Genomic DNA, 69,219 nt, shown 5'->3' with positions numbered 1-69,219 from the left:
GCTGCCAGTGTCGCCGCCCGCAGCCCGGCCCCGCTCCCCACCGCTCTCCAGCACGGAGCGGCCGCCAGCCAGAAAGGCAGAAGGGCAGCAGCGCCAGCTGTTCTCGCGGTGATACGGGTTCGGTTACAGCCGCCGCCAAAGACGCAATTCAAAAAATTAATTTTCCAGGCACGGCCAGTGTATTGGGGTTTTTGATTTTTTTTTTGGCTTGTGGAGTTGAGAGGCAAATGTTAGTTTTAAGAAGTGTGTTTGCTGTGAACAGCGTCCCCAGTGAGGAGGGACCACAGGACGATGTGGGGCGGCAAGTCTGCCTGCTGGGCCGGGGCCTGGCCAGGGGGCGCACGTGGGACCAGGCACTCTCCAGGGCGGCTGTGAGGATTGTGCCATGGGCTTTGGGCCGTGCAGCACTGGCCAGTGGGGAGTCCGCCCGCTGGACTGGACACAACCGTGGCGGCGGCTCAGGGCCGCAGGAGGGAGCTGGATGCTCAGCCCAGCTGGAAGCAAGCGCAGGGGTGCCTGGTGTGGCCTGGACCGGAGGCGCCCGCTGCCCCGTGGAGGAGGCCGGGAGGCTGCAGGAGCCCCAGGCACAGGCGTGAGTGTGACCTCAGCCGGTGCGCGGTGTGGCCACAGCGTGTCTGCGGGCCCAGCCCCGAGGGTCCGGCGGAGCCTGTCCCTTTTGTCATTGATTTGGGCTGAACACAGTCGATCTGCCTGATGTAGCAGAGGCTGCATCGAACCCCCCGGCAACTGCTGAGCTTCTGAGGGTGAAGTTCAGATAAATGGGCTTGATCCCAGCCAACATCCCCTCGGGCCAGTGGCGTCAGGGGCTGCCCAGCGGCCTTGTGTGGAGACCCCACACAAGGATGGGCCGTGGATGGGCCATGGATGGGCCGTGGATGGGCCGTGGCCACAGACACTGCCGGCAAGCCCGGCCTCTCCTGGTCCTGACCACGCCGCCAGCGGAGGGTCCACTCTCCCCATGCCCCGAGGCAGGCAGACGATTAATGAGCCAGTATTTGTGAAGTGCTATGACGACAAAAGTGCCAGCGATTATTATTACTAATAAACCATTTTTCTCCGGTGTGATTTTGGACAGCAGCCATTAAAAACCCATTACTGTGTTTAGCAGTGAAACAATCTGCTCTGCGGTGTTTACTGTCCCCATTACCGCTGGGGGGGCCGGGACCCCCGCCCAGGACCCCCGCCCAGGACCCCCACCCAGGACAGCAGCTCCAGAACCTGCCCGTGGGACTTCGCTTGTCTTTGCAGTGGAGTGAAGGGGTCCGTACTCCGTGAGGGGCTGCTGGGGGGTTGCTGGGGGGCCACTGGGAGGCTGCTGGGGGGCTCACGGCATCTGCCTTTGCAGAGCGCCCTGCACAGCTGCGAGTCTCCAGCAGCTCCTCAGCCCGGGGCTGCTGGGGGCGGCCGGTCACTGTCATGTCGGAGGCTGTGGGGGCATCTTTCTCCTGGCGCTTTCTAAATCCCCCCCGACTCTGGATGCCCTCAGCAGTTTATTCTGCACCCCCAGATCAGTGTTCTCTGGTTCCTGACGACTAATTTAATGGTGGCTTCGACCATACGCGTAGCAGGCACCGAGACTCTTATCCTTAAGTGGGTAAAAATGCTCTTCTCGGGTGATGGACGCCTCAGAGCCCACGGATCTCGCGGACGCTCTCCCTGGAGCGCTCGGTGCCCCCTGGGGGACGGGACCCAGCGCTCTGGCCTCTGCGGCCACACAGGGACATTGATTTTTGCATCGGCTGCACGTGCTGTTTCTAAGGAGACTCGGCTTTGTATGGGGGACAGTCACTTTTTATTAATCATAATTTCCGGCAACATGTTTTATGCCTGATACAATTTATTAAAAGTCTTCCCTAATCTTCTTCCCCAATTGTTATGTCCTTCAGAAACCTCATTAATTTTGAGCGCTGATGTGTAAAAAATGACAGGAGGAAATGTTCCCACAGCGCCCGGCCAGCACCTTGTCCTGGCGACACCGAGAGTCGCCCCAGTCTCTCTGGAGCACAGGCTCGCAGGGAGCCACGCGCGCAGGACATGCCAGAGAACGTTGCGTTTCTCAAGGCAAAATGACGAGACTGTCCTGGGGGGTTCACTGCTCGGAACCGGGCCCGCTTTCCAGACTCGGTGGGTCTCCACGGCCCAGAATTTCCCGAACTGGTCGTGGATGTGGGAGGATTAGGGCTGGAGTCTCCCAGGTGATCAGTGCAGCCTCAGGCCCCGCACCCCCGGGGGCTCCAACACCCCTCCGGATGTCAGCGCGGCCCTGAAAACTGGCCAGACTGTGCTCTGTTACCTTCTGTGCGGCCGGGGATGCAGGAACCGTGTCCACGCCTGCAGAGTGGACAGCAGCCTTTTCTCCGCTCTCCTCTGGCCTTTCAAGCCTGCTTCTGCCTCGGCCCTCCACCTGCCCCCCAATACCACCTGCTGAGAGGCACAATCTTCCCTCCTCGCACGCCCTGTTCTCGCCAAGGGAGGCCGGCGCCCCTCTTCCCTGCTCCCTCTGTTTTGCTTTGCTTCCCTGCATCCTCCCACCCCCCGGTCTCCACACCGCCCCCCAGTCCCTGTGCCGCAGGCACCAGGCAGGAGCTGCATGGGGCATGCCTGGCCAGGAGCTGGGTGGGCTGGCCGCGGGGGAAGCCCCTGGGTGCTTCCCGCTGACCCAGAGATCACAGAGTCCTGCTCTGATGGACCAGAGGGCGCTGCTGTCCCCACTGGGGCACCCAGTGTGCGCTGCGAGGGATGGATCCTGCCTTCTGAGCTCACGCTGGCCTGGGACAGGTGCCACTGTGGCTCCCGCTGGCTTTTGTCATAATAAACAAGCTTGGATGGGAGCAAAGGCTTAAAACACCCAGGGGAGAAGCCCCTGCAGAGCTGTTCCCTGGGGGTGATGGGGACCCTGCTCCTGCCCAGGAAGGCCCAGGAAGGCCCAGGAAGGCCCAGGAAGGCCCAGGAAGGCCGGGTCCTCCCATCTGCCCCTGGCACTGAGTGCAGCTGTGGGTTTTCACCTAGAAATTGGCTGTGACATGGCTGGAAAGGGGCTGGAGCAGGACTCAGCAGCCGGGTCGACACCTGACCCCCATGTGTGAATTGGAGGTGTCACCAGCCTTTGAGTTGGCCCAGTAGAGCCGCTCCGGAGGGCTCGCGAGGGCTGGGGACAGGCCTCGCCCACTGTCACGTGTGCCGTGCCATCTCAGGCGGTCTGCAATGCTGCCAGCTCCCGTTCTTGTTTACGTTGACCGTGTCTCGGGACTCTCTGGTGACCCACGTAAGGGGCGGCTTTTCCCTGTGAGACCGGTCGTCAAGCCCTTTGTCTGCGTCTTTTTGGCCTTTCCTTTTTGTGTTTCTTAAGTTTATTGACTTTTTATCGAAGTGATATCGGGACCCCGTCAGGTGTGGCCCCACGGGGCCCCCAGTGCTCACATGGTCCGTGTGCGCAAAGTGATGAGGGCCCTCGGGTGCGGCCATCATTGCACTGTGGACACGCGTGTCCGATCTCTGCTGAGGACTGCCCCTCTCCAGAGTCAGGCGTGGCTCTCTGACTGGACCCCCCTGCCAGCTGTGGTCACCCGCGGGCCCGAGCTGCTCCCTGAAGAGTGGGTTAGGTTTTTGGTTTGTATTTACTGATTCTGCCTTCTGCGCCCTCACGCTCCCTGGAGGAGCGGATTAGTGTGGATGGGAGAGCTGAGGCGCTTCCCCGACGTTCATAAGAGCACATCCCCTCGTGACTCCCCTGGCTGAGGCAGGATGTGTGGCCCTTGGCCTCCCCTCTCCTCCTGCATCGCGGGCACCGCCTGCCCGCACCCTCCTCAGCCTGGGGCGTACCGACTGCTGCGGACGCGCAATTCACAGCACGGAGCAGGCCTGGCCCAGCGAGCTGAGCCTCAAGTCCGCAAAGCAGGATTGCGTCGGCTCCAGTTTCCCGTAGTGCCGAGTGCCCGTCACAGGCAGAGAGGGCCCATGCGTGACTGTCCACTGAGGACGGAGGTTGGCACGCACCTGTGTCCCAGCCTCCCTGCTGCGTCAGCTGGCCTGGCAGCCTGCCCACATCCACCGTGGACTGAGCGTGAGCGCCCTGCCCGGCGTGCGTGGAAGCCAAAGTCATGGCGCTGTGTGAGAGGAGAGAGGAGCTAGACGGGCAGCCTGGTGGGGGTCAGGAGCCCACTCACTCTCAGCCGCCTGCTGGCTGGGGAAGGAAATGAGGCGATGTGGTTTGGGGGGCGGGGAGAACAAGGGCACTGGCTAAGGACAGAGCAGCATGGGCTTGGCTAAGCTCGCTGGCTGGTCGCGGGCGGTTGGCACGCGGAGGATGAAGGCCGTTGTCCAGGTCACTGAACAGTGTTTCAAGCATCTGTTGGGGCCGGCCAGGCCTCACCCCCTGCATCTGCAGCCTCCTGGCTCCAGCTGACCTTGCAGCTCTGCTCAAGGTCAGCCCCTCTGCTTGTTCCGCTGGCGTTTCGGCAAATACACGGCCTTGGGGGCTACAGAGCCGGAGAGAAAGTTGGGTAAGTTGGCCTTTTTTCTCTTTTGTGATGCAGAGTTTGAGAGCAATTCAACCATTTGGCCTCAGTTACAAAGTGATTTGATCAACTGTAGTGCAAGAGCCTTTCCCGACATAAATAACTTAGATCACAAATAAAAGCCACGTGGACCTCACCAGGATTTTCAGAGTTGCTGCTGCGAGTGTGTGAAGAGCATTTTCACCTCCTGGGGAGACAACCTCTGGTTTCATTGGGAAGTAATACAGAATCGGGCGAGGTCCTGCTTGGGATCTGAGGATTGTCTCCATGATTCACCCTTACAGCAGCGACGCAGCTCATGCGCAGTTCCCTGGGGCGCTCACAGTGCTGGGGGACAGGGGCGCCCCTGCCATGGCCCCCCAGGTGACTTGCGGGTGGTGGGTCCGGACACCCACCCTGGAGGGGCCTTCCAAGTGCTGTGATTTGGAAGCAGGGGCTGCCCGGGCATGGCATCCCCCCACCCCAGGTCTGTGTGGTGAGGCTCCCAGTGCCTCCTCGGAGCTCCTGAAGTACCCCTGTGCCCACGCGTCCCTGAGGTCCAGGGGGCCGAGGAGGTCTCCACTTCCCTGGCAGAGGTGCCACAGCACACGCCGGCCCTGGCTTTGCAGCGGTTGCTCTCGGGCCCTGCGCGAGGCCAGGCCCCAGCCCCAGGGCCCTCGCTCACTGCTGCTGGAAGCTGACTCGGCTGGGCTGGCTGTGTCATGCAGGTCGTTCTGATGTCTTGTGGGCACACGCGACTCAGGCGGGGCCACTGCACACATCCTGCGCTGACCCTGAGACGGGACGCCGAGTGAGAGGACAGGCGGGTCGTGCCTACTGGGCCTGGGACGCTCTGGTGCTGGTCCTGGTGTGAGGGTGACCCCCAGGTGCTGGGGGCACTGGGGGTGCTGGGGCTCCCGCCAGGGCCCTTGCTTCCTGCACTGGGGGGGCTCAGAGGCAGCACTGGCTGCTTTCTGATGGTGGCTTTGGAGCCAAGCCAGAGATGTCCCAGGAGGCACCTCGCTGGGCCAGGCACGTGGCTGGGGGTGGGTCCCCCACCGGGTCCCCCGCTAGTGCGCCCCATGCTCACCTCGGCCTGGGTGGCGGTGTGTGGGAGGGTCGCAAGCTCAGCTAACCACAAGTGGCTCTTACGAAAAACAGCTCAAGGACGCCCGCCAAGCGGACATTCCTGCAGCTGGTCTGTTGCAAAACACGAGGTCTGCGAGCCGAGGCTTGTCAGGAGCTCCTGTGAGGTGAAGTGCAGGGCGCTGTGCCTGCCGGCCTGCGTGTGGGCCGCTGCTCCAGCGACTCAGGCGCCAGGAGCTGGGTCTGAGGCACCCTGGGGTGGGGGGCTCGGGTGCTGCATAGCCCAGGGCGCTTGCTGCTGGGAGCTCGGCCGGATGGTGGGAGGAAAATTGAAGTCAACTTTTCTACAGTGGAAAGGGGTAAAAACTACTCTAAGGTCATTTCCCAGACAGAAATCACCTCTAAAATGACGACTTTCATCCCCCTCAGGTGTTACAAAGAGCCGGCCAGGACGGACACGAGGCTGCAGCCTGGTCAGTCAGCGCAGCCGGGGTGGCCGGGGAGGCCGGGGAGGGAGGCTGTGAGCGCCTACTCCCTCTGCCCGCGCCCGCGCCCACACTGCGGGAGGGGCCGGGGCTGCGCCGGCCACCGTAGACTCAGGTGGCTTTGTCCAGTCCCACTGAGACGGGCTTCCTCTGACAGCGCAAAAGCTCGTAGCCAGACGTTCTTCCTGCCAGCTGGCCTGTCTGCGTCTTTGACCGTCGCGTCCTGATGCATTTATCCGTCTGCCATGGGGTGTGAGCTTCGCAGTGGGGTGGGGTGGGCTGTGTCTTTGCAGGCCTGCAGGTCCCGGGAGCAAACCCCTGACCCTGTGTGTCTGAGCAGCTCCACCGCGGGCCAACGCTGGGGAGACGCGACCAGGTCCCCCGCGGGAGTCAGCCCTGCTCCTGTGCACGGTGCCTGCTGCGTTGTCGGCAGGCCACACCCCGGGTGCTGCGGGCAGCTCTGCATCTGGCATGGGGGCCGCTGCCCTGCCGTGGGGGCTGGCGAGACTGTGCTGCCGGTGCTCCAGGCCCTGGTCTAGCCGTGGTATTGTTGGCTCAGTGCGGCCATTTTAGCTTTTAAAGCCAAAGTATTTCTAGTGACAAAGGGTCCCTGCTCAGTGCCTCGCGGGGAGCATGTGCTTGCCCTTGGCCGCATCTCGTCATCCCAGTGTCGCTCCCACGGGTCGCCAGGGTCCTGGGCCTCGCAGAGTCTTTCTGCGTGCTGGGTGTGCACTGGGGCCTCGAGATGCTCAGTGAAGAGGGGTTAAGAGCAGGGGCCCTGGGGCTGCTGGGGCTGGTCCAGGAGTGGCCGGTGTCTCCGCCCCAGGGCCCTGTGCCCCGCAAGTCCTGCCTGCCCCATCCCCGCTCCACGGCTCTCCCCCAGCCACCCAGCCCACTCCGGCAGGGCCATTAGAAGAGTGGAGAGAAAGTCAGTCAGCATTCTCAGACAGGCTCTCCCTGGAGCCCGATTCACCAGCCCTGAGTCGGGGACTGGCTGGGAGGGGGTCGCCACTCCACCCAGCACGTCTCTGACTTCATCGTAAGTGAAGTTCTAGCTCAGAGGAGACGTTGATCAGTCTTCTCAGAAGTGAAGGGATGAAAAGCAGTGTCCAGGCTGCGTGTGGGGTTGGAGGCCTCTGAGCATCCCAGACGCTGCAGGGAGGAGCCTGTGGCTAGGATGCCATGGCCGAGTGTCCAGAGTAAGGCCCAGCCGTGACGCCAGCCGCTTGCACCAACACCACTGTCATCACCACATTCACCACCACCACCATCACCACCACCACCACCATCGCCATCATCATCACCACCATCACCATCACCATCACCACCACCATCACCTCCACCACCACAATCACCATCATCACCACCATCTCCACTATGACCACCATCACCTCCACCATCACCACCATCACCACCACCATCACCATCACCACCACCACCATCACCACCATCACCACCACCATCACCACCACCACCATCACCACCTCCACCATCACCATCACCACCACCATCACCACCTTCACCACCATCACCACCACCATCACCATCACCATCACCACCATCACCATCACCATCACCATCACCATCATCGCCACCACCATCATCACCATCACCACCATCACCATCATCACCGTCACCATCACCACCATCACCACCTTCACCATCACCACCACCATCACCATCACAATCACCATCACCACCATCACCATCACCACCACCATCACCACCACCACCACCACCACCACCACCATCACCACCACCATCACCACCACCACCATCACCACCATCACCACCACCATCACCATCACCACCATCACCACCATCACCACCGCCATCACCACCTCCACCCTCTGAGTCATCCAGGGGGCCCCCTACTGAGTTGTATGACCGGTGGTCACTTCATTACTTTGAGTGTTGACGTCATATGTCTATGAACTAGGTGGTGCTGAATTGAGTGATTTCAAGATTCTTTCCTGCTTCAGCTTTTCCCGATCTCCTACACAATGTAAAGCTGAAAATTTCAGCGCAGACGGGCAGGTTAGGGAAAGGGTTGGTTTGGGGAAGTATACCTTGGAAAGGGACAGTATCACTTTTTAGCAGCTTTACTTATATTCCTTTAATCCATTCTAGTAGCTTCTGTTATCTTAGATTACTTTTTATAGCACATATTTCCTCTGCTAAAAAGCCTTTACAGTGCTTCGGCGGGACGTGTGATTTCCCATTACAGTAGGTTTCTCAAATCATTCCCTTTGCAATTGTCACATTTTACGGTCCTGTTTAAAGTGAATTTAGTTTTCCAACTAAAACTATCAAGCTGAGTTGGAAATTGAATCCAAGAACTGTGAAGTGGAATGGTGGGAAGCAAGCCTCAGGCCCAGCCCTCCCCCTCGAGAGAGACCACAGGACGGTCTCCGACCCCTGGCGCTGTCCCGAACCTGGGAAGGGGGAGAGGGCGTCCTTACAGGTCGCCGTTTATCCAGAGGTAAATGCCCGCTTGGTTAGGGCAGTTCTTCACCCTCCGTGCTCCCCTTAAATTGCTATTTCAGATTTGCGAACCTGACTCTTACATTACCCGAGCGTTTCATTACCTGCCCAGCATCCGGGTGGACGAGCCACACCGCAGTTAGACGCAGGTGGGAAGGCACAGGAGAGCCTCACGCAGTGACCTTCCACTGTGGCGCTTCCGGCCTCCCATGTGCCCTGCATGACACTCGCTCCCAGCGCCGCCTTCTCGCCTTCTCCTCCCACGCAGCCAGCCCCACACGCCATGTCCAGAGTGCAGGTGCCACTGTCCCCAGCGGCAGGTGCACGCCCAGGTGTGTTGGCTTGAGAACACCCGACCAGCTGCCCCCAGCACCTGTCCCCAACTCGCTCCGCCGCTTCCCGACCCCGGGGCACCCCATCTGTGCCCCTGCCTAGGATCTGGCCCCAGGAGCCGGCACCGCGCAGCCTCTGTGGCCCAGCACTCGATCCAGGCCGGCCCTGCCCTTTCCCTGCCAGCGCAACGCTGTGCTATCCAGGGCACTGGCCTGGTCGACGCCCAGAGGTGAGCCTGGGGCTGGGGCTTGCGGAGGAGGGCCACCGCCCCGCGTTGGCCGCGCCTGTCCCTGCTGGCTGCTGCATCTCTGAGGACGAGGGGGCGGTGGCACGCCCAGGGTGTGATGTGAGGCTCCCTGCCTGTGGTGTCCCACCCTGGCAAGGAAAGTGGGTGTGAGCAGGAGCAGAGGAGGCCTCCAGGCCAGGGGGACTTGGAAACCGGTGGCCTCCATCTCCCCTTCTGCCCTACAGCTGTGTCCCCCAACCAGTGTGGCCTGGGGTTCGTGACCCCCATCCAGGAGTCACCTGTCCTTACCCTCTGCTTAGCTGGTGACTCCCAGTGGGGCCTGTTACTTCTCATGGCTGTTCTGCAGGGCCTTGTCCAGATGCCACTGGGTTGAGGTCATCCAGCTGTCCTCCCAGGGTAGAGCGCGCCCACTTAGCAGCCCTCGCATGCACAGGGGTGGCCAGGCAGGTAGAGCGGGCTGCCCTGCGCACAGCCAAGCCCTGACCTGAGTCGGCCACCCCCCAATGCTGAGCACCGTCTCCAGGTCCTGCCTGCTGCTGGGAGCCTGTCCCAACCTGCGTGGAGGTGCCAGCCCAGCTCGCACCTGATGACACGGCCCAGGGCGCTCTGCCCTCCGAGCAGCTCTCCCTGCACGTGGCTCCCATCCTGCCTTCGGGAACCAGCTGGGCCCTGCTTCTCACCCAGGGCACCAGGCTGCCTGGCCGCTTCTGAATCTGCCTGGGCCACGAGGTCCCTGAGGCGTCTGCAACAAAGGGTGGGCGTGGGGTGTGGGGGATCCACAAGGGAGTGCAGGGGCCGGGGACAGGGGCCGGGCAGCAGGCCAGGCCTGCCGCCTCCTTCCTACAGGCTGGGGGACGGGCCGGCTCCTCTGGCCAGCGGCTCTGGCCTGTGGGCGGGTCTCGGCCCAAGGAGTCCACTTGAATCCGGTTTTCCTTTCAGATGCTATTCACAGGCCCTTTCATTCTTGACCTTCTCGCTGCTTCCTGCTGTAATTACGGCCTCAGCAGCGGCTGTTTTCTAGGAGAGGATGTTTTGAGCTGTTAGTGTGATATAGTGGAAGCAATTGTGTGCGGTTAAAAAAACCCTCTTTCCTGACTCGCTGGGCCGGCCAGGGTCTGCCCCGTTGCCGGATGCGGGGCCGGGCTCTCTGGGCGCCGTGGGAGCGTGGCGCCTCGCGGGCACTCACGTGACGGTGGTTTGCGAGCAACTGACAGGCGGTCGTGCGCATGACCCTGAGCGCCGGAGACGCTGCCGGAGGGAGCAGGGGACAGCGCGGGGAGCCGGGGGCCGCCGGGGCCTGCCCTGCTGCTCGGGAAGGGCCGGGCACTGGCCAAGCTGGCTCTGCCGTGTCTGGAGAAGCTGAGACCTTCCCGAGGTGGCTGCACCTTCTCTCCCGCTGTCTCGGACAAGCCCCTTCCGCCCGGCCCAGGTGAACACCCCCGTGCTCCTCGCCACGGACACGTCTCTGTTCGCTGTGACGTGTGTTCATCTTGCCCCAAGATAAGCCGGTGGGTCTTAAAAAAGTAAGGCAGGAGAAAGGGCAGGAGGAGCAACTGGAGAGAGAAAGGAAGGGAGAGAGGGAGGGAGGGAGGGAGATGAGATGGGAGGGCTGGGGACCAGAGGAGGGGACAGACAGGAGGGGCCCCACCTTGGGCAGACAGTGCCACTTTCCCTCATGGAGCGGCGTGGACTAGGTCAGCTCCTAGAGTTGAGCGCTGGACTCAGGCCAGGAGACCCTGTGCCACCCATGGCTTCCTGCTCCCTGCTGTGCCCGCAGCAGCGCTCCCTGGAAATGGCACGCGGTGAGGCTGAATGGCCCCGGAGCCACATTCCAACCTGAAAAGGCACTTGGCCCTTCGATTCTTAATGTGCCTGTCAACCTAAACCTCAACAAACGGGCTAAGCACTGAAAAACATAAGCCGCAGGTTATGGCCCTGCTCCGGGAGACCTGAATCGGCATGATCAAGGGGAGCGGAATCTGAATCAGAAGGTAATTGCATAGGACAATTACTGCCAAACTATAATCCAGGCTTTTATATATATATTTTTTTGTTTTTCTTTTTTTTTCTTTCCTTTTATTTTATTTATTTTTATTTATTTATTTATACAAGCACTGGGTACAGTCAGAAGTGCGGGAGGGTGAGAGGATTCACCAGAGCCAGAGCGGGGAGCAGAGCAGGCAGAAGGACCGAAGGACACTGCTGAGGGGAGCAGCGGGTGGCAGGAGAGGTCTGCGCGCCATGTGGGACCCTCCTCCCGTGGCCGGGGAGCAGCTGGGGATCGAACCGGCGCCGCAGAGGCCGCGGGCAGCTTCGCAACCCAGCGCTCAACCGCTGCGCCACCGGGGAGGCCCAAGGCTTTTATATTTTGATAAAAAGAAACTGAGCAGGATATATTTTTACTAACTTCTTTTAGGCAGTGATTTAGTTTGAGCGTGACTGTAGTTTGAGTATATTGATAGTCAAAGGTAACATGGTAGCTACAGGACAGGAATCACACGCTGAAATGCTGAGCAGTGAGGTATCCAGAGACGTGTAAAGCAATAGGGAGTGGTGGGGACTGGGGCACCAGAATGCAGCCTGCTTTGACACGGCAAAGCTCCACTCCCCTCTGGACAAGCTTTGCCATGTCCTGAAGCAAGACTGGTCCTGCCAGATTCAATGCTTCAAAGAAAGGACGGTGATCTGAATTTTAGTGTTAAAACTCCTAATGTTTATGAAATGGACGTGAATACGGCCTTTAATAAAGTTACTGTGCAAACCAAAAGCAAACAAACAAAAAAGACTTGTGAGCAGAGCTTGTCCCCTTTGATTCCAGGATTTCCGGAGCCTTCTACCCGGTCAAGTACCAACCGAACCAAGGCTGGCGTCCCTCCCACGGTTCTTTAATGATCTTTTAGATGTATAAAGGGCACCCCTCCCTCTACCCTGCTCCGTGAGGACCAGATGCTGTTCAGCCCCAAGCGTGGGGCAAAGGGAGGTCAATCTGGAGAGCAGGGGCTGGGGTGGATTTCTCGCTGAGGGGCAGGGCCCAAGCAGAGCCCAGCGGGTGAGCACTGGCCCCAGGCGGAGGGCCCTGGCCCCTCAGGCGCCCCGAGGCTGCGTGACTCATCAATGGGCCCGCCTTCTGAAAGAGCCTTTCAGCCTCCTCCTCCCGCAGGCGGCACTGAAGCAGCGGAGGTTGCGACTCTTGGAGCAGTTACTGAGAAAAGCAGCAACAGGCTTGCTCAACAGTTCACTGGAAATGTCTCCTTTCCACCCCACCCCGATGGCTCTGAATTTTGCTGGCTTGTGGTTTTGTTTTAAAAAGGAATGTTAGGGAAAGGCAGTGATTTCTGTTTTGTTACTGGAAACTTCAGCGCCTGGGGGGCCTCCGGAGGCCTGGGGAGGCCGAACCCCCTTGAGCTTCTCCTGGCCTGGCTCTCCTGCCAGGGCCTGCGCCTCTGTCTAGCGGAGCTTCAGTCACGTGATTGGGTCCTTGAGTCATTTTTCTCAAAGACAAGGATTGTCTGACATTTTGATTCACGCACGAATTGCTTTCGCACGTAGAGACTTGAAGGACTTCCCGGCCTGGGCACCTGGGCTTGGCCAGGGCCTGTGTGGGCTCCTGGCTGCTCGAGACAGGCTGTGCCCGAATCTCTGTTCGCTCGTTCTTGGAGACTCGGCTGAGCAGCTCCCTCTGAGGAACCCGGCCGGGCTCGTTGATTAGAGGGGACCCCCGTGTGCTTTCAAGGTGCTCCTCCGGCTGCCCTGTCGCAGGAGAAAGGTGCAGCCAGGTGCTGCCTGTCGTCCTCTCCTGGTGCTCCGCTCTGGCCGGTCGTCCAGTCCTTGCCGGAGGGTGACTGGTCAGTCATGCATGAGCTGAAGAGTCTTTTCGACTCCGGTGACCCTGTGTCACCACCTCGGGAAGAGGGTTAATTCTCCATGCCCGTTTGAGGCAACCCTGCCATGGACACGGCCGCCCCTGCCCTTCCTGGGGGCCCATCTTGAGGGTTGGGGTTGGGGTTATTTGCTGTTTGTGTCCCAGTGGGAGTAAGGACCTGGGAGTCCTAATGCTGCGTAGCTTTTGAATGGACATCTGAGGCCTCCGTGAAGTTTTCCAAGGAAGGGCCCGAGAGCAGCTGCTGCCAGTTTGCACCTCTAGGAAATGACTCGAGGCCTCAGGCTAACCCAGAGCCAGCCCTGGCCATCACACACGCCCGCGTCCTCCGGACCCGCCACGCGCACACTGGGACCGCGGCGAGGATCCCCAGTGCCCACGGTCGGTGACACAGACCGGGGAGGAAAAGCTCTCGTGGATGCGCATCATCTAACTCTCGGCATGAATGGTCCTCGGTCTCCTAACAAAGGGCTTCTGATGAATCAAACGGTCCTGGGTTGTAGGAAAATGTCCTCTGGAAAACAAAGGCCTTCTGTCTCTTTCCACAATGGACTATTTGCCTAAAAGTCTAGAGCTGGAGAGCAGGACACAGCCATAGTGGACACCCGCTGTCCCCAGCCCGTGGGCCTGGCGTGGGGGGACCTCAGCGAGCCCCGAAGCTGTGGGGCTGCGTGCTGGTCCACTCACACCATGGGACGGGGCCAGGCCTGCTGGTGTCCACTGCTGCTGCCATGTCCTCAGCTGCTGCCGCGGCCGCTGCTGCTACTCCCGCTGGCGCTGCTGCGAGGGACAGGGCAGGCTGGTGCTGCTGGTCATGCCAGTGCTGCAGCTGGTGATACTAGTCATGCTGCCGGTCATACTAGTTGCTGCTGGTAATACTGGTCATGCTGCTGCTGGTTTCCTGCAGCCGCCCTCTCCCCGCCAGGCTCAGTGAAATGCTTCTCAGATGTGGGTTTTATGCTCAGACACACGAAGAACAAAATGGGTTTAAGAGCCTCTTTCCCTCTGTCTTCCCACGAGGGGAACGGCCTGCTCTTCTCCAGCCGCGGGCATGCTCTGGCCCGGGTCTCCCAGCCCCCTGGCGCTGGTGAAACAGTCTCTGTGCCGTGAACTCCCCTCGCAGTTCTTCTGGCTGCAGTGGGGACGCCGGGGGCCTCGCCGTGGGAGCACGCTGGGATGCCTCTGCTGCGTGGCCTCTTCTCGTGCTGAATATAGACCTTCGCGTGAAATCAAAGGGCTTTCCCCGCTGGGCAGCGTGTTGCTGGAACCGCTGGGCGCGATCCTACTGAGAGGGACGTCAGCTTCCCGACAGAAAGGAAATAGAAAGGAAAGAAAAGAAACTAAAATGCTCTTACGCGGGCGCTGAGCTGCCCTCTGGGCCACGGAGGGTGGTGGGTGGGGACAGCGGCCGACACATCGTGCACCTCGGGCTCTGTCGGGGAAAGGAGGGCCAGGGCAGCAGGGCCCGCACACGTGGACACGGGTTCTCGGGAGCAACAGGCCCCGGCGGTCGGGCATCTGGTGGTTTGGGACAAAGGCGCCGCGCCTCCCCGCAAGGCCGTGACAAGTAGACAGTGAAGGAGATGTGGGCTGACCCCTTGTGGCCACCGGCCTGGGCCACCCGCTGCCCGGGAGCCAAGAGGGAGCTGGGCAGAGCCCCCTGACGACGGCTCTGTCTCCTTCCTGACTCATCAAAGACCTTCCTCAGGTTTCTGAGCCTTCCCAAAGATCCCACTGGAGACGCATCTTAAGACAGAGCGAGGTGTGAATGAGCCGGTGTGTGTCTGGGTGATTACATGGCTGGTGCTAATGAAAAACAATGAACTCATTTGTGATTCTGTTGATAACAGGCGTGAAACTCAGTGTAAACATCACAGAACCTCGCCTGCCTTTTGAGGAATGGTAGCAATCCTGTCTGGGTTTTCAGGCTCCTGTAGAGAGAAACCCTACTTGGGAGCCCGCCCCATATGCCGGCCCTGCAGCAGCATCTGTGCTGGAGGAGAGGCTGTGTGCAGGCGTGACTGAAATTCCAATTAGGATGACGGCTTCGTCATCGCACCTTCCCTTGCGCTGGATGCTTGAGTCCAAGCTGCGGCTTCCTGCTGAGATGTGGGCCCTAAACATAAATCACCAAGCCAGGCCCTGCTGTGAAGCCTCCCTGCCCCCCCATCGCCCCACAAGTGTCCGGCGCTTCAGCACAGTCTGCAGAGAGCGGCGTGGACGCAGCAGAGGGGGCGGGGGACAGCCTCGGGACGCACCGGAGGGGGCGGGGGACAGCCTCGCTGCCCTCTGCACACGGCCCGCACCTCAGCTCCGGCGGCCAGACGGGTCTGTCTCGTCCACCAGCCTGTCCCTGTGCCAGGCGCTGGCCGTGGCACTGGACATGAGGCCGTGCCGTCCCCTCCCGAGAGCCGGAGCCCAGCCCTGTCTGGGAGGCGAGCCCAGTGCTGCCACCGGTGCCCCAGCTTAGGGCCGGGAGAGCCCTGTCCTGTCTGCCTGCCCTGTCCACCCAGACTCTGTGGCAGAGGCTGGAGGCCACCCCAGCATCAGCGATGGACCCTGGAGCCTTTGTTTGCCATGCCTGGGACTCACTGGACTTGCCAGGAGCCAGTCTGATGCGCTGGTGGCAGGATGTCGTGGGCTGCGCCTTGGGGCAGATGCTCTTCCAGAGATGACCGTTGCTGTCTGGGAGGGGCAGAGACGGCCTCGCGGACGTGCTGGCGTCTCCTCTCGGGATGCGGGCAGAGCAGGCCCATGCTGAGCTACTGTCCCCACAGGTGACCTGCCTCAGGATTTCACCCGCCGTTCCTGGAGACCACTCAGTTCCATCCTCCCTCAGCCCCGTCTCATTAAATCCTCACTGGTGTCAGGTGCCCAGCGGCAGTGGTACTCACGGCCCCACACAGCCGCTGCAGCCTGAGCCGGGGCACGGGACACCTAGCTGCCCCTCGGCCTGTCCCAACCGTGCAACCCACAGACTGAGTCCTGGCCGGCTGCTGGCTTGGAGCCGCCCCACCGCCCCAAGCGCCCCCTGCATGCCCGCAGGCCTTCCTCCGGAGGCGGAGCTGTCTTTTCGGCTCGGCGTCAGGGCTGATTCTCTGGAAGGATGAGCTGGACAGCAGGAAGGTCTGACCCTTTGTGTCCAAAACCAGGGAAACTCGTCAACTTACGAGCATAAGAGCTGTGGACTGGCTTGAGCTGTCAGAGGGCCTTTGAGGCGCTCGTCTGTGTCTTGTCTCTGTCTGGCCATCGGCCCCCCTGAGCCCTGCTGGTCCCCTATCTCTGGGGCCTGGCGTGCGGCATCAGAGTCACCCAGTGTGGAGAGACAAATGGAGCCTCATGGCATCTCCTAGCGTTACACAGAGGCGGCCGGGCATCGGCGACGGTGACTGGAGCCTCATCAGAGGCCGCTCCGGACCTGCCCTCCTCACCCTGGGGCCGGCAGCGGCTTTGACGTGACTGTCCCACGTCATCCTCAGAACTGGTCATGGGGGAGGAGGTTAGAAGTCGGGTTGCCCCTCATCCGTCCTCCGGGAGCCGTGGTGCCCCCTGCAGGCCGCGCCTCTCACTACAGGCTCCGTTAAGCCCAGGGCTCAGGGCAGCTTCCCCGGGGCAGCGTCGGCCCAGGACCCGTGGTGGGTGGTCAGGCCCGTGCGATCGCTCTGCAGCTGCCAATGCCAGGCCCCCCCTGCACTGGGCGGCCCGGCCTGCTCCCGGGTTGGCCCCAGCACCATCTTAGTTCTCACTCTCGGGGACGATCTGGCAGTGGGAACAGGGCCAAGGCTCGGGCTCAGTGGACACGGCTCTGGCCAGTGGGCAGGGAGGCCGCGGGCGGCAGAGGAGAGCAGAACGGGACACGCGGCACATAGCGCCATGTTTATAGGGTCGGGAGTGTCGGGTTCAGCGGTGTGGCCCTTCTCACACGGAGGTGCGAGCCAGTCTCCGAGTCCCGAGCTGTGGCTCGTCTGCTGTCAGAGGCCCTCGGGGATAACAAAACCAACACACACGGGATTAAATGGGCCTTTAAAGGCTCGTCTGTGTCACATTCGTTAATTTGTCACCAGTTCTAAGCAAATAAATATGATCATTGATTTTTACAGAAAGAGAACATGATGTACCTGGAAAACTAATATCACAGTTTGAAGCAAAATCTGTTAGAAGAACAGCGTGTAGATGTCCATTGTCTCATGTTTCGGAACAAAATGGCGGCGGTGGGGGGCAGCGGGGGGCCGAGACTAGCGGTGCCCCCGTCTAGGCTGGGGGCTGGCCCCCGCATCCGCCCGCCCCGGCTTCACTCAAAGCCAGGCCGACCTCCCCTGCCCCTCCTGTCTCCCCGCCGCCCTCATCCCCTTCTACTGCTGCGCTGACTTGGGTCGGGAAGAGTTAACTTGCCAGGAAAATGAAAGACTGGATGGGCCACACTTAATGGTGATTCCAGCGGGCTCGAGCCTGGAAGAAGCCTGGGCTGCAAGAGCCCCCTTGAACAGGCGAGGACAGCGACTGGGCCTCTCTGCTCCTGGTCGGGCCTTCCCATGAGGCCCCCACGGGACGGGCTGGAGGCCATGATGCCCGGCGCTGGCCCGCGCCTGCCCCGCGTGTCCAGGGCAAAGCGGAATGACTGATGACCCCCCCGGTGGCGGGCGTGGGTCTCTGCGGGAGCGTCTGGGCGGGCAGGAACGTCTGAGCGTGTGGACATTCGGAGCAGGGAGCTGAGATCGCTGTTCTCTTTGTCTCTCCGGTCTCCAGATTCGCCCCTCCTCGTCTTTACGTCCAGGGCAGAGGCGCCGTCGGGACACCCAGCGCGGGCCTGAGGAGCGATGGGGTCGCTGCTGCTGGGGTGCGGGGTCCTGGCCCTGCTGTTCTTCCTGCTGCGGGCCCCTGCAGCCACCGAGATCCCGCTCTCAGGTACCAGGGGCTCGTGTCTGCGCCTGGCGGGGCGGGCCCAGGGGCTCAGACTTTGGCTTGCGGCGAGGTCTCTGCTTTTCCCGCAGTCTGTCCTCGGGCGCTGTCTCCGTGCTCACTCTGTGGCGTCTGCTCGGCTGGATTATCCCACAGCCGGGAATCGCCCCTTTGCCGTGGCACAGCAGGAGGCAACCCTGGGGGGAGCTGCCGCCTGCCAGGACACAGTCGCGGTGTGCCCAGCAGGGTGACTGCTAGGCCTGGGCTGGTTTATTTTGGGAAGAATTATGACTTAGAAATCACCATCATTCCACCAGTTATGACCAGGAGGAATTGAACAAACCCTATACTATTTCTCAGAGTGATTGCGTATCTAAGGGTGAAAACCATAAACCAGGAAAAATTAAAAGGCCATTATTTGTGGATCCAATGAAATGTATCAAATGATACCCACTTTGTAAAACTACAGTCTGGGGTATGAACTTGTATCAAGAGATTGTCTGGGTATAGTGTGAATGTAGAGCAGCTGCAGGCTCTCAGTCCTCACACGTCAGTCCTCACACGTCAGTCGCCACATGTTACACGTCACACGTCAGTCATCACACGTCACACACCAGTCATCACACGTCACACATCAATCATCACACGTCACATGTCACGTGTCATTCACATGTCACACATCAGTCACCACATGTCACATCAGTCCTCACACATCACACGTCAGTCCTCGCACGTCACACATCATTGTGCCCGTCAGAGTACCTGAGTCCAGGAGTGGCAGGTCTGCACACGCAGTGACAGGCGTCAGGTTCTGGGTGTCTCTGGGTTATAAACACACGAGGTTCTAAGACCCTCGGGAGAATATTCGGGTATTTTATGCATAAAAGTCAAGTAAGACCCTGCTGAGCCTCCACGTGGAAGCCAGAGAGTTGTTACAGAAGAAGCCTTGGCTGTTTCTTAGAATCTTACCCTTGGAAATGATCTTTGTGCATCCTCTAAATTCTGGAGACTTAGTCTTCACCTCAGGTAACCGAGTAAGCACAGAGAGGAGCTCGTGGAGACCGGGACCCCCCGCGGGCCCAGGGCGTGGAAAGGAGGCACATGCTCATGTGTGCTAGCAGCGGCGCCTGAGCACGGCGTGGGCTGGCTGCCGCCCTCCCCTGGAGCCCCAAGAGTGGAGAGGAGGGAAGTAGGGTCGTCTCCGGCCTGGCCCTCTCAGCTTCCCATCCTCTCTCTGGGGACCTCCCTGCGGGCAGACGTGCAGATCCCTGGGAGCAAGCGCGGCCTGTTCCCCGGCCCCAGACCTGTCAGCTCGGCTGTGGCAGAGCCTGAACTCACCCCACGCCGGGTCCGTCCGCTGCAACCCCAGGCCGAGCAGCCGGCACTGGGGGCCCCTTGCACGCCCTCTCCAGCAGCCACAGAGACGCAGGTCCTGCCTGAGACTCCAGCCGCGTGCCCTCAGGACACCCTTCCTACCCTCCTCTCGCGCCTCTGCCGCTGAGGACGTGAGCCTCGCTGTGACCCGCCGCTCACATTTTTATCCCGGCTGTCTCGGTTCTTAGGCATTTCATGCTGTATTATCCTCAGACAACAACTGCTATAAAATATTAATGACACGTAGAGAACAACTGAACATTACCATTTACTCCGGCACTCCAGGGCCCTCACCGGCAAATGCATCCAAGGCAGGTGCCCAATCTGAATGTCAACGAGTCTGGTGGCTCCTTAATTGGCCTAATTGTGGAGGGAAGGATTTATAATGCAGCATATATATTCTTATAAACACCCAAAGGTTATTAACGTCATCCCCTGAATCATTAGTTATCGGGAAGGCTTTACAACCTTTGCAAATTTCGGAAAGAATAATGTGCTAATCAACAACTTGTTCACAAGTTATTAGCTGATATCTCAGGGACTGCCACTCTGGCGCGTCCCCGCTCCATTCATAATTGCAGTGAAATTGAAATAACGTGAATTTGCAATAAGCCCAAGGCCTCCTCCACTTGGGAATCCAGCTGTGGGAATCAGAGCCAGGCAGGTGTCCGTGAGGAGACAGGGTCCTGCGTCTCACCAAGACGTTTCTCGTGTCCAGTGCTAAAGACCGAGCGTGGCCGCTGACTCTGGCTACGAGACTCGGTGATGGGATTTGTACACACAAGCAAGGCGCAGGGCTCGGAAGTGGAGGCGGGTCGCGTCACCCTCCCTGGCCGGCCATCGGGCTGGAAATGCGACCCTTTTGAGATCATGCTGCTATTAGGAAGGTCTCGGGAACTCCACGAAGCGACATTCTCCCAGTTGTACATGTTGTGAGATCGGAAACCAACCAGGACGCGTGGACACGCATTTCCTGGAACGGGATGTGATGCTGCCTCCCCGGCGACAGGCTCCGCGCGGCAGGTGTGTGAGGGCCGCGCCTGTGGAGCTTGGGGAGCTCTCGGAGAGGAACGTCCACAGTCGTCAGACAGACTGTCAGTGCTCTTCCTTCCCAGGCGTGTGCCCGCCTGGGCCCCGATCCCCTGGCTTATGCAGACAAGGCCGCGCGTCACAGTGGGGGATGGGTGTGGGTGTGAGGGCGGCCTGCTTTGCGGTGCTGGAGACTCACACCAGGCAGAACAGCCCACTGTCCTCTCTGTGCTCCATGTTCTTGATGAAGGGCGTTATACATTTTAAGTGTGATAGGATTATTCAAACAAATCAAGACTTCTCAGCTGCAACTGCCAATACAGCAAGTCTGAGAGCTGCCACCCTCATGGACCATAGCCCCTATAATCTCTAAGACTCACAGGCGCCCGAGGCCAGCACGTCTGGGCCTCACCTGACGCTGCAGACAAGGAGAGGGTCTCTGCCTGCATGTGGCTCCAGGTCGCCCGGGGTGCACAGCATTGTAAACCAGCGTCAACCTCCTGGACAAAACAGAGGAAGGAGATGGAAATAAAAGTTCAGAGAATCAGGGCGTTACACCTTCCTCAGTGGTAACTGCTGTTTCTGTTTTGTCATTTTAAACGCCAGCATCAATGGAAGCAGGGAGCGGGGCTCCACGCGGGGGGGGGGGGGGGGGGGGGCGCTGTGGTGGCGCCTCTGAGCGGGGGTGGGCCTCGCCCCAAGAGCACAGGCTGCCCAACCGGGAGGCCATGCCGAGGGTGTGGGCTGAAGCACGCTCCCGGGAAGAGAAAAGTGGAAATCTAATATCTAATACCAGGACAAAACGTACATCATCACGCGCCAGTAGAGATAAATGTAAGCACGGGGAGGAAAGGTCTGTCAGAGAACAGTGAGGAAGCAGCTGTCAGGGCGACTCAGGTAAGGAACAGTGTGAGCCGCGTCTACGTGGGCTGGCGCCGTAGCTTACAATTACATGTTTACAATCATGAGATTTATTCCATTTACAAAATCATTACATTATCCTGGGTGAAATAAAATTCACATGTATGACAGCGAGAGACGATGTCAGGGAAACATGTCCCTTAGAAGCAGACGCTGTGGCCAGAGGAGGCCAGATCCGCTCCGCGATGCCCTCCCTCGTGGTCGCCCTGTCAGCAGTGTGAGGCGTGGCCGGTGTCTCTGCCACCACGCAGGCAGCCGCCAGCCTTTAGGGAGCACGTTCCTCAAATGCGCGTTCTGACGTTCAGTCCCGCAGGTGCCGACCATCACCAGGCAGTCCCGGGTGCAAGTGGCCTTTCCCTTCGACGAGTATTTCCTGATTGAATGTGAAGCCACAGGAAATCCAGAGCCTCTGTGAGTACCCCCCGCCCGCCCCGACACACCCGATAACCGTGCACAATCCTGCGCGCTGCCTGTTGCTCCGCCTGTTACAGCCTTGCAGGCTAGACCTGACCAAAGGTGAGGATCTCTGCGTGCATGTCGGCCGTGTTGGTGAAAGCCCAGCGTGTATCTTCCACGGCTGCTCTTTTGCCAGTGGTATTATTTCTTCTGCTAGATGCTCGGCGTGGGCGTGGCCGTGGCAGAGATCCCACCCTCCTCACCTTAGGGGGAGACACGCCAGCTCAGACCCCGACAACCCACTGTCCTCCTCAGTGGAGCTGGCATTTGTTAAGACCAAAGCTGCCACATTCACGAGCAGCACCCGCGGTCAGCTGCTGTGTGTGGCAAGTCATCCTGTCCGGCGCCCAGGCTGCCTCGGGTCTCTCAAGCCGCCAGTGTAGCAGCCGTCTGGGGCCGAGGGCTGCCTGCAGCTCCCCCTGGCAGCCGGTGTCCTATGATGCATTAGTCTAGGTGCTCATGCTTCCTCGTGGAATTCTTTCTAAATACCCCACGTTTTGGAAGGGAGGTAAAGCGGTGAGGACATCGCAAATGAGGGTGGAGAAACTGCAGGGAGGATTCCAGGCTTTCAGGTTCTAAGCGATTCCAAACAGGAAGCAAAACTGTCAATGCACACTTTGATGGATTTACTTGAGTGTTGTGTATCCGCTAAGAAGATGCATATTATTGACAATTGATTATTTTAAATTGCATCAGGAATAACACTCGTGTGCAATAATTTGATGTTTAAAAAATATCAATATTGACTTTTAACAGGTTAAATGTCACTATTTCTATTAATTTCCCAAACAGAATATATCGGATTAATACACGTAATGGGAATAGAGTTACAATGGGTGAAGGAGAATTCATCCAGTCCGCATGAACGAGGACCGGTCAGCACCATGACACCTGTCTGTAGGGTCAGCTGAAGAGCAGTCAGGCTGCAGGGCCAGTGCGGGCACCGCCAGCCACCACCCCCGCCCCGAGTCTGTGTCCCCGAACCACGTAGTGTCTAGACAGGCTGACCGTGTGGGCAGGAGAGATGTGTGAACGGGCAGCCCGTTGTCCTGCGCCCATGTTTGACCAGTGCCCTGCACAGCCCATCAGGGTTGTGGCATGGAGAGTGGACCTACCCCACTCCCGAGGACTGGGAGCTTGTAACACAGCCCCCAGCCCTGCCCCAGGACCTGTGGGGCGTAGACCCTCAACCCGCGGGACTCTTGGGGCCTGCCAGTGGCTCCAGACACTCTCTGGTGTCCCCCACGCCGTCCCTGTCTGGGCTGTGTGTAGATCCCGGGCTGGTCGTTCTGTCACGTGTGCAGACACGGCGAGCGCGGGAGCAGCGTGGTTTCAGGACGGCCTCCTTGCCACGCGCAGGTTCTCGTGGACGAAGGATGGGAAGCCCTTCGACCTGTCCGACCCACGGATCGTCGTGTCCAATGGCTCCGGCACCTTCAAGATCCCTAACGAGGGCCACGTGGCCGCCTTCCAGGGCAAGTACCGCTGCTTCGCTGCCAACCGGCTGGGTGTCGCCATGTCGGAGGAGATCGACTTCGTGGTCCCAAGTAGGTGCCCGGGGTGGGGGGGCCGTACAGCCTCCCAGGGGCTGGGCGGGCTCCTCTGGGCTCGGCGGGACCCCAGGTCTAACTGTTCCCATTCGCCATCCATTTATTTGTGAGGGGGGGGGTCTCCTCTAGGCCTGGCACTGACAGGGACGTCACCTTGAAAGCAACATTGTTGTGCTTCGGTGACCTCATGTCTGACGTAGGGAAATTGTATCTGCGACACTTTGCACAAGGAGAATCATGTAAAATACACCCCTGACTCCAGCCCCAGGCCGAGAGCGTCTGGCTCCAGGGCCTGGGACGGCCTCTCCGCCCCCACAACCTCCAGCGACCCCACAAGCCCAGGAGAGTCCTGTGCCACCTCGGTGGAGGGCCTGCAGCAGGGCCAGCTCCGGCTCCCTGTGGCTGGTGTGGGGAGCAGACCTCAGGCCCCGCCCCGCCCTGTCCGTGAGCTGGGGCCCCTGGGCAGCCCCGTCTCCCAGACAGAGCACCCTGGAGTGCCCGTGAGCCCAGGGGCTGACCTGACAGCTGTTGTGGGGGTGTCATCTCCCCGTGCTGGGAGGTGTCAGTGGCCACCTGGCCTGGTGGCAAGCTGTGTCCATCTGTTGGACGCCTGGGGGCATGGCCACAGTTAGGACCTGCAGGCGCTGCGCCCCCCCCCCCCCGCCATGCCCCTGTGGGGACTCAGTTCGTGGGGCTCATGTCTTTGTCCCGATCCAGGGAGTCCAGCAGCGCTTGATCCTGACCAGAGGCTTCATAGGCTCCCTACAGACTGGGTCCACTTCTCTCTGGCAAGGACTCCTGTGGACAATGAAGAGACGCAGAAAACACAGGCCCCAGGGGTGGCCTCACCCCCTCAGCCTGCACTGGAGTGGGCACTGCCCCACACTGCAGGAGAGCCCCTAGGGGAACACGTCCTCTGGCCCCGGCCAAGTCCATCGTCCACTGCAGGCCTGTCCATCACTGGACTCGTGCTGGTGACCGTGCATCTTGGAGCGCAGAGCAGTGACACGAGCGTGTAGGGAAAATGCGAACGGTTTTAGCGGTGGTGGGAGGAGGAAGAAGGAAAATATATGAAAGAAGAGAAAAATAAAACGCAGAATTAAAAAGTAGAAATAAACCCAAATAATTACAGTAAAAGTAAACAGATGAAATGTTCCAACTGTAGATAGTTCGGAACACAAGCCCGAGGCATGAGGAACCAGAGTGGTTGAAACTGAAAAGACAGAAAGACGTGTCTGTGTGAGTCCTTTTATAGAATCAAGCAGGTGCGTCTATATTTGTATCAGTCAAAACAGCCTTTATTTTAAAAAGGCCTCCTGGAGATTAATTCACAAGGCATGTGTAATATTAAAACGTATGAAGCAAAAATAGAACCGCAAGGGGACAGACAAAGGCACCGTGTTGATGAGGGAACGACCATGCCTCTGTGCTCATCTGTGCCGAGCAGGGAGGAAGCCGGTGCGGGCGGGGGGTCAGCCGCGTGGAGGCCAGCGGGCTCGGCCGCGCCCTGCGCCAGCCATTACCTGAGGATGTAACAACTGAGGAAAATATGGGCAAGTACAACAGAGTCACAAAGAAATTATGACGAGAAAAGTCTTAGCTGCCCTTCACAGTTAACAGCACTTCCGCAAGGCACACACGGGGCTCATGAGTGCGGCAAGGATAGGCCTGTCCGGGCGGCAGCCTGGGCCGAGCGACTCTCCAGCCTTACACACTTATGTCAGAGAGGAAGGAAGGTGAAAATTAACGCTCTGGTCTTACCCATAACGCTGTTTTACGGTAAAAATATCTGACCTTGCTTAAGACAACAAAACAAACTCCGGGAGCAGGGCGAGGATACCGCGGGCAGCGGTGGGTCTGGCCAAGAGGAGGTGCCGCTGCCCTGGGCTGTGAGGAGCCTGGGGATGGACCCCGGCAGGCTGAAGACCAGTTCTCCGCCGCTGGACGTCTGGACTCTCTGGTTTATCTTTGTTTTCCTGTTTGTGGACATCACAAGTATATTTGAGGAAACAATTTAGTAGAAACTTGAAGAATGAGAACAGTCGGGGCTTGGCCTGCAGAACAGACTCGCTGCGGGACCAAGGCCGAGTGGCTGTTCCTGGGGGTGGGGGTGGGGGGCAGAGCGTCCTCTGCTCCTGGACACGGCCGGGCTGGTGTCCACAGAACAGCCAATGCTGGGCAGGGAAGCCATTTCTCGGGACCCACCTCAGAGCATGGAAAACACCCACTGCAGCGGTCGACGCGCGGGGAGCCAGACACGCGTGTTGTCAAGGTGAGAAGATGGTGCATGTCTGGGAAGGGCCAGGAAGGGCCCAGGACGCGTGGCCGGACCTCGCCGGCCTTGAGAGTCTCTTCTCATCAAGAGGGCCCAGGAAGAGGCCCAGGAAGAGGCCCAGGAAGGGGCCCAGGAAGGGGCCCAGGAAGAGGCCCAGGAAGAGGCCCAGGAAGAGGCCCAGGAAGGGGCGGGAAAGACACCCCACCAGGAAGGAGTTCTGCCGGTGCCTGTCACTGGAGATGGAGAGTGTATGTGCTCACCAGTGGTTTTGCAAACCTCTGAGAGTAAACAACAGAAATTAAGAAAGAAACGCACAGACTCGCAGGAGCCGGCTCTGCACCCTCCTCACCAGAAGCAGCCGCCGAGCCGGCGAGGACGCCTGACCCCCCAGGGCCCGAGGGTCCCCAGGGGCGCCCAGGCCGGACAGTGCCGGTGGCCTGGGGAACGAGGGACTCTGCCCCCACCCCGCTGCCCTCAAGGGCCTTGTGCTGCCCCCTGCGCTGCACCAGGCTGCCTGGGCCCCCACGCGCTGGGCTGCCCCCGGTCCAGGGCTGCCCGCCCAGCCGTCCCCTCTGCAGGGGCTGCCGGCCAGGACCGCTGCACTGAGTTCACTTAAAACGCCCTAATTGTTTATAAAATGGGTGCGTAAAGGTATGGCTTGTGGCATAAGGCTAATTTTAAATTCTTACTTTTTTATGCCAGATATTCCTAAATTCCCGAAAGAAAAAATCGAGCCCCTGGAAGTGGAGGAGGGGGACCCGGTCGTGCTCCCGTGCAGCCCTCCCCGGGGCCTGCCCCCGCTGCACATTTACTGGATGAACATCGGTGAGTCTGCATCCCGCTCACGGGCGCCCGGGGCCCCACGGGGGCCGCCGCCGCGAGGAAGGGATGTTGGAGGACACCACGGGCTGTCCAGGCGGCCGCTCGCTGCCGTGGCCCCGGGCCCGAGGAGGCTGGCGTCTCCGCGCTGCGCTCTGCACGTCTGCGTCCGCGTGCAGGGCAGCATGGAGGAGTCAGCATCCGCCTTCGTGTTTGCTTTGCCAAACGCGTGGCCGTCCCTGGAGGAGGGAGTCCAGCTGTGCGCCAGGCCGGCTCCAACCCGGCCCTCGAGCCCCCAGTGCCCCCCAATGCCCCCTGGTGCCCCCGGTGCCGCGCGGCTTTAACCCTGTCACCCTGTGGTGGAGCCTGGAGTCAGGTAACACTCCCCCCTCGCGCACCCCCCACCCTTCCTTCCACAGTTGCTTTTGCAATTCAGGAGCTTCTGTGGTTCCGTATAAATGTCAGTGGTTTTTGTTCACTCTTCGAAGGTGTCGCTGGGGTTTTGCTGGGGGCTGCAGGGAACTTGCGCATTGCCCTGGCTTGTCCCGGGGAGACCGTGACCCCCACCCTGTGTCCCCCCACCTCCGGGTCCCCCGAGTCCTTTGGTGACTCCGGGCAGGGCTTCCACCCCCCCATCTCATCCGGGTGCCTGATTCTTGTTGGAGTGGCGAGTGGCTCCCCTTGGTTTCTCATGCCTCTCGTGTGCTTGTGCCAAGGAAGCCTGGGCGCGTGTGGCCCTGCGTTCCGTGGTTTCTGTCCCTTTCTGAGCCGCGTGGACTCTACCATCTCGTCAGCGGATAGTCATGGCTCCACTTCTTTCCCAGCGTGGAGTCCCTCTGCGGGCTGTTTGTGTGACCCCAAGGCCAGTCTTAAGAGCACGGCAAGAGCTGCGGCTGCGCTGACCCCGAGGGGCAGAGCTCCGGCAGCTGCCTGAGGGGACCCAGCGAGCTTGGCCTTGTTTTTATCTTTGCTCCTTGCTCGCTCTCTGACCTCCCTTCCGCCGACCCCGTGGTCAGGCCGTGCTGAGGGCAGGAGTGGACACACAGATAAAACAGCAGCACCCGAGGAAGGGGTTGGGAGGGAGCGGGGCGCAGCACGGTGGAGCCTGACATGGGTGCCCCCTCGGACCCCCAGACCTGCAGCACATCGAGCAGGATGAGCGCGTGTACATGAGCCAGAGGGGGGACCTGTACTTCGCCAACGTGGAGGAGAAGGACAGCCGCAGCGACTACTGCTGCTTCGCCGCCTTCCCGAGGCTGAGGACCATCGTGCAGAAGATGCCCATGAAGCTGACGGTCAGCAGCTGTAAGTCAGGGGCAGCGCTCATGCCGGCGGGGCATCCCGGCGTCTGGTCCTCGCTCCTAGACCCGCAGCAGGACACCTGCCTCGAGCCAGGCCCGTGTCCCGGGGCGTCCGAGGGCCGGGGGCTCCCGGTGGGGGAAGCATGCGGCTCCGGGCTCCCAAGCAGGTCTCGGCTGAGGTCTTGGTAACGCAGAGGCTGAGAGCGCGGGAGGGGATAAGCCAGAGCTAGAGGGGAGCTCGGGCTCTTGCCCTCCCCGAGCTGCTGTCTGAGTGACTCCTCTGGGTTCCGCAGGCCGGGCTGGGCCCAGTGGGACAAGCCACTGGGGGAGAGCGTGAGGGGCCGGGCGCCGCCTCATCCGTCAGTCTCCTTGTCTGTCTGTGTGTGGACGTCCTCCACCTGCACCCAGTGCCCGCGCCACCTCTCTCTCCGCAGCCAGCGCCTCCTCCGGGCCGCCCCCTCCAGGCCACGCTCCTCACCGGCTGGCCCAGCCGTGTCGGAGGCTGTCCTAGGACGCCTGGTCACGCCTCGTTTGCGTTTTTTCCTAGGAGAAAACTGTGCTTTTCCTTCTCTGTTGATTCAGCATCTGCCATCATGTTTGTGAGTGTCTCTTCCATCTTCTTGTTTCAGTAAAGCATGCTAATGGCTCCAGCCCCCCCGCAGAGGCGGGCCCCAAGGGTAAGTTGGTCTCATGGGTGTCGCTCATTTTCGCCTCAGTAGCTCATTGTCATCTCACCTTCGACCTTTGTCTTCGATCCCTCTCTATTAAAATGCTGGTGTTCCCCTGTGGAGAGCCCTCTGCCGGGGGTCAGCCGGCCAGTTGACCCAGCTGCTCCTATCCCCACATCTTCCCAGATCTGGGTGTGAAATAGTTTGCAAATGAGCAAACACCTTGTCCTGACAGCGGGCTTCTCCTGGTGGGTGCTTGCGTTTCTCACGAGCACACGAGGAGAGGGGCCTTGGGCCGTCCTGGATGTGCCCGCGCCCCTGCGGGTCCTGCCACCCACGGGGCCACCACCCATGGGGCCGCCGCCCATCGGCCCTGAGCTGCACGCCCCGGGGGAGTCAGAGCGCTGAGAACAGGGACCTCAGCAACACTCAGGCCCTAGAGCAGCAACTCGCAGGCGTCAACACCAAGGCCCGGGCCAAGGGGATGGCCTGAGCCTCTGCTCCCACCAGGAGGCTTCTCTGGAGCAACCCTGGGCCCTGCTGAACCCCAGACCTGAAGGAGCAGCTCAGCCCAGCAGCCCCCGGAGCCGGCCTGCTCGTGGCTGAGGCCTCGGGGCCTCCGTGAGGGGCCCGCCTGGAGGGCGATGAGGGGACGAGCCCCACCTGTGGGCCGGGTCCGCAGGAGATTCGGCTCTGGGGCTGTGCTTGCGGTCTGAGCACTCAGGGCCTGTCTGCTCTGTTCCAGCGAATTCCATCAAGCAGAGGAAGCCCAGGATGCTCCTGCCTCCCCCGGAGAGTGGCCACGAGTCCTCCGTCACCGTCCTCAAGGGGCACACCCTGCTGCTCGAGTGCTTCGCCGAGGGCCTGTGAGTGCTGCCTGGGCTCGGGGCAGGGGGAGGGGCGTGAGGGCAGGGGGTGCTGTGTTCTCCCCACTAAGCACAGGCGCCAGCCGGGAATCAGCCCAGTGCCTGGGTGCCAGGAGTCCCTGGGACTCTCTGCCGCCTGTGTCTCCTGCTGAGCTCCTGGCAGCTTCCCCATGTGGGGTCCTCCCTGCGGCCAAGTCCTCCCCGTGGCTGCGTCCTCCCAGCGGCCGAGTCCTCCCCATGGCCGCGTCCTCCTGTTACAGGGCAGGGAGAGGGGCAGCCCAAACCCCGCAAACCTGCCTATTCTAAATGGGTGGGGACCACCCTATTACACTCTCTGGCACACCCAGCCGAGCCGCCAGTAGACAGTCTTCAACATCAACACACAGTGGACCGACTTGTTCACGTCGGAGGAGCCATCTGCCTTCCCAAGGCCTCTGGGAGGAGCTGGAGCCCCTGCGCTCGGTCCCTTGTGGGTCCTAGAACCAGACACCACACGGAGGGGCTGTCCTGACCCAGCCCAGTGAGGCGGCCTCTCCCCCACCACTTGGGTCCAGCTCAGAGCACAGCTCTTAGGGCCGCGCTTGGCCAGTGGCAGCTGCTGGGCAGGGCCAGGCCACGCCAAGCGGGTCTAGGACCTCTGGAGCCCACCTCCAGGTCAGCTGCTGCTCTCGTGCGCAAGCGGGAACTGGGGAGAGCTCAGTCTCCGCCCAAAAGGGGGTGTCGGCTCCCGCTGTTTCTCTCTCACCCATTCTGGGACCTGATCCGGCCGCTGTGCATGCTCCCGGGGACTCAGGCTCGCGGGGGCGCTGGGTGAGGACCCCGCAAAGGCCGAGATGGGGGTCCACGTGCAGGGTGGGCACGTCTTCCCTCAGGACTTTGCTGCTCACGTGCCATTAGTGAGCGTTCCTAAAAAACAAAACCCAGCAGAGCAGCGGGACAGCTGGCGGCTCTGGGTTGCTGGCCCCGTGGGTCAGCCCTGACTCCCCGCACCCCGCCCTGCCCCTCCCGGTGGGCGTACGAGGATGGGCCTGATCCTAGGCTGTCCGCAGAGGGTGAGCTGCTTGTGCTATTAAGGCCAGACTCAGGAGAAGCCCCAATGTGCAGGACTGAGGTCCCGCAGTCTGTGCTTGGCATGCGGCCATGGTGGCAGATGGTGCGGAGAGCCAGCACTCGGGACTGCCTCCCGCCCGCAGGAGCTCAGGAGGGAGCTGGCTCTGCCAGCAGCCCCGACCGAGAGGTGCAGCAGGCGGAGAGGGGAGGCCCTCCAGGGCAGCGTCCTCTTCCCCAGGGTCGTCGGTAAGGGGCCTCACAGACCATGGGGTTGGTTTCTAGCTAGTGGCCGACCTCACCGGGGTGGACGGTGAGAGGTGTGGGAGGACAGGTCCTCAACGTGACCGCACACAGCACACAGAGCACGGGCTTGGGGCAGACGAGGGTGAGCTCTGTGGGTCCTCACTGCCTGGGCACAGGAGCAGGTTACAGCCCCCAGGGCCATGGGCCTTCCCTGTTGGAGCGGAGTGAGGACCCCTCAGGCCTACCCGGTGCCCGCAGCTGCTCAGGAGAGAGACATGGGGCGAGGCAGCCGCCTCCACACCTCAGCAAGTTTCAGTGTCTCCCCTCAAGAGGGGCAGACCCCACGGCCCACCCCTGCCAGCCAAGGTCTCGAGCCAGACCCACGGCCGCGCCTGCACTCCACGTCCCGCGTCTCCTCCCCCGGTGCTCACCCCGTCCCTGTCCCGGGCTGTTTGGTCTCCCTGTTACTGTAGTTGGTGCTGGGTGCTCCCCCGACCCCTGTCCAGCAGGGCCTGCCCTGGGGGGTCCAGTGTCCTCAGCGCGCTGGCTCTCTGCGGAGCCGCCCCCCGGGGCCCACGTCCTGAACGTCAGGCCAGCCTGGCCTCTCCGGCCCGGCCCCTCCTCTGTTTCCTGAGACGGGAAGTGAGATGCCGGCCTGAGCTGCCCGCAGGGCTCGCACTGGAAGCACCTTTCACCTCTCTAGGGGCAGCTGCGTGTCTCTGTCCTTGCTCAGGCACTGGCCCGGGGGCTGGGCGCGTCCTGGGAGACCCCAAGGCTGGCGCCTCGGAGCCCAGGGCCGCCTGCCATTGGGGGGCGTCCAAGGCTTTCCTTTGCATTTTGTCTCTCCTGTAAGAAAGGCCTGTTGTCTCGTAGGCCAACCCCGCTGGTGGAGTGGGAGAAGGTAGGGGACGACCTGCCGGAGGGGAGAGAGGCCAAGGAGAATTACGGGAAGACTCTGAAGATCGAGAGCGTCTCCTACCGGGACAGGGGCAGCTACCGCTGCACGGCCAGCAACGCCCTGGGGGCCGCCACCCACGACTTCCGCGTCGTGGTAGAAGGTACCCGCTGCTTCCCCGCTCACCTCAGCGCTCGGTGTGCAGGCTCCTCAGCCACGAGGCGTGGGGGGCGGCGTGGCGGCTGCCTCCCCTTGATCATGGGGCTCAGGGCTCAGGGCGCTGCCCGGCAGGGCTCACATCTCCCCAGGACCACTACAGGGACAGACCAGACCCTGTGCCGGACGCAGGAGTGGGTGGCTGTCCAGCTGGGGCGCTGCTGGGCCTGGGCTGGGCTCTGTGGCCCCGGCCTGGGTGGGCTCACGACTGGTGGTCATTTCTCCTTCTTGTACCTATTTCTCCACCAGCAACTGGGGGGGTGGGACAAACATCCTGACTCTCCTAGACGCAGGTTGACATGACATGTCCGGCCATGTCAGTACACTCCTTCGGTGTGTACTGAAGGAGAGAGGCGCGCCACGGGCTCTGCACAAAGGGCCCATCGTGTCCTGGTCGCCCCTGCTTCTGACCTGCGGGGTTCGTGTCTCGTATGCTGGAGTCCAGGCGTGAGCAGGCCGTGATGGTGTTGCTGAGGATGGGTCACGGTGTCCCTTGGCCACCCTCTGGGCAGGTGGGCACTGTCCGGCCAGCCTGAGGATCTGCTGGGGCAGGCTGGCCTCTGGGTCCGTCCACACGCAGCCCCTGTCCGCAGCTCAGCTGCCAGCACTGCCGGCTGCAGGGAACTTTGTCCCTTTCTGGGGCCCAGTGTGGTACACACAGTACCCCTCCTGGGTCCTGGGCCACGGAGGGGTGCTAATGTGGCTGCTGTCCCCAGCGAAGTTTGCCTCCCAGAGCTTCAGCTGCACAGGCAGCACCTGGCCAGTGGCCCTGTTAAAGGACAGAGGGGGGCCCGACACTGCCGTCCAGTGTGCCCGGGGCTGTCTGGAGGCTGCTGCCTGGGCGATGCCGCGTGTCCAGGGCTCCCCGTGGGCATGGTTGGGGGAAGCACGTGCCAGGGGCGGAGCAGCGTCATCCTGCCTCGGCCAAATCAAGGTCTCTGCGGGGAGAGCTCAGAGTTGTCCACTCCCGCTTTGCACCCGGCCGCAATGCGCTGAGTCACTCACGAAGACACTAAGAGGACGCGGGATGTGTCCCGTCGACTTGGACGTCGCCAGCCACAACGCCGGGGCCTCAGCTCCCGCCCGCGCTGCTGACTGCGCGGAATCCTTCCAGATGGCTGGGCTCCGCTGCGGCAGCTGAATAGCTTAGCAATCTGGCCACGCTTGCCTTCGCTCTTAGACTGAAGCTTTCACAAGAATTGCAAAGGTTGCAAAAAAAAAAAAAATCAAGGATGTAGAATTTATTGTGCAGTTTAAATTGTGGACTGTGGCCCTCAGAAGGGATGTAGGTTTCCTGAACAAATTGTGCTGGCTGCTCCTAAAGCAGCTATTAGCGCTATTGAGATGTAAATCATGTTTTTATTGGGGACATTTAATCCTCTCCCTGTAATGAGAAATCGCTAAACAGCGGGGCCTGGCTGGAATGTTTGGGGATTTCTCTTCACACTTGCCGGTGAAAGTCACTGTGCCCCCGGTTCGCTTCTCAATGGGTGAGCTCACTTCTGTTCGGCTTCTTCTGCCAGTCTGTAATTTCTTTTCCCCTGGTTTCTGTTGCTTGCTTAGAAGCTCAAATTAAGTAGCAAGGGGCTGCCACCGGGAAGAGAGCTGTGCTCCTGCGGCCTGAGACTCGGCCCTCTGGAGACGCGGCTGAGGGAGCAGTGCGTGTTCTCTCCCTCGTTCCGAAACAGCCACATCCTGAAATGGGAGCCACGCTTGCTCAATGTGAAGCAGCCTCACCCCACCCCACCCCGTAAGGGCCTGAGGAAACAGCCAGGACCCCCTCAGGCGCCCCCCGTGGGGCATCAGCGTGAGGCCGGCCACACGCCACGTGACCATTCCACAGTGAAGGCTCATGTCATCGTCAACTTTTGACTCGGTTAAGGCTTTTGAGCTTTCGGTCAGTGGGACGGGAGAGCATTCGCTGCGCCCCCAGGCCCTAGTGCGGCTCAGTCATGACACACTCATAGGATGTTGTGTTTTCACATGTTGAGTCTGTTTCTAAGAAGTTGCAATTAAGCCCAAATACAACAGACCTGACAAATTCTGACTTGTTAGAAAACAGATATTTAATAGGAACCTGTTACTGAAGCAACAGTCTCCGCTGCATGCTTTATGGGCAGCAAATTTGCTGTTTCATTTCGCCTCCCTTCAGGGGAGAAGCGTCTAATCAGCTGAGTGTTCTCGACGTCCAGACCCAGTGTCTGAGTTCTCCACAGCACGAGAGACAGCCGTCATCACACTCCATTGCGATTGGGACCACGGACCGAGTCTCGACATGGCAGTCGCCAGTCCCTGCGTCTCAGAGAAGAGGGCCAGGATGAGACCCGCGTGGCGTCTGCTCTGGCAGTGTCCATCCCCCTCCCCTCGGCCCTTGCAGCTGGCTTTGCCCTCAGGAGGGGCTGTGTGCTCTCAGCCTGGAGACGTGTTGCTCTCTGTCCCCAGCACCCCCACCAGCAAGGCCCTGCCCAGTGCCTGGCCCTGCAGATGCTTCGGGGCGGGAAGTGGCCAGTCTGTAGACCATGTAGACCAGCCAGCCATGCGCCCCGGGATGGCTGTTGTAACGGCTGCAGTGGGAGAGCCGCGTCGCCCACCGGGGCCCTGGCTGTGGCAGCGCCTGGCCCCCAGCAAGGGGCTCCATCTGGGGGAGTGAGGCCGGAGGAGGAGGGTTCTGAGCTGGACTCGCTCAGGCCTCTCCAGAGCCCCTGGGCTCGGGCAGGTCCCTCCCCAGGAGATGCAGGGAAGAGGTGTGCAGACCAGAGCCGGGAGCTCAGGAGCAGGGCTGGGCCGGCGGGCTGAGCCAGGCGAGGACTCCTAACCCTCCCAGTGAGTCGACCCAGGCTGGAGGGACTTGGACCTGGGAGCAGAAAGGAAGTTGCGATACAGAGAAGAGCCGGGTTCCGACCTGCAGTGGAGATCAGATCAACGGGCAGCCGTGGGCTGGGAGCCACCGTGACCACTGGGCCCTGCACGCCGCCCGCGGCATCTGCCTCAGGGCCCTGGTGGCGGCCCGTGGCCTGGGCGGGTGGCTGTGCCAGTTTCAGGAGCGCCGGGCACGGTGTCTGCGAAGGGCCCCCAGACACCACACACAGCTCGGCTTGCCTGAGGGTGAGAGCGTGATGCTCTGCTCTGAGCCACCAGGTGGACGGCGAGGGCCTCCTGCCACACACATCTTACTTTTCCACAGTGACTGTGAGCATTTTCATATCCATGGACACTTTTCTCTAACTCCGACGCTTAATTTTATCGTGATTATATGAAAAGACAAAACAAAACAAAACAAAAACAGGCAGCACAACACCAAGATGCCAGCTCACAGGAGCCAGGCCCTGCTCCTGCAGCGTCAGGCGCGGTCACAGCCCAACCATCGCCGCCTCCTAAGCCAGTGACGGCCTCTCAGGCCGGAGACCACGATGGGCCTCGGGATCCTCGTCTCCTGCCGGCTGAACCCGGGGCCGCGTGTGGCTCCGCTGCTCCTGTGACCTGGGCGTTCCCGCCAACCAGCCCTTTGACTCCTTCACTTAGGAAAAAATGGTTTAAGCGACACTGTTCATTTTAGGCTCGGCGCATCTGAACGGAGTCTCCTTTCTGATTGGACATGGGGTTCAGAGCGTCTTGGGGTGCTGACAAGGAGCGCTCAGCATGACGGCTGTGGGCACGGCGGCTCCTCTGATGCCCAGTCAGCCGGCGTCATGCCCCTCCGCACCCTTGCCCCCGCCGGCGGAGTGATGACAGAGAGGGTCTCACTCTGCGGACATGGCATGTGGGCCACGTAGGCCTTGCCTCCGCGGCGGGCGGGGCGGGGGGCTGCTGACCTTCCTCTGCTGTCCCGGCGCCCCCTCAGGCATACCTGTCCCCTCGCAGAAAAGGAAAAACTCTGGGAAACGTGTCCCAAATTCTGTGACACGCAGGTGCAACATGGGTGGATGAGTGTGGTGAAGGCAGCACCGAGGAAACATTTAACACACGTGCTGAGCAACAAACCCATTTGCAGATTCTCAAGGTGCTCGTCCCGGTGGTCAGTCTCCCAGATGTTTGCTGCAGCTTGAAAAGGAGCTGCAGCCCCAGACACACAGGCGCCCCCACAGGGTGACGGGGCTGAGCCCACCTGACAACCACCTCAGATGTGCCTGTGTCGCACGTGCTGGATGCTTGTCGGGACATGTGGGCGTGCACATGCACACACATGCACATGTACACACACATGCACACACGTGCACTCACATGCATATGCACACACACACAGGTACACATGCACGAATACACACATGCACATGCCCAAACTCTGCCTCCCTGATGCCCCTGGACCCTCTGAGGCGTCTGCCCCCCACTGGAGAACAACCACAGACCCCTCTGCTGGGACCCCACAAGCTGTCATCACATCAGTCCCCGCTGTGCACTGGGCGGGACACGCTCAGCATCACAGCGCGACACGCCCACCTTGCACACCCCTCCCTCCCACCCCTGGCCCACCCCCAGCGTCCCGCTCCACGGCCGCGTCACCCCAGAGCCTGTTCTCTGTGGCGCAAGGGTGGAGGCTGTGCTGCCGCCCCCCGCTGAGCAGCGTCACAGCATGCCCTTGTGTCCGCAGAGCCGCCCCGCTGGATCAGGAGGCCACAGAGCCACGTCTACAGCAGCGGGAGCAGCGGCGTCCTGCTGTGCGAGGCCGCGGGGGAGCCGGCACCCACTGTCCGCTGGAGCGTCAACGGTGCCCCCATCGAGAGTAAGACCCTGTGCGAGGGGTGGCCGGGGCCCTGTTCCTGCCAACCGGGGGTGATAAACGGGGTGGAGGTGGTGCCCCTCGCTGGGCTGGCCCCTGGCAGTGGCCCTCGCAGGGCCGGGGGTGCTCACCTGGACGGGGGCAGTGACAGCAGGATGCTGCGGTGGGGAGGGAAGGGGGTGCAGGGCCCAGCGCCCCTCCTGGCTGGGCCCAGGGTTGTGTGGTCGGGCCACATGCACACCCTCACATCTCACAGAGACGCCAGCACCTTCTGGGGCTCCCGGGACAGGCATTAGGCTGAGATCAACAGATATTTGGCAAGAAATACAAATTTGAGGGAGCTTGTAACTGCACATGGGTCCAGAAAAGAAAACCCAGGGTTGATGTTGGGAGCTCTCGACGCGTTGGGCCCGCCGAGCTGTTCCTCATCCTAAACTGGTGATGAAATATAGATGCTGTGTGACACATTTAAGAAATGGGGTGTAAATATTTTATGTCCCATTTCCTATCAGGCTGACATTCCTAATCTTTCAGAAAACCCGTTTGCTGGGGATGTCGTGTCCCCCGGGGAGATCAGCTTCACCAACCTGCAGCCCAACCACACGGCTGTGTACCAGTGCGAGGCCTCCAACGAGCACGGGACCATCCTGGCCAACGCCAACATCGACATCGTGGGTGAGGCCTGTGGGGGCGCAGCCTGCCCTCGGGGGCGGTGTCCAGCCACACCCAGAGTAGCTGGACTCTGGACCCGCGCGGTGCCTGTGGCCTCAGGCTGGGCCTGAGTTTACTGTCCTGGCAGCGGCGGCATGGACGCCCCTCGTCCGGGCTCCACAGCCTCCTCGCTGCTCGCGCTCGCTGTTCCTCCCTGCGCACCTCAGGCCGTGGGTCGCTGTCTCCGCACAGATGTCGCCCCGCTGATCCAGACGGCGGACGAGGAGCGCTACGAGGCGGTGGTGGGGCGCGGCGCCACGCTGCACTGCCTGTTCTTTGCGTCCCCCAGGGCCGAGGTGTCCTGGTAAGCTGCCACGGCGTCTGGACCCCGTCCTTGCAGGCCCCTCGGCCCCTGGCCTCCGAGAAGGCAGCAGACTCAGTCGCCCCTCCCCGGGTGGGGGCGGGTTCCTCCAGCTCACAGGAGCACACACAGCCGCGTGTCCCTGGGGTGCTGGCTCCCCAGGTGTCTGCTTCTCCGGGTGGAGGCACGGGGTGGGGCACTGCTGTAGGGGTCACCAGGGCCGTGGCGTCCTCCGCCCCTGTTGTGCGCTCAGCTCTCCTGCGTGTGTCGGGCTCTTCTTGAGTCTGTGCAAACACCCAGGTCTGGGCTCGGGGCCAACCTGCCCCACTGCCTCCCGGGGAGCCTGGTCGCCCCAGGTCGGCCTCTGCCCTGGGGGCACACGCGCCGCGCCCACCCGTCTGCCTGAAACGTGGCCATCAAGTCCATCGAGAATTATTTTCTGCTCGTTTTTGTTTTTTTAAAGAGTCTGCTCAACTCCGATTTATCTCGCTTGCTGACAGTTTGCCCCCCGCCCCCAAATGCTGCCTCTGAGGGCCGCCTGGTCCCCGCGGACCCTGTAGGAGCCGCAGGAGCTCCTTGGGTCCGGTGTATGGGGGCGCGTGGGGCTGTGGCTGCCGCGCTGGGAAGTGGACGAGTGTGAGAGCAGGGCCGTGCCCGCAGCGGGGACCCCACCCGCCCACAGCGTGTCCCGGTGACAGATGTGCTCCCGGGACAGCAGGAGGGAGCAGGGCTCATTATGTCCTCCAATTACTGCTCCGCCATTTAGTCCCTGCCGTGATCCTTAACTAAGAGTCCCGTCAACACGCGGAGATTTATGAGGCTCCCGGAGGGCGCAGGGTGGCCACGGAGCCACATGCCAGTTCCCATGCAGCTCCGGCAGCTGGGGGGCAGACGGGCCTTGGGTCCCCGGCTGCCATGCCTGGGGGTGCGGTCGGTGCAGGACGAGGCCCGGCTGCCCCCAGACTGACAGCACTCCCCGTCCACAGGCAGAAGGTGGAGGCGGCGAAGCCCCTGGAAGGCAGCCACTACCTCATCCACGAGAACGGCTCCCTGCACATCCCCAGGACCACCGAGGACGACGCCGGCTCCTACTCCTGCTGGGTGGAGAACACCCGCGGGAAGACAGCCGTCACCGCCACCCTGGACGTCAGAAGTGAGTGGCTTTGTCTCCCCCGCGTCCGGCTGGTCTTCACTTCCCCAGTGACCAGTCCGGCTTGCACTGCCCCCCCGCGCATGTCCTCTGGGCTGGTCCAGAATAGTTGGTCTTGCAGGCCGTCGCGGTGAGGGGCTGCCGGGGCCGGATGGAGAGAAGACAGCAGGGGCTCGGGGCCAGGATCGGGGCGCCGTGGGGGGTGGGATGGGGCTCAGGGCCAGGACGGGAGTGCCGTGGGCTGGGACGGGGCTCGGGGCCAGGACGGGGGCGCCGTGGGGGCTGGGACGGGCAGCTCACAGGGCATGCAGCCAGCCCACGGCTTTGCAGCGCTAACTGGCATCTCTGTCCTGGTAAACGCAGACGCGACACTGCTGCAGGTGTCCCCGCAGAGCCCGCGCGTGGCCAGGTCGCACACACTGGTGCTCCACTGCCACAGCACCTGCGACGCCCACCTGAGGCCGAGTCTGAGGCTGACCTGGAGCAAGGACGGCGCCGCCTTCGAGGCCAACGGCACGGAGGACGGCAGGTGGGTGGCGCGGGACAGGCCGGGCTCGGGGGCTGCAAGGCCTGGGCAGGGGTGCGGACACTGGCAGACACAGCGGGGCCCTCTCCAGCCTCTGGGCAGTTTGGAAGGCCCTGCAGGGCGTGCACCTGGGCTCCGCATGGTTTTGCTGCTGCCTCTTCACTCCTCGGGCTGTCCTGGGACGGCAGGTGGCAGGGGTGTCGGTGCTCACAAGGCCCTGGGCAGCTGGGGGAGTCCAGCAGGGGTTCCCCAGTCTCCACCTGGCCCCCAGCTCGTCCACCCACGCAGGTGCTGTGAGTTGAGTTTTAAATATAATGGACTTTATCTCAACACAGCCTGAATGGTCCTGTTAGCAGATGGAGGGGGAGCGTAAAGGACTATGTTTCAAAGCCATTTTCCTGCAGTAAACTCGTTACAAATCTGCAGAAATGAGGAGAGGCAGGACACTGGCCTGGGCGCCGGGCGGGCACGGCCGCTCCCTGCTCCCACGGGCCTGGGGGCAGCCGTGGGCGGCTGGCGGGCAGGGAACAGCCAGTCAGGCCGGCGGGCGGCTTCCCCGCTTGCCCCCACCGGGTGGCTCCCCGGCCCACCTGGGCCTTCTCACCTGTCTGAGCTCGGGAGGCGCTGGCCCTGCAGGGGCGGGAGGGGGGCCCTCTCTGGCTCTGGGGCAGCCTGGGCGAGGCCTGCTGTCCACTGGACAGGGCCCCTCTGCGCTGGTGCTCACCCGCCCCCGTCCCGCAGGATCCTGATCGAGGGGGCGACCCTGACGGTGTCCAACGTCACTCTGCAGGACCAAGGCGCGTACTCCTGCTCGGCCCACACGGCGCTGGACAGCGCCGTGGACGTGACCCGAGTGACCGTCATGGGTAGGTGGCCCCGGAGCCCTCGCTCCTGCCCGTTCCCGCCACGTTCCCGTCCACGGCGCGCGCCAGTGACCGCGGAGCCTGCCCGCTCGTTCCGTCCACCGCCCGCCCCTCCCCAGCGCCGGCCCACCCGCCCCGCCCCGCCCCGCCCGGCCCGCCCCGGCCCGCCCCGCCGCCCTGGGACGCCCCCGCGCGGAGCCGCAGCCGCGCCCCCGAGGCCGCCCGCCCAGGAGCGCGTCTCCCCGACGTCAGGGCGGCCGGGCGGGCCTGGACCCCGCGGTGCCGCCGGCGGCCGGGCGGGCGCGGGGGGGGGGGAGCCCCGAGCTTCGCGCCAGCCCGCCCGGGGTCGGCCCCGCCAGCGGCCCGGCGCGGGGGGCGGCGAGGGGCCCCCCCGGCCGGCGCCGACCGCGTCTTGTCCGCAGACGTCCCGGACCCGCCCGCGGACCTGCGCCTGTCGGACCCGCAGAACCGCAGCGTGCGGCTGGCCTGGCGGGCGGGAGACGACCACCACAGCCCGGTCAGCGGTAGGCGCCCGCCCCGCCCGCCCGCACCTGCCGCCCGCCCGCACCTGCCGCCCGCCCGCACCTGCCAGGCCCCGCCCCCGCGGGCCCCGCCCCGCCTCGCCGGCGCCGCCCCTACTGGCCCTGCCCTCACCGGCCCTGCTCCTCGGGCCCCGCCCACAGCCCCCGCCCCGCCCCCAGGCCCCGCCCCCCGTGCCGCGTGTCCCTGTCCGGGCCTCGCGGCCCCCGAGCCCCCCCCCCCCCCCCCGGCCTCACCGCGGCCCGTCCCGCCCAGAGTACATCGTGGAGTTCGAGGGCGACCGCGAGGAGCCGGGCCGCTGGGCGGAGCTGGCCCGCGTCTCGGGCGCGGAGACGGCGGCCACGCTGGCCCTGGCCCCGTTCGTGCGGTACCGGTTCCGGGTGCGCGCCGTCAACGAGGTGGGCTGCAGCCCGCCCAGCCGCGCGTCCGACCCGCTGGAGACGCCGCCGGCAGGTGGGCGCGGGCGGCAGGTGGGCGGGCGGGAGGGGCGGCGCGGGCGGCAGGTGGGCGCGGGCGGCAGGTGGGCGGGCGGGAGGGAGGGCGCGGGCGGGCAGGTGGGCGCGGGCGGCAGGTGGGCGGGCGGGAGGGGCGGCGCGGGCGGGCAGGTGGGTGCGGGCGGGCAGGTGGGCGCGGGCGGCGGGCGGGCGGGCGGGCGGGGCCGGCAGGTGGGCGGGCGGGAGGGGCGGCGCGGGCGGGCAGGTGGGTGCGGGCGGGGCGGCAGGTGGGCGTGGGCGGCAGGTGGGCGGGCGGGCAGGTAGGCGGGCGGGCAGGTGGGCGCGGGCGGCGGGCAGGCGGGCGGGGCCGGCAGGTGGGCGGGGCCGGCAGGTGGGCGCGGGCGGGCAGGCGCCGGGCCGCAGTCGGGCCGCCGGGGAACATCCGCGGAGAGCCGGCTCCGGAACGGGACGCCGGCCCTTTGCGCCCGCCACGTCTCCCTCGCCCACGGCCGGCATTTCACGCGTCTGTGCGCGCGGCCTCCAGGGTCGGTCCAGATCCCAGGGCGCCCCTTTGCCCGCCAGGCCCGCGCGCTGTGGCCGAGCAGAGCAGTGGGGGCGTCAGGGAACCCGAGGCTCGTGGGGTTTCAGCGGGTTGGCCGGGGACTAAGTGCCCACCTAGACCTTCCGCAGAGCGGCCTGGAGCTCCTCGGCCCGGAGCTGCGCCTGCCCCGCGGTGCCCCCCGAAACTCCAGTGTCAGCCCCCGGTGCTCCACTCGGCTGCCGTGGAGAGAACAGTCGCTGGATGCATTTCTAGCAAGAAATCTAATGGAAAACCAGAAGCAAATTTTAAATCAAAACATTTTTAAAGTAGGGTTAAGATTTTAAAAAGTAGAGTTTAAAATACAAAGAGCAGGTTTAAAATTTAGATACAGGAAGCAGACCAGCCACTCTCCACGAAGGAGGAATTACAGAGCTCCAGGGACGCAGGCTCCTCACTCAAGGAAAAAAAGCATAAACATATATTAAAGCTGCCTTGTGAGGGAGGATGTGCCGCCTGGACTCACTGTGCTGCCCGCTTGGGCATACGCACTTGCGAGTGTAACGTGTGCACATCCACTGCCCATGTCCCGCGTCGCACACCCAAGCCCACGCCGTGGGTCTGCGGGCGTGCGTGTCTCGAGGAAGCTGGAACAAGGCTGCTCTCCGCCTGTTTTGGAGCCGGGCTGGGGGGACGGCCACAGACAGAAGCAGCGCGGTCTCCGTCTGCTTCCCGCGGGAGGGGCTGAGGCGATGGCTCCAGACAGACCGTGTCGTGGGGGGACGTGACTTTAATGCTTGTGACTTTTCAGCTCCAGACAGGAACCCTCAGAACGTCCGGGTCCAGGCCTCTCAGCCCAAGGAGATGCTCATCAGGTGGGAGGTGCGTGTCCTGGGGCGGCCCGGCCCCCCCCTCCGCGGTCTGCTTGCTGAGGGCCTGTTAGGAGCGGAGACTGTTTCTCTCATGAGTCCATTCTGCGCGCGTGCCTGCGAGACGGTGGGGCTGGCTGTTGGGCGATCGGGAACAGCTTTGAGTAATGTAAAGCCCACGTGGGCTGGCGGGACTGCGCTCCATCACTGACAGTTTCCATCCCTTTCTAATTCTGGCGCCCCCTTTCTAATTCTGAGGGGTCCAGGAGCATGATCCAGAGTGGGTTGCAGTTGGAGAAACTGCGGCCAGGGTGACCGGCCTTCTTGCCCGGCACACTCAACTAGAGACCGGCAAGACCAGGTTCTCGCGGCCACCCTGGCTGCAGGCCTCTCGCCCCTCGGGCAGCTGTTAGAGGCGATGAAGCAGACTTTCTTCTGCGTGGGGCGAGAGAGCTCCATCTGCTCTCAGGGCGTCCACCGTGCAGGGCCAGGCCTCAGCTCCTGCACCCGGGGGAGCTGTCCCTCTGCATCGGACGTTGAACTCCCTGGATGTCATGTAAACAGAAGAAACTGAGTGTGTGTCTGGAAAGGCTGGTTTATTTCCATACCTCATTCCAAATGTGATTTTTGGGAAAATTCTAGAACGTATAAAGTCGGGTTTGATTTTCTTTCCTAACGTATTGTCCTCTGTTCTCATTGCATAGTCACAGGGTCCATTTCTGTGAGATATTCGGTAAACATTTTTTATAGCCACACTAACCTTTTGCTCTCATTTCAATTAAGTTTTGCAACTTTCAACTTTGAAAAAAATGGTAATGCACAGAAATTAAATATATTCAGAATTTTATTCTTCCCCTGAATTTGGGCCATAAATACTAATAGTTGCAACCTTGTTGTCTTGAAAATTGCTTAGTTCAGTCTGATGTGATGTCAGCATCTTCTTGTAGGATATTTGTTTTATTCTCTTTTAAGCCCCAGACAAGTTCCCGTCAGGTAGGCGACATCACGGCTACATGATGCTGCTACTTACATAGGTGACAGGTCCGACCCCAGCAAGCACCAGTCCCACCCACCTTCCTCCTGGGGCCTCAGCTCCAGCTGGGGCCCGGCAGCCCGAGGGACCAGCCTCACTTTTCTGAAGAGAAGCCAGGATGCTCCGAGCTCCTGGGCTTGCCCAGACCCAGGGGAGGCAGTGACGAGAGGGGGAGCCCCAGACTTCTCATTGCTCCTTCTGCTCCTGATTCACCCCTTCCCCCAACGATGCCCAAGACCGACCCCATGTTCTCTTGGAATAATGGATTCCGTCAGCAAAGCGCATCCAGCGGCTGAGAGCGGATGCAGGCAGCTCAGTCATCGCTGGAGGGGTGTGGGAGGCAGCTGCCCTGACCTGTAGGGTCCGTATGTGCCCCAGTGCTGTGGGTGCACCCGGGGACCTTAAGGACCCCCACTCCTGGTTATTGCAAGGTGGGAATTCCCTGTCAACTGTTTCTCAGGGTCACAGGCAGCCTGAGTCAGCTCCTGGAGACAGCGGGCATGGCAGCGGCGCCAAGCCCAGGGTCAACAGCCGCCATGCACTGCAGAGCAGGAGCGTCCTGTTCTCTGTGCAGAACGATGCACCTTTAGGCACAAAACAATGTGAGGTTGCCCCGCCCCCAGAGACGGCCTCCAGCGCAACTCCTGACCAGCTGATGCTGGTCAGAGAGAGGCAGTTTGAGAAAGCCCAACTTTCCCGAGAGGACTAGCAGGACAGACAGACAGGAGGACAGACTGGACCACCTGGTGTTTGGTTTGTTTAGCATTAAGCATGAGTCAAAAGCAGCGTCGGGGGGCCCTGGCTTACTGCGAGGTGAGAGAGCACTCTGCTCTGAGCTTCTGGGGTGCCCCCCTCACAGGACAGCGGCAAGCTCGCAGGACCGTCCTGCCACCGAGGTCCGTGGAGGGAGAGGCCTGTAGCAGCGCTGAGTGTGCCCGCCTGGGGGGCATCCTGGCCTGGCCGAGATTGTTGCTAGTTCTCTTATTCCGCTCATGCCCTGTTGCGTAGCGATTGTTTTTATAGCTTGTGCTGTGTTAATCCTTATGCACATTTTAAAAGTGTCACTTTTGTTAAGACTTGACTACGACAGAACTCGCTTCTTGGCCGGCACCGTCTTCTAAATCTCGCTTTTCCTACACATGGACTTCGCTGTCACGTCGAGGTCTTCAGCATGAAATGTCTCAGCCCTTCACCGGAGTCAGGGCCGCTGTGACCTGGACAGCTAGTCCGTTCTTCCGGGTGACTTTGGCTTGACGTTTCCTTTTTTTCTTATTCTTAGGTACATTCATGTTGAATTTGAACGGTGATAAGTGGTTAATTTCTAATCTCAAAGACACACACACACCAACCCACGCACGTTTGGTGAACAGGAATTTCTTCCGTTGCCCGGTGCTTTCAGGCACAGTGTTTTATGCGTAGAGGGTCTTACTCCCACGTCATGGATGACGAGGGCGCTGCCTCTTTCCAGTGGGTCTAGGGCACTGAGGGTCTGGGCCTGTCCAATCCCGGCTTTGTCCATAGAGCCCTGGGACAGCAGAAGCCCGGGTGTCCCTGGAAATTAGACGCTGGGCGTTTAGACTCACAAGCTCGTGGGCTTCCTGGGTCCCCTGGAGATGTCCATGGGCCATGTGGAGTCCTGCCCCCCAAGCTCACAGCCGCCTTTGGTGAGACCCCGCCTGCTGGCAGCTGCATGGGGAGGCTGGTGGCCCTTCTCCACCGCTGTTCCTCTGCGCCCATCGCGGTTGGGGGCGCGTGAGAATTTGTGAGGCCCCGCGCGGTCCACTGTCTGAAAGCCACACTGGCTGCTCCTGCTGTCTGTCCAGGAGCCTGGCCACCCAGAGGCCGGGAGTTTTATAGGACTCTTCTGGGAATGTCCCCAAGGCGGCCCGGGTCCCCTGGGCTCCGCAACAGCTTGTCCCTGTGCTGCTGCCCTGGAAGCCTAGGACAGGCCGGGAAATGGTGTCCGTCAGCAGGGGCTGAAGGGGACGGTGATTCCGGGGTGATTCCCGGCTGTGCGGGAGACTAGCTGCGGGTGCCTGCCTCGCCCGGGGCACCCAGCGCCCATGTACTGCGCCTTCGGGGTGGGGCCTGGGCAGAGGTTCCGGAGGAGCATCGCGGGGCTGCGGCGATCTCAGGATGTGTTTGCACTTTTCCTCCCGGCTGATTTACTGATTCGCCTTGGGGGAGACGTGAGCTTGAAATCAACTCCGTGCTTTCAACCTCACTCCAACTCACACTCCTGATAAGTGTTTCAGCCAACAGACTTAGTCAAGGGGTGAGCAGACCCGGGAAGGCCTGTTCTGTGATGGTGGAGGACTCACGCACAGACGTCACTGCCTCTGGAGGGTCTCACCACCCAGGGCTGCTCAGACCCTCCCTGATGTGCCAAGTGGTACTGAACTCACTTGAGTGCACAGCCTGTTTTTGTGACGTTAAACAGGTGCTTCGATCCCATGAATATGGCTGAACTAAGTATTGTTCCAGTCAAGATGAGCGTGGAAACAACTCATTTCCTATATAGAAATTCCTCCGCTAATTAAATAAAATAAATTCCTACACTGCAAAAGCAGTGGGCACAGGTCAGCAGGCGTGGCTGGGACGCCCCCCGGGGGGGCCCCACTCACCACCCGATCCAGGGCCTTCTCCAGCCTCGCTCTCTGGGTGCGGACGGCTGGAGTACAGAGTCCACTGAAGACTAGAGCCGGGGGGTTCTCGTAGTAAATTCTTAGACTTAACACAGGCAAGCCCTGGCATCTCCAGGTGGGTTTCCCACCACGGGGCTGGCAAGCAACCGACTTTCACACTTAAGGATAGGCCCTTCCACAGCTGTGGCCACACCGAAAGGGGTGTGAGCCCGGCAGCAGCCCCTGACCGTGGCGGCCCCTGTGGCTGCGAGGCCCAGCTGAGCCGGCTTCTCTTTCAGCCGCTGAAGCCCATGGAGCAGAACGGGCCGGGGCTGGAGTACAGAGTCACCTGGAAGCCCCAGGGTGCCTCCGTGGAGTGGGGGGAGGAGACGGTCACCAACCACACCTTGCGGGTGATGACGTCCGCGGTCTACGCGCCCTACGAGGTCCAGGTCCAGGCCATCAACCAGCTGGGCGCGGGCCCAGAGCCGCCCTCCGTGACCCTGTACTCGGGAGAGGACTGTGAGTGGGCCTGGGCACACCGCCGGCTCTGGGGGCCGTGACCTCGGGGGGCAGGTGGGGACCTGCTAGCAGCACCCCTCTGTCCAGCCTCCTGGAGGGCTGAGTCTGCCCTGGGCATGGCCCGAGAGCTGGGCAGGCACTCATCTGGCCCCGCTGCTGCCCAGTGTCCACCGGAGCCCACCTCCCCGGAGCCCCTCTGTGTTATGGACTCGGTTGATTCCTTCTGGGGTGGACTCACTCACACGCTCTCCTCAGATTAGACAGAGCCACGTCTGGGTAAGGGGGGTGACCTGAGGGGGTGCTGACTGCTGTGGTTCTCGCGCAGATCCCGACGCGGCGCCTGCGGTCCAGGGCGTGGAGGTCGTCAACAGCAGCCTCGCCAAGGTGACCTGGTCCGCGGTTCCCCAGGACCGAGTCCACGGACGTCTGCGAGGGTACCAGGTCTGCGTGCCCCCCCTCCCGCAGCCAGAGGGCAGCTTCCACCACAGAACTGACCAGAGAGGCCGAGACCGCCCGGCAGATAGGACACTCTTGTCCTTGCAGGTGAACTGGTGGAAGACACGGAGCCTGGTGGACGGGAGGGCCCACCCCAAGGAAGTCAACATTCTGAGGTTCCCGGGCCAGAGGACCTCGGGGATCGTGCCCTCCCTGGAGGCCTTCAGCGAGTTCCACCTCACGGTCCTGGCCTTCAACTCCAGAGGAGCTGGTCCGGAGAGCGAGCCTTTCGTGTTTCAGACCCCAGAAGGAGGTGAGCACGGGCTGCAGAATTGGGGTGACGTGGCCCACCGGACACCCTCCCCATCTGGCCTCCCCCAAAGACCCCACCTCCCGGGGCCTGGCAGGCAGCTGCATGGGGGCATCTGGTCTCGCGAGAGCGCAGCCTGGCGGGGCTGCCTGAGGCTCACTGGCGGGCTCTGTCCTGTCTGTATCTCCTAGTGCCTGAGCAGCCAACTTTCCTCAAGGTCGTCAAGGTGGACAAGGATACGGCCACCCTGTCCTGGGGGCCGCCCAGGAGACGCAACGGAAACCTGACGGGCTACCTGCTGCAGTACCAGACCAGTGAGGGCCGCACCCATACCTGCTTGGCGAGCTCTGGGGTCCTTGTCTTGGGGAGCCCTGGCAGGCTTTGGGGCATCTGCGGGAGAGTTCTCTGCTCTGGGAAGGCTGGTGACGCGGCTTCGCCACTCGGTGTCTGTGTCACTGTCTGCAGGTGGCGGGTGGGTGCATCTGGGAGGAGGCTGCAGGTGTTTGTCTGGCCCTTCTCGCAGAGTCTGCAGGGCCCCGGGGGTGTCCCAGGCAGGGCCCTGGGCGCAGGCTGAGGGTCCACTGAAGGCAGCGCCTCATGTGGTGCTTGACCAGCGGCTGCTGGGAAGGTTTGACTTGGGAGTGAGTTTGATTCTGTGTGACGAGCACTTCCTGGTGGCATGTGCTGACGCAGAGACCAGAGCACAGGACTGTTCCCCGCACCGAGTGCATGAGCTGGGTGCTGGGGGCCTGACCCAGGGGCGCAGGGCCGGGCTGCTCAGCCCTGGGGGCCATGAGCGCTGGTCCTGGTGGCTGTGACCTGAGGCCAGACCCAAGTCGCAGTCACGGGCTCAGATCCAGGCGGTGTCCATGAGCGGGCTCAGCGTGCCCACCTGGACCTGGCCCACGGGCGGTCAGCCCAAGATTCTAGCACGGGGACGGCGGCAGCAGCTCAGCACCCACCACGCCCCTCGGGGAGGCCCAACGGCCGGCCAGCGCCTGGGTTTCCTTCCCTAGTCAACGGCACCTACGAAGTGGGGGAGCTGAATGACGTCCACATCACGGCCCCTGCCCAGCCCAGCTGGCGGCTCTCCCAGCTCAACGCCACCACCAAGTACAAGTTCTACGTGCGGGCCTGCACCGTGCGGGGCTGCGGGAAGCCGGTCTCGGAGGAAGGCGCCACGCTGGGGGAAGGCAGTGAGTACCTGGCGGGGCGCCGGGGGGTGGTGCGGTTCCCTGATTTGACTGTGTTTTTCTGTTTTTTTCGACTCAGAACTCTTTGCAGTTCCCTTTTCAGACCTTTCTCAGCTTGGTCGGCTGCGCTCAGCCTCGGGCCAGCTCCACCCTTCTGCTTGTTTGTCCTGCTGAGCCTAAGTAATAACGAGCCGAAGTCGGGTTCTTCACATACCCAGAACTCCCCTTTACGGGAAAAGTGCATATATTCCAAGTTTCTCCGAAATAATCCCACAAATTATTCCTAAGGGCGAATCAGGAGCCAAGTGAACGAGAACTCACTTATCCCCTCCTGAAAGTCAGACGGAAGGGGGTGATGGAAACTGCCAGGAGCTGAGAGGAGCTGATTTTCTGAGACTTCAAACCCTTGTCAAGTGGTGAAAATATTTTTTTTAAAAAAGCAGTGGACGGCAGCCATGGGCCTGCCGCTTCCCTCCCACGGCTGCATGGGCAGAGCCCGGACATGCCAAGCGGGACGCTGAGCCGTGCTCCTGGCTGAGGCTGCCAAGGGCCCCGGGCCTGGGGAGCGCTGCGCCTCCACACCGGCGGGCCGGTGGGAAGTGCCGTGTGGGCCGTGTCCTAAAGGAGCGGCCGCCTCCGGTCGGTCTCAGTGTGCGACTCACAGGGTGCACCTGCCCCGGCCAGGGCCCTGGCTCCAGCAGTCCGGCCCCGGTGCCCTCCCCCACCATGCTGGTGTCTGTGGCATCTGTGCCATGTTTCCAGAGGACACAGAAGTCTCTTCCCACCGGTTTCAGCACGGTCTTGAAAAGGGAACACCGTGTGTTTCCACCGAGGAGATGCACCTTCCCCCAAACACTGTGAAAACGATGGCTCCGTGCGCGCTGGGCCCGCGTCTCGGCCCCTCTTCCCCTCACTTGCCCACACGGCCGACTCGCAAGTGCCCCCGGTTTGGGCAGCTCCTGCTCGGTAAAGAGCAGGGGACTGGGCTGATCAAAGCATTCTGTGTCGTGATTGGCTGGAACAAAACACTGACTTTGCTCTATTTTGCAAAAGCTTTCACTACTTAACATCCTACTAACATTCTGCTTTTACAAGTCAAGACGGGCTGCGTCCTCGCTGTTCAGTTCCAGGGGTGCTCAGCGTCCGGCTTTGCTCAGCTAACGTGCCCGGCCTGGTCTCCCAGGCCCCGTTCTCGAGAGAAGGCTTTGGCGGTCAGGGACTGTAGCATCCACTCTGTCCTGTGGCGAAAGCCGCATCTGCAGTGTGGTGTGACATGTGCCCGCTTAAAGGAGAGTCCGACACCCCCCAATATCCTCCACAAGTAGTAAATTTTATTTTCCGTATAAATTGCTAACATTTCCCAGTTTACATTTCCCATCTCAAGCGGGCTCTTAGCGAAACCGTGGACCCAGTGCGAGTATTTTAGACCTTCTGCAGCAAGATCAGAAATTACATGTATATTTAGTTATATTTGCTCATTTTTATTTGCTCCGGTGGGTTCTAAGATTCTTAGATTAGCATATTTGTGATTCCTTTTTGAGAAGTGTTGGTTTTCACAAAGCTCTCAGAACCTCAGAGAACCACCTCATTTAAATGCACCTACAAGTCTGCATTTGATGGAGCTCAAGCTCCCAAATTCCAAATGTTGAGCCAACGACCATATCACGGCATTATTTCTTCCATGTTTGTGGAGACGTCCAGAGCAAAATTAAGTCCTACGTAGCTAGACCACAGTGCCCCCCGGGCTCCCGGGGCCCATGTGGGCTGGCCATCTAGGTCGGCTCCGACTGCACATGGTGCGGGCAGAGGTAGGGGCCAACTTCCTCCAGGTACACCTCGGGGTCGAGACCCACTTCACCCACGGGACCCTCAGGGCAGAGACCCACTTCACCCACGCACATCTGTCTGCAGAGACATGAGCTCATTTCATTTACTCGATTTTTCCAAAAGCCTTGTGATGTTGACTTTCTGCATGCCCCGAGAGTTTAAGAGCCGTCTAGGGGAAGGCTCCAGGCGGTTCTGTCACGCATGTCAAATATATATTTTTTTACCGTTGCTGTCCTGCTTTTCAACGGCTGCACTTTCTATGATTAACTGTGTGCATTTCTTAGGTAAAAGTATCGGGAAGATGTCAGAAGGAGTAAATCTTACTCAAAAGAGCCGTCCAGTAGAGGTATTTGAGCCGGGAGCTGAGCACATAGTCCGCCTAGTGACTAAGAACTGGGTGGATAACAATAGCATTTTTGAAGATGTAATTGAGACGCGAGGGAGAGGTGAGAAACGAGACGGCCTTCGGGGCAGCCCTGGGCGTCTGTGCTGTAGGTGGTGACGCGCAGCCCCGCGTTAGAGGCCAGGGCATGCGTGCACGTGTGCCGGGCAGCGCCACTTTCGATAGTTTGGGGGAGCATGTCAGGTGTCCCCCCGAGGTCCCACCCCCTCGCTGCTGCTGCCTAACGTTTCTCCTGCTCGCTGCTAACGCCTGCTAATAACCCACACTAAAGAGCCAGCGGAGCCCAGGCCCCACCGCCTCGGCCTCCGGCCTCTCCTGCCTCCGGCCTCCCTGGCCTCTCTGGCCTCCATCCTCTCCGGCCTCCCCGGCCTCTGGCCTCCATCCTCTCCAGCCTCCCGGGCCTCTCCGGCCGCCAGCACAGACCCGGGCCCCAAGCCGGGAAGGCCCCGCATGTCCTACCGCGTCCCCGGGAGACCCGGCGGGCTTCCTCGCGCGTCGGGCATGTGCTCGGGCGCCTGGCCCTGCTCACCGCGCCCCTGTCCGGCAGAGCACGGTGGCCTGTACGGGGACGTCGCCTCGCAGGGCTGGTTCATCGGGCTCATGTGTGCCGTGGCCCTGCTCACACTCACGCTGCTGACCATCTGCTTCGTGCGGAGGAACAAGGGCGGGAAGTACTCGGGTAAGTGCCCTGGGCTGGGGCCTGACTGAGTTGTAACGCGAAACTCGGCAGCCGCCCTCCCGCCCGCTGGCCCCCAGCCCAGGCCTGTGGGGGTGTCTGCTGCCCGCCCATGCCGCTCGCTCTCTCCACAGTGAAGGAAAAGGAGGATTTGCACCCGGACCCGGAAGTCCAGTCAGCGAAGGATGAGACATTCGGTGACTACAGGTAACCCTGCCTCCGCCTGAAGGCGCAGACCCGCCCCAGGGCCACAGACCGCATGGCTGGGGTGCCCCCAGGAGGGCCGCAGACACCCCTGGAGGGCCTGAAGCCCTTCTCCTGGCAGGGCCGCCTCTGCGTGAGGGCAGGTCTCAGCCCTGGGATCTGGACTGGCCGCAGGCCCCTCTTCGCTCGCCATGACTCCCCACGGGGGCGGAGCTGCCCTCCACCGGATTCCTGGCGGGCTGGCCTCCCTCTGCAGCACGAGTATGCTGTGTCCCTACTGTGCGCCAGGCACATGAGGCACGCGCTGCCCTGCCCTGAACGTGGACACGGTGTGCAGAGGACGCAGCATGTCAATACCTGCTTAATGAAACTGCAGCTGGGGGGCAGCTGGCTCTGCCTGGGCAGGCTTCGGGGAGGAAGGGAGGCTTAGTCGGCCCCTGCGCCTCCTCAGGCTTCTCCCTTCAGGCAGCCCTGAAGGGGGCCTGACCTCAGGCCTCCCACGCTCAGGCTCCTCAGTAGCAGGGCTGGCTTCCCCTGCTTCGTGTGCCCCCCAGTAGCAATTTCCATTTCTTCTGGAACTGTTAAGCATTCACTGCTCAGCCGGCCTCTGGCAGAAAAGCCCGGCCCTGGCCCCGCCCCTGCGCCTTCCTGGCCCGGCCCCACCCAGCGCTGCCTGCTCACTGCGTGCAGAGGCCCTGGGCTCATGACTGGGCTTCAGGCATGTGGGGAGCTGGGGTGGAGGGGCGCCCCAGGCCTGGGGTGTGTGGGGAGCTAAGAGGGGAGTGGGGTTCCCGGCTGTGCTCCTGGTGCAGCCCCCGTGTGTGTGTTTCCAGCGACAGCGACGAGAAGCCCCTGAAGGGCAGCCTGCGCTCCCTGCACCGGGACCTGCAGGCCGCACCAAGTGCCGACAGCCTGGAGGACTTTGGGGAGGGCGGCCCCGGGCTCTTCGGGGAGGACGGCTCCTTCATCGGGGCCTATGCCGGCGCCAAGGAGAAGGGCTCGGTGGGCAGCACGGGCAGCTCCACGGCCACCTTCCCCCTGCGGGCGTGAGCGCTGGCCCGCACCAGCCTGCCCCGGCGGCCAGGGCACAGGAGCACCGCCCAGTGGGCAGAGGCCGGGTCTGCAGGGGGCTGGACAGCCTGCGAGGACACTGAGGTGGCTGCACAGCCGCAGCCCTGCCCCGCAGGCCGCGCCCTCGCTGCTCCAGGGGCTCAGAGGCGGACTCGGAACAGCCCGGCCCTAGGTCTGCTCAGCCACGTCCAGGGCACCGGCCCTGCCTGGCCCCCGCGCGGCTGGCGGTGGTCGCGGCCGCCCTTCACCGTGTAAAGGGGACTCTGGGTGTCTCATCCAACTGTCCTGGATGGCCGCAGACTAGAGTGCCGCTTACCCGGTCAGCAGGAGACGCCACAGGTGGACCGTCCACTCGTATTTATTGAGCTCGGACCATTGCCCGGAGACGGACGTGGACACCGAGTGTGACTCTGGCAGTTTCTCACCCGGAATCTGTGCATTTTATCTCTGTGACCTGGCCCTGCCGGGCCGGCTCGGCCCCACACGCTCACCTCCCCGCATCTGTGGGCCAGGGGCCCCACGGGTGTCGGAGGCGAGGGCCCGTCACACCCGGCTCCCTCGGGAGACCCAGCAGCGCCTGGATTCTGTCCTCACATCGCTCTTCGCAGCGGGCTCAGGATAAAATGTCGTGCAAACACTGAGGGAGCCGCCCCCACACGCCCTTGGTGGGGTCGAGCTGCGACTTCCTGTCCCCTTCGGCGACGTTTCGGGCCGCATTTCCTGGCACGTGGCTGCGCGTCTTTCTCAAACGCCAGCGAGAGGGCCCAGAGCGTGCAGCCCGGACGGGTGGGCGGCGGGGAGACCCCGCAGGGCTTGGCCCCACCGCGGCTTCCAGCTGCGTCTCGGGCGACCCCAGTCGCCTTGTTGCAGGCCAGCCCCTCGGTGTCCTCATGTCCTCGCATGCTCTGTGCTGTTTCTGTGGGTCAGGCCAGCGCCATGGACACTGCCCGCGGGGTCTGGCAGCGGGGGCCTGGCTGGGCGGCTCTGCCAGCGCCCGAATCAGCCCCCAAGCCCCCAGGTCACCGGGAGGAGCCACCAGTTCGCAGCCACCGCGGAGTGAAGTCCGGGCTTTGAGCTCGTCCTCCCGCCACCCGGTGCCCCTTCCCGCCCTCGGCCTGGCAGGGCTCACAGGCCTGCAGGTCAGAGGGGCCGCCCGGCCTCTGCGCCCATGTCTGAGGGCAGGAGGCCAGTGGGCCGGGCGGGCCTGCCCTCGTGTCCCCTGAGGCTCCTCCTCCCTGAGGCTGCCGCAGGGGAGGGGTGGGCACGCGAGGGGCTCCCTGCCACCCCTGGATCTGCATGCGTCGCTGTGGGTGCTGGGGGGGCCGCCCATGAGGGGTCCTGGCCAGGCCCGGCCGCCGCAGCGCTGGTCTGTACATAGCCCTTAGCTGTCCCGAGGCCCTTTGCTCGACCCCTCTCGACCCTCCAGTGCTGATGTCGCCTCACGTACCTTCTCCGTCGTCACAGGGTGTTCTTTTTTATGAAGAAAAATTTGAAAACGATCAAAGCTAAGATGCCTTTTCACTTCGTCAACCAATCTGTAATGGAAGGAAGTATCCAAAAGTCACACCAACCCCATGTTGTCCTGTGAGCGAATAAATATATTTTTATAGAAAAGCCAACCTCCAGGACATCAACCTGCTGTCCCGTGAGCAGTGTGATTTACATCAAAAAATTGTTCATCAGAAGAAAACTAAGCAGGGTCTTTGCTATACTAAAGTTTTTCACTGATTTTGCATGTGTGTTTATAAGAAAATGTGAATTTGGTGGATTTATTCTATTGGTATAAAGGCATCTGATATTTTAGATGTACCCATGTTTATAAAAAGAGAAAGCACAATGAAATTATGCTGGAAGTCTCAAATGATATTTTTTCCCTATTTTATATTCACGGAAGAGATGAGCTAAGGAGAGAACACTAATGAGAAATGTTGGTGTGTTTTTCTAAGCATTTAAAACATAATTGCCAATTGAAACCCAAGTATGTTTACATGCCGTTAAGATATAATCCTTATAGCAATTTTAAATTGGTTCTCAAGGGGTCGGGTTTGTAATCCTGGTGGTGTATGTCCCCGCGTCCTCTCCTCTAGGTGAGTCAGTAGGATCGAGCATAAGCTTCTTTGTGGTCTTAAATTGTTTGATTATGTCATTGAAAGAGACGAAGGTGTAGCAAGGTTTGCCTGATTCCTTATTTTTGGGCTTAGGTTAATACTCGTAGCAGAACTTTATTAAAATGTGTTTGTATTGTAGGTGGTGTTTGTATTATGCTTATGAATATGTATGGTTTAAAATATTTTCATTATACGTGAATTTCAACCTGTCAAATAAAGCGACTTCAAGGACCCCAAAAGCATCTGTGCCCTTTCTGTCCGCATGAGAAGAGTCAGGGCTTCTGGATCCACCCCCTCTTCCTGGTCTGTCCGCTCATACGGTGTCCAGGAGGTGCAGCTGTCTTGCCGGAGTGGCGTGACGCGGGTGGGCCTGCAGTGTCAGGAGAGTCCACATTAGGATGCGCCCCAGGGGTGGTGAGGCTGCTGACCTGCTGGTGTCCGGGTGGGTGGAGTGTGTGCTGAGGTGCTATGGACCGATCTGGGGTGCAATGGCGCGGGTCCCTCCCATAGCATGAAGCAGCCCACTGTGCGCAGATGGTGAGCGTGGCCAGCGGGGCCTTGGTCATGGTGGGTGGGCCTCAGGCTCCGGGCAGGTGAGAGGTGTCATGAAGAATCACCCAGGACGTTTCTAAGTCCGTGTTTGTGTTTCCTCATCGAATCTTATCTTCTGCAGCCCAATTCATGTGCTGCAGGGGAATGCCCGGTGCCAAGACGGCGGTTGGAGATGGCCAGCAGGGCAGAGCCATGCTGTAGGGGAAGGTAAAAGCATCAGGCTTTTCTGCCCTCCCACCATCAGGATGGATGAGGGAACCCTGTGGTCCTGAGTGCATGCCTGATGGCGGCACCTGCAGTGGGTACACCTGGGCTGAGAGACTGAGTTTATAAGGGCGGCATCACGGGGACGCCAGCAGAAGCCAAGAACGAACGGAAGCCGAGAGGGCCCAGATAGAGTGAGGACTTGCTGGGGGCTGGGGCCTGCCAGCCTCCTGGCCCCCCAGCACCCCTGCCTGCCGGGTGCCTGGTAAATCTAAATAAAAGACCTGCGAAACCACGGAGGCCTCTGACTCCACCTTCACCCGGTCTGCTGGGTCAGAAAACCTGCTCATTGTGGTTCCTGCCCCTACACATGCCCAGCGCTGGTGAGAAGGGGCCTCTGTCCATTTGTCTGTCTGTTGGACACACTCGCAGTGTGAGTCGTGCACAGTGAGGGGGCCAGACCCCGAGTCTGCAGACTGGCCTGGACAGTAGAGGCCCGTGGTCAGGCCGCCGCAGAGCAGATGTTTCCAAGCGAGCTGGGTGCGTGCTTTTCCCCAGGAGTGTCTTGGGATCACTGGTTCTGCGGGGAAGTGTCGCCAGAAGCAGCGACATCGATTGACTTGCCACGCAGGGCCCAGCAGGTGCCGTCCAGTCGGCTGCTCGCCTGCGACCTATGCAGGGAGGTCGGCCTCCTGCCGCACAGGTGTTTTCTCCTGGGATTCTCCGGGGCCTGCGGCTCCTGGACACGGCTCCCCCCGGCCCTCTCTGTGCCTGCCGCTGTTTCTCCTACTGCAGCCTCCAGCGCCCCGACTCTGCCTGGGGCGCCAGCAGCCCTGCACACGCGCCGGTCTGGGGCTCCACAGCCGGTCAGCGCCCGCCCAGGCGGCCCCCTCAGGCGGGCCGCGTCCAGGTGCGGCTGCGGGGTCCGACGGGGGCGCTGGGGGGGTGGCCGAGGAGCCCCGGGCGCGCCTGGGGGCGTCTGCTCTCCCTTCCCGGCTGCGGCTGCATCATTATCAGCTTTAACGCGTCCAGGTTTGTGACTCGTTTAAATCTTCTCTGATTTTGAAAGGGTCAGTATTTCCCAGGCTTCACGAAGCAGGATCGCATAGTCACACCTAGAAGATGAAGAACTTCCAGTTCCCGTTCCACCGTTTCCTCTGACCACACAGGCGGGAGCGGCCTCGACGGCGCCCCGCGGTCCCCGCGCCCAGCGTGGTGCAGCCCAAGGAGGCCGCGCCGCGCCCGCGAGGACACGGGGTCCCGGGAGGTGACCACCTGCTCGAGAGGACACGGGGTCCCGGGAGGTGACCACCTGCTCGAGAGGACACGGGGTCCCGGGAGGTGACCACCTGCTCGAGAGGACACGGGGTCCCGGGAGGTGACCACCTGCTCGAGAGGACACGGGGTCCCGGGAGGTGACCACCTGCTCGGACGTCGGGCTGCGCCGGCTGCTGGCGCGGGGAGCGCGGCCCGGGGGGCGGGCGACCGGGTCCAGATGGCGGGCGGGGCCTCGTGGCTGCGTGGACGCGGCTGCGCCCCCAGCCAGGAGCGCGGAGCCGGGGCGCGCAGGCCGGGCCCCAGCGTCGGCGGGTGGGGGGTTTCAGGCCAAGAGACGCCGGGCGGGAAGGGGGGCGCGGCTGCGCTGGAGCGGCTGCCTCGGGCCACGAGGCGACGCCGGGGGCTCTGCAGGGGCAGGGGCTGGGGGCTGGGGGACGGGGGGGGGGGGCGCCCCTCGGGGCCTGCTCTGCCCGCTGGGGGCCGCTCAGCGGGTGCCCGCGCCCGGGATCCGCCCTCCCGGGCCCTCCAGGCTGCCGGCGCCGGGCCCTCGGGTCCGGGGCCGGCTGGACGCTCGCGCTGCCCCTCGGCCGGCCGGGGCGCCGCTCCCGCGAGTTTTCCCGGCGCCAGCTGTGGGGGCGGGCGGGGGGCGGCGCCTCGCGCTCACCCGGCGACCCGTCAGGTCAGGCGCGTGGACGCCGCGGCCGGAGCGGTCAGGGGCTGCCCGGGAGGGGACGGCGCGGCCCGAGCTCCCCAGGGAGCGGCGTCCTGTCGCGCCCCGAGGGCGCAGCCGGCCCCGCGCCCCACCCGCGGGCACCCCGGGAAGGCGCAGGCAGCGGCCCGGCAGAGTCCGGGGCCCGGGGCGCACACGCGCGGGTCTCGGGCGCGGGCCGGGTCCTGTGCCGCGGTCGGGGTTCCTGGGCCCCGCACCCCACTCACCCGCGCAGCCCCCGTGACCTCGGGGGGGCCGCGGCCGCGGAGAAGGTCTCCTCTGCACGCTGAGCTGCCGCTCCCCGCCCCCCTATGACGCCACCCAGCAGCTCCTGGTGACGCAGGTCTCAGGTGACGTCAGGGCTCATTTAGACGCGCTTGGCAGGGCGGGGGTCCTGCTGCTGGACCCCTGAGGTGCAGGGAGAACCCGGCGCGACGGGAGATCCCAGCGGCGGTGTCCAGGTGGAATTAGGGACAAAACCAAAGCTGACGGCGGTTGTGGTTGTTAACATTGTGGCGTCATCCAGAAAGATGGGGGTCGATGGACATCACCCCTGGGGTTCTGGGCGGCACGTCAGAGGCCAGGGCGTCGCTTCCTCTGCTCCTGTGAGGCGCCTTTCTGGGGGGCAGCGCCTCCTCGCAGGTGCTCACAGTGGGGGGACAGCCCCAGCCGGTGCCCTGGGGTCTGCCCAAGTCGGACACCTCTTGGGGTCAGGGCCCGCGGCGGCCTCGCTGCTCGTGGGTCACCCCGTTGGTGGGGTGGAGGCTTGGGGGGCGGCCCTGCCCGCTGCTGTGCCCGAGCGCACCTGCGTAGACCAGCCCTTGCCAGCTCCTGTCTGCTGGCACCTGCTGACCCCTTTGTTTCCAGCCACGGGGTCCCCCCTGTGTGCTCGTATTCACGGCTCTGACTTCAGTCCCCAGGACAGGGTAGATCCGTGCTGATAAGGACATTTTATCTAGAACAAACACATGTTCAGGAGACACCAGCTATTTCTGTGTATCTTTTCCTCTCATCTTGTGCCCGCACCCTGCTTACACTGCGTCCTGTGGGCGGTGGCCCCAGCCACCCTCCTGTGGCTGTGGTGGTCGCCCTTCGGCCAACTGCGCGCTGGCCAGACTCCACCCTCCCCCAGCACATGGCCCTGGGTAGAGACTTGGCGACCCCTGAGGGGCAGGGGAGGGGCAGGGAGAAGCAGGACGGGGTGGGTGGGGTGCAGGATGGGTCCCAGATAGAGGGGAGCGCCCTGGCCACTGTGGCCACATGCCTAGACGCGTGTCAGCCATCCTGGATTCCTGACCAGGCCAACCCCCAGCTCAGTGCTCTCTGCAGAGATGCTTCATCCCAACACGCCTGGCACGAGCTGTGGGCTTGGGAGCTGACCAGTAAAAGCTGCCGTCAAAGCCCTGCGAGTTCCAGATGCTGGTGGGAGCTGGTGGGAAGGCACCTGCAAGGTGTGTCCCGTGCCCACCTGGAGGGGTGCTGCAGCCTCGCTGCCTGCAAAGCCCTGAGCAGGGTCAGGGTCACCAGAGGGGCCATTAGGCAAATGAATCAGGAAGGCCCAGCCAGAGGCCCCTGCAAACCCATGGTCCTGAGGGGCACTGGCACCACCCCTGGGCTGGCAGGGATTCAGGCAGGTCGTTTGCTCCTAAATGCACTTTCCCAACCTGATTTCAAGGCCGTGGGCAGGCGCCTCCCTGCTGCTGACCCCCAAATGTGGCCTCACCTGCTAGTTCTTGGAGGTTCAAGGGAAATCAGAAACCAGCTGAGCTATGGAAAAGTGCCCTTTAACAGTCAGAGAAAACGGGGCCTGGAACCACTGCCCTGCTCGCCCACGGCCACTGTGGGTCCAGCCCTGGTGGCTCCACTGTCTCCCACTGACGCCAAGTTCTCTTCCAGAAGAAGCTCTCTTTAGGGTGCCCCCATCCTCACACTGTGGATTCCCTTTAAGCACCTATTTTGGGGACCGGCTGGGTCAGGTACCCCAAACCCCCACCCAGCTGCCTTGGCCGCTAGCCAGCCCACAGTGCCTGCGCCCTGACCGCTCTGAGGCTGAGCTTCCGAGTCAGTGTTTTCACACGCAGGAGACCGGCCAGCTGGATGGCCCCGGCCCTGTCCTTCACGGGCACTTTCCTCCTGGGCCTCGGGGAGCGCGATGGAGGACACGGGTGCTCTCCCTCGGCTCTTCCCGGCTCCGCACCAGCTCCCGCTGCTGGAACCTGCACCCGCCAAGCCCTCCTGCTCCCTCCGCACGCACACTCACGTGCTTGCAGCTGCTTATGACATCGCTTCCTGGTACAGGAAAACTTTGAAAAGTCCACAGAAATTAAGCAAAGTTTCTCAAGCTGAATCACGATCTGAGGATTAAAATAACAATGTTTTGTAACATGCAAAATCACAACATATTGCAAGGGATCATTGAAATTCCTGCATATGCCTAGGATATTAATATTTTCCCTGCTTTTTGGTAATGAGATTGATGTGGGTATTTAGAATCTGCTCCCACATGTGCTGAAGGGAGCAGGTTTCCCTGAGTCACTCACCAGCCCAGACACCGGCCTGGACGCGCGTCTGTTCCAGCGGGTGCGACGCCCCGTGTCCCGCTGCTGTCGGCCAGGCTGGCGCCCATGGCTGGGGCCTCCGGGTGCCCGCAGCGAGGGGAGTCCTTCCCATCCAAGCCGATGTGTGTCCTCGACGGCCGCCGTCAAAGCCAGCAGGAGTCCAGACAAGGGACAGTCCTGAGGCCCCTCTGGTCCGAGGGCGAACCGCCCGCCCCGGCTGCTGTCAGGGGGGTGGTGTGGGCCGGGGCCTGTGCGGTGACTGCGTCTGGCTGCTGGGGTCTGGGCTGGGGATTAGAAACCCAGAGAGCGTCCCGCCACCCAGTGAGCAGCGCGGGGTCCCCCAGACTCTGGAGCTGCCCGGAGAGCCCGGGAGGAGGACCGCGGGGCGCCCCAGCGACAGGGGGCTGAGATCTGGGCCCCGGCTTTGGGTCCAGGTCCCTGGAGGCCGAGCTGGCCCGAGCCGGGGGTGCAGACGCGTGGACTTGGAGGCCAGGGCTGCGGGAGGGGCTGGCTCAGCAGAGCCCCCCGAGGCGGGGCCGGGGTTGCGCCCCTGGATCCGCGGGGACGGACCCCCAGCCCGAGCCCGACGCGCGCCCCGGGCGTCCCGCGCGCGGCCGGCAGGGGGCGCCGAGCGCACGTCCTCCGGGTCCGGCCTCCGGGTCCGGCCTGGCGGGTCCGCCCGCCCCGCGGCCCGAGCCGGTGGCGCGGAGAGAGGGGGCGCCGCCTCGCTCGGGCTCTGCTCCCCAACCGCCCGGGCCGCGCCGCCCGCTCCGGGCGCCGCCACCCCGGGGCGAGGCCTGCGCGGACCCCGGCGAGTCCCCCCCCCGCCCCCGCGGCCCCGCGGCCCGGCGGCTCCACTCTCGGGGCGCGGCCCCCGCTCCGGTGTCCAGCCCTCCGCCCTCCGCCCTGGGCCGCGCCCCGACACCCCGCGTCCCCGCGCCGGCGCCCCCGCGGCGTGGACAGGACCTCGCGCCCAGCGCCCCCGTCCGGGCTCCGGGGCCGGGGAGCCGCGCCCCGCGCCCTCCCGCTGCGCGCGCCCCTGGGGCCGCGAGCGTCCCTCAGTCCTCGCGGGGCCGGCCCGGTTCGGTTCGGGGAACGAGGGAGGCGGGGTCAGGCGCCAGCCCCGGCGGAGCGGCCCCAGCTTCGCGCCCCTGGGCCGCGCTCTCAGGACGGGGTGCCCTGCCGGGGCGGGGCGGGGCGGGGCGGGGGCGCCCGGACACCGCCCGGGGAGCCCCGCCATTGCTCTCCGGGCGGCGCGCGGCCCCGCCCTGACCCTCCCGCCCGGGTCCCCTGCGGGCCTGGGGGGGGGGGCTGCAGCAGGAGGGGCGCCCCGGGGCATGGACACCCCGCTGCTCAGCAAACCGGGTTCCCTAGGAAAGTCAGGCGGGAAGTAAGTCGGGGAGCAGAACTCTGGGCCAAGAGCGGCGGGGGTCCTGGTGGTGCCCGCGGCCGCATGTGGGGGCGCAGCTCAGAGACAGGCGGGCCTCGGGCTGGGGCGAGGGGCGAGGAGCGTTTCTCTTGCCCTGGAAAGTGCGACGTGAGGACAAAGGCCGGGTGTCCTTGGCACTTCGGAATCCACGGGCGCCATGGAAGCTGAGGCTGCTCTGCCGTCAAAGGCTGCGGGATGCCCCCCCTTATCAACTGGGCTCCTGACACTGCGCCGCTAATAACGGCCCAAGCAATTTTTGCAGCTGGCCACGAGGTTCCTCCCTCGCGCCTTGGTCCAGGAGGGCCGGGAGGCCCCAGACCGCCCTGCCTGAGGGTCCGAGCTCGCTGCAGGCCGGTGTCCTCTGCAGGGTGAGGAGCTGGCCCCTCCGCAGCTGGCCCTGAGTAGACTGGTGTGCAGGCCCTGGAGGCGCCTCCCCGCCTGGCTCTGCTGCAGGGGGTCATTTTCCCTCACAGCAGAGCCTGGGAGGAGATTGACAATGAACAGCGACTCCACTCGCAAGCAGAGAAGGGGGCCGTTCCCTCTGATCTGGCTGGGTTCCCTCAGGGATGTGTGCTTTCAGGCCCCAAGGGCCTTGGCTAGGGCTAGTTCTCCCTGGGGCAGTGGACACCCGCCCAGCGCTGGGCCTGCTGCAGGCGCTGCCCTCTAAGTGCCCATGACGGCAAGTGCCTCCCGTGTGGCGGCCGCCCGGGCTGTGTCCCTGAGCGACGGTCTCGAGTCCCCAGGGTAATGCTTCATCCCGCCGGTGATGTACTATCTGCCTGTGTTGCTTTGATGTATTACTCGGCAAAATAAGGTTAGCTGTCAAAAACTCATTCCGGGAACTGAAAGTTTGGCTGGGGGGAAAATTCATTTCAGGCCTTAAAAAAATACATTTTTCATCGGCCTGGAGGGAAAGTGACGTGGTTGGGGCTTGAAGACCTCGCGACCCCCGCTGAAAAGAAACATCTTTCAACCTGGACACCTGGAGAGGGGCGGGCGGCGCGGGCTCCGGGAGTCAGGGCTCGGGCCTGGAGGGGCAGCCGTGGGCAGCCAATGGGCACTGGGCAGGGCCTGGGGGCAGCACCGGGTGAGAAAGTGTCTGGAAGGGGCAGCAAGAGACTAAGTTTCCAAATAAACATCTGGATCTCGGGTGTTGTCACGGGCTAGAAATGTCTTATTATTTAGCGTGTCAGTCCCTATTTATGGTGCCTTGGCAACTGTTCCCTTACAGAGGGTGATAATGAATTCCAAAATGATCTTTAATACTGATATTTCAAAATCTGTTCTTAAATATGTCAGCTGAAATTAAAAAAAAAAAATACAAACTTCTTCTTCCAATGTTTTATTTGCTCCCAGACGTGCTGACTAATCTTGGAACTCAACTTAGGTTTATCACTACGTTCGGCTTTTAGACCTGCCAGTTTTAAACTCTACCTGAGCTGAATGTTTTCAAGATAATGGGGAACTTCAATAACAGGCTGTCAGTGAAAGTAAGTAACCTAAAAAAATAAAGTAAAAACAAACACCTTTGAGGAATGAAAGGAAAATGATGGCTAAGGCAAGACACACAGGCCTGGGTGGGCCCCTGGACGCCCCCGAGCCAGCTCTGCGCCTGCCCATGCTGGGGAGTGCTTGGCTATAGCGATCACCTCCTGATCCTGGGGCGAATGTCCTTTCCCAAATCTCCGACCAAGAATCACTCCACAAAAAACTACCAGACTAAGACAAAAGAGCTCACCCATGCGCTGCGCCGGAGCTCGTGTGTGCCCTGACCCTCGCTTTACCACCCATAGACAGGGACCCCCACACAACGTTGTCCCGTCTTCAGAGTCAGAGAACAGTCCAACGTGTTGTGCAATTTTGGCTGCCGAAATTCATTTTAATTAACAAAACGTGATTATCTCTGCCTGGTTCAGACACACCTGGGTGTGGGGTCCTGCGTGGGGGGACAGTGGGGTCCAGTTAAGGCGTGAGCAGGGAAGCTCCAACTAAGGATCTGAAAAGACATGCAAAGAAAAGGATATACACTCAAAATTGTTCTGATCTGAGTTCAGAAATGAACAGGCGTTTTGGCCTTAAGATGACTTCTCAGTGAATTAGCATATTAACAGCGATTTCATTGTCAGAGAAAAATCTCCATGCTCCCAGGCAGACCCCTCAGAGAGCCAGGCTTGTGAATGAACCCACTGATATATTTAAATTTCTTTTTTTAATTTAAAGACACCTTTATTTTAAATTCCTAGGATTTTTCTAATGTATTTTTGGAGACCCAAGAGACTTTATAATACTGCATCACAAACATTTTTTAGAGTGTCGATGTGGTATTTTAATTATTTAGTATTTTTTTATGAGCTGAGGACTGGTGATTTGCTACCTCTCCTGGGGGAAGGGGCCTTGGGGTCTGCGGGATCGTTGCTGCGGGGAATGTGGGCGGCAGCAGGGAGCATGTGGCTGTGTGACTGTGAGTGTGTGAATGTGTGACCCTGTGACTGAATGTGTGGCCGTGTGAGTGTGTGAGCGTGTGACTGTGAGCCACTGTGAGTGTGTTTGTGCACAGTGTTGCGTTCATGGGGAAGACAGCTCTGTGAGGCATTGCTCCGCGGGGAGGATGCACGCAGCCCAGCCCTCTCTCCTGGGGTCTCCTGGTTCCCCTGATGGGCACTTGCCCCCCATCCCTCGGGGCCTGAGCTCCCTGCAGGCCATGCAGCTGCAGGAATGGGGTGAATGGGGCGATGAGCTCCTGCCTCCCTGGGCCGACCAGACTGCAGGAGTCAGAGGCAGTGCTCCTGCTCTCCCTCCTCCCCTCCTGCTCCACCCTTCTCCCCGCCCCCTAGCTCCCCTCCCAGCTTGCACCAGCTTGCACCTTCATCCCTCCTGGGAGGGGAGAACACAGGCCTGGCCTCTCAAGCTCATCCTCCATCCTTGCCAGAGGCCCGGGCAGAGCACTCTTCCCCCGCCCACATACTCAGGGAGGAAGGAGGGACCGAGTGATCTCTGCACCGTTCAGAGCACATGCGTGAGTGTCAGGGCATCCACCGGTGTCTACGGACGGGCGGGCTGGCCTTGCTGGGGGTGCCACGGGGCTGCCAGGGCTGCACACTCCACCTTCACAGAGCGAGCGCTTTTCAGGTGTTTCCAGTTTTCATGTAATGTCTGGTTGCAAAGCGGGTTTCATCTGCACAGGCTGTGCGCCCCAACTGGTCATTTCATTGAAATTTTTACAGTAAATGTGCATTTGCCGCAGTTCCTCAAGGACATTTTTAAGTCACCGATCACTTTCAGACACACCGCGTGTGGGGCGCTATTTTCTCGGCCTGTGAAGGCCAATTTTAATTTGTAATGACGTGGATATTTGGCGATTTGTGTGATGCATTGTGTCTGATTGCTTAAATATATGTCACGGCAAACTTTTAAAAGGCATCGTGAATGACCCCCTGGATCCCGAGTGCGCTGGCTTTGGAGCCAGATGCCTGTGGCTGTTATGAACACATCCACCCGCCTCTTGTCACTCCATGGACTCTGGGTTTGGGGCCAAGGACTGGTTATAGATGGACGATCTACCCCCGAATGGCTGCTCTACTAGCCACACGAGGTCCATGGGCTGTGGATGTAACACTCCTGGGCTCCCGGGGATGCCCTGCCCCAGCGGCGTTGTGCCAGCAGAGGTGCTACGGGGTCAGCGCTAGTGGGGCTGAGGTCCCAGCACAGCAAAGGGGTGAATCTTTGCAGAGGAGGCCTCTGCCCGCGAGTGTGGTCTCTGGGGCTCTGCGAAGGGCCGGCCGTTGGGTCCTTTTGGCAGAACAAAGCATGGACGGGTTACGGGTAGGCGGCCTGACCCTCTGGGCCGGGATTTTACCTGCACCTTTTAAAGCTCGTTTTCTCCCAACATTCTCAAAACCGGTTTTAACCTCCCCAGGTGTCTGCAACAGCTGTTCATTTTCTCTCATGATCAGCAACTCTGTCATGTTGCTGAATCTGTTCCTCCCCTGACACAATGGGCCTGCTCTCCGGCCGGGTCAGGACAGCGCCGGGCTTCTCGGCACTTCCCCGGACAGCTGGGTCACTGTCAGGGGTGGGAGTTGAGTGGTGTCGCTGCCTCCCCAGCAGAGCCGCCTGCCACACGGCAGGGCCCTCGCGCGCCAGCACAGACCCAGACATCTCTGCGGGGGCCTGGCGCGCTGTCCATGTGGTCAGCCTGGAAGGAGGGCTTCAGGCCACTCCGAGGAAACCCATGGGAGATGGGCCGAGGGTCTGGGGCAGCCCAGCTGCGCTGGGCCTGGACAGCGGTGCTCCGAAGGCCCGTCCGCCCGGGTCATTTCTGTTCAGGAAAAGAAGAAATATTTATGAACCTTGAAAAAACTGTTTTCCATTTCCAGCTGATCTTTCAGTAATAAGTGCACAGAGCATTACACGACATTAAATGCACATCACAGAAGTCCTAAGCCCTTTACATCATTATCTCAAATAATCCTCCCACCTCAGGAAGCACCCCTGTGATTCTCGGGGAGCCGGGCTTAAGCTCTTAAACAACTGCCTGAGGTCATGGAGGTGCCATGTTTTGAAGTGAAAAGCCGCGCGTGGGTATTCCGACTCGCAGCCCATTTGCATTTTTAATGCTGCTTAGAGACTTGCCCACTGCCACTCTGGGGCCGGGAGGGGAGCCTCGTGCCTGTGTGGATGCGTTTGCTGAGCTCACAGTGAAGATTAAAAAAGCCATTAGAAGAAATTTAATATCAGAGACCAGGCTGAAGGGTCACTGCGGAGGCGGGTTTATCAGCAATTGCCCAGCTGGTCTGTCCTGCCTGAGTCAGGCCAGCACTGGCCATCAGTTCGGGAGGAGCTGGCAAGAGGGAGCCGCCTCCACCTTTCTGCTTCCCTGTTCCAGATCTCATATGCATGCACACACAGGCACACACACATGTGCACACACAGGCACACACATGTGTGCGCACACACACTCACACACATGTGCGCGCACACATGCACATGCACGCGCACACATGTGCGCACACATGCATACTCTGATCGAGTAACAGAATGGGGAGATTCTAGTGGGTGAATTCAGCGTCCCGGGCGATGTGTCATGAAAAGTGTCCCTGAGTTTATGTGAATTCGTGTAACACCACGACCAGCGGAACACGGACTCATGTCACTGACGTAGTGTGGAAATTACAAGTAACCAGCGCAAGCGGGGCCCAGGGACGCTGAGCACGTGTCCACAGGGGACACGGTCACTGCAGCTGGCAGGTCAGTGAGACGCCTGCCTCTTCGCCCCCTTCCCCCAGGTCACCTGCTCCGGGAAGGAGCAGCTCTTGCTGGCCGGGGGAGCTGCCCCTCTCGAGAGGCCACTGAGACCCCCATTACCACTGCCCTGGGGCCTCATGACCCGCAGGCTGTGGGACGCCGGCGGGTCTGCTACCCGCGGTCATAGCGGTCACGCACAGCTTGGGGTCAGCGACGGACCGGGTGTGCAGGGCGAGTTCTCTCTCGTGTGACTTGAGCAGCGTCACCGGCCTTGCTGTGACATGGGACTGCAGTTCCTGCTGCCAGTGTCCCGGCACACGAGGACGAGGCGGGCAGCACATCCCGGCCTGGAGCGGTCAGGACACGGCTCTCCGGGGGTCCCGGTGGCGACACACGGGTGTGAACAGCGCCATTTCCAGCCCGGTGGGTGGCCTCGGTCCAGGCGGTGGGAAGCGAAACTCTAGGAATGTGCATTTTAAAATTTGAATTTTTGAAAAGAGGATAGGCTGTCACGACTGCCGGGACTCTCAGTTGCCAAAGTGAAGCAGACACATGTTCCTGAAACTCACTTGTCGGCCAGTTCAGGGGTTCCGCACTTCCCGTCCCGCGGGCCTGTGCCTGAGCCTTCTGTTGATCAGAAATAGTGAAATTAGTAAAAGAAAGTCCGGGTGGGTTGGACTCAATGCTGCTCAGGCCGTTGAGGGGAAGTGGCTGCTCTGTACCAGCTTCCCCTCCACACCGGGCTCTCTCCAGTCTCCTGCCGTGACCTGTGTCTCTCTCCCTCATCCTGAGCAAACGGCTCCTCTTGGCTCATTGGCCCACGTTTTCTTAGAAATTCTCTCTCTCTCTCTCTCTCTCTCATTAAAAGACGTGTGTATTTATGCACAGAAGAACTGGGGTGTAGACCAGAGGTGCGGGGGGTGAGAAGACTCACCAGAGACAGAGCGGGGAACAGAACAGGCAGATCCATTGAAATCCACTGCTGAGGGGAGCAGCGGGGAGACAGGAGAGGTCTGCTGCGCCCTGTGGGTCAGCTCCTTGGCTGGGATGGAACTCATGTTACAGTGGCTGCTGATAGCTCAGTAGCGCTGTCTTTAACCCCTTGCACCACCAGGGAGGCCCTAGAACTTCTTTCCTAAACCAGTGGCGGGCAGGCAGAATGGGACGGTGGGGGCTGGCTTCAGCCTCCGGTCCTCCTGGAATGCTAGGGCTGCTGCAGACTGGGGGCTGGTTGAGAAGGATGCTGGGACTGGACCCTACAATCCCCACCCCTGCCGCCAGGCGGGCCCTGGGCTTGCCCGTCCCTTCTTTAAAGAGTGGACCCACCTGCCCCACCCCCACGGTGTCCTGGGCACCGACAGCAGATTTGACCAAATCCCCCAGTACAGCTAATTGATTTGGAAATGGACAACTTTATCCCCGCTTATGCAATCAAAATCCTTTCCCTGGAAATTGCGGATTGAGATAAGAGAGCCTCCTGTCCCCTGCATCCTTGACAGTCTCAGATAAGCAGGAGCAGCGTAGCTGGAGCCTGTCATGCAGCTCAGCCAGGAGCAGGGCGCTGCCGTGCAGAGGGGGGCGCAGAGTAGGTCACCCATAGACACGGAATAACACACAGACTGGCCTCCAGATTCTCCCGGCACTGCGGGCTCTAACCCCTGTCCTTGCCAAGGCACCCACCACCTACGCTAACGCCCCCTTCTTGCTTCCTTGCTTAAACTAGAGTCAGGCGAGGCAAGAAGGGAGGAGGGAGGGAGGAAGGGGGTGTCTTCTGGCGGGACCACCCAGGCTCCCCTCACCCCTGCAGGTCAGCCCCTCCCACAGTGTAGCTTAAGGGCATGGTGTCTGCATCAGGGGGCTCTCAGCACCGGCTCCTGTCCTGCCTGCCCTGGCAAAGCCGTCCCCTGCCCTCCACCCCCACTGCCCGCGGCCCTGACGTGCCACCGGCCAGCCTGCCCAGTCACCCGGCTCACCTCGCACCTGCTGGCACTAGAGTCACCTGGAAAACCGCCCCAGAGCACAGAGGTTCTATTTCCTCGCTGCTCGTGGCACAGATTATGAAATTAGACAATATTTTCTGAGTGAATAAGTCAGCTTAAGTAATAAAAGACTTACCTATTTGCATACATGAAGTTCTCTTCATAAACCGGTGTATTTAATAGAGACTCGTGCTCACTGAAAGCTTGCTGGTCACGCGGGGAACATCTCACAGGACAGAAGAAAAATGTTATCAGAGCGAGAGAGAGAGGACTGGCTCAAATTCCAGCTAAGCCACTTGTTCAAATGCTGCACCCTCTGTTTCCTGCCTGAGTACAGACGCCGTGTTATTGCTTGGCTGGCAACCCTCCCTTCCGAGTGGAGATTCCAGTAATGCCATATACCTGCCATGTAATATGTACTAAAATGGCAACAGGCATTGCTCGTATAACAGTAACAATAATAACAGTTCTTCTTACTATTCAGGTTGCCTGAGATACATAATCTGATTATATAATCTTAAAATTGGTTATTTTCTAAATATTGTGTGATTGGGATAAAAATATGATTTTTCAGTTATGAAGTCACTGGTCATTCTTTTAGCCACACTGAAAATAAA

The 69,219-nt window shown here is 61.5% G+C and overlaps 1 protein-coding gene across 1 annotated transcript; it reads left to right on the top strand.

Annotated features, from left to right (window-relative positions):
• Window positions 1–17,849: 17,849 nt before the first annotated feature.
• On the top strand, window positions 17,850–52,520 carry CHL1 (cell adhesion molecule L1 like; the record flags this gene model as incomplete). The annotated part of the gene is made up of 26 exons (XM_084247851.1): window positions 17,850–17,937; window positions 21,561–21,666; window positions 23,071–23,258; window positions 26,239–26,361; window positions 27,490–27,660; window positions 28,286–28,333; window positions 29,070–29,190; window positions 31,357–31,541; window positions 36,183–36,314; window positions 36,846–36,986; window positions 37,215–37,326; window positions 38,310–38,476; window positions 38,837–39,002; window positions 39,741–39,865; window positions 40,285–40,386; window positions 40,658–40,855; window positions 42,186–42,256; window positions 46,200–46,422; window positions 46,748–46,863; window positions 46,966–47,170; window positions 47,359–47,481; window positions 48,184–48,363; window positions 50,472–50,633; window positions 51,138–51,269; window positions 51,401–51,473; window positions 52,304–52,520. 26 exons carry the CDS (start codon window positions 17,850–17,852, stop codon window positions 52,518–52,520), a joined length of 3,675 nt encoding a protein of 1,224 aa, XP_084103977.1.
• Window positions 52,521–69,219: the final 16,699 nt, after the last annotated feature.

This window comes from Talpa europaea (assembly GCF_964194135.1).
Source record: "Talpa europaea genome assembly, chromosome: 11".
In the NCBI taxonomy this organism is placed as follows: domain Eukaryota; kingdom Metazoa; phylum Chordata; class Mammalia; order Eulipotyphla; family Talpidae; genus Talpa; species Talpa europaea.
The sequence above is the reverse complement of the archived record's forward strand: the minus strand, read 5'-3'. Positions and strand labels throughout refer to the sequence as shown.